This window comes from Diceros bicornis, chromosome 5 (genome assembly GCF_020826845.1).
Source record: "Diceros bicornis minor isolate mBicDic1 chromosome 5, mDicBic1.mat.cur, whole genome shotgun sequence".
NCBI classification, from domain to species: domain Eukaryota; kingdom Metazoa; phylum Chordata; class Mammalia; order Perissodactyla; family Rhinocerotidae; genus Diceros; species Diceros bicornis.
Window position 1 is genome coordinate 29,518,297 of NC_080744.1, and position 72,089 is coordinate 29,590,385.

General features: G+C 36.5%; 4 protein-coding genes across 4 annotated transcripts; 3 read left to right on the forward strand and 1 right to left on the reverse strand.

Annotated features, from left to right (window-relative positions):
* Nucleotides 1-11,891: 11,891 nt before the first annotated feature.
* LOC131405529 (olfactory receptor 11G2-like) lies at nucleotides 11,892-12,878 on the reverse strand. Its single transcript, XM_058540509.1, has one exon. The coding sequence runs from the start codon at nucleotides 12,876-12,878 to the stop codon at nucleotides 11,892-11,894; it is 987 nt and encodes a 328-aa protein (XP_058396492.1).
* Nucleotides 12,879-29,203: 16,325 nt separating this feature from the next.
* Nucleotides 29,204-30,175, forward strand: LOC131405855 (olfactory receptor 4Q3). Its single transcript, XM_058541094.1, has one exon. It carries the CDS (start codon nucleotides 29,228-29,230, stop codon nucleotides 30,173-30,175), a length of 948 nt encoding a protein of 315 aa, XP_058397077.1. The 5' UTR covers nucleotides 29,204-29,227.
* Nucleotides 30,176-32,445: 2,270 nt separating this feature from the next.
* Nucleotides 32,446-42,451, forward strand: LOC131405867 (olfactory receptor 4S2-like). Its single transcript, XM_058541106.1, has 3 exons — nucleotides 32,446-32,737; nucleotides 37,182-37,346; nucleotides 41,034-42,451. Exon 3 carries the CDS (start codon nucleotides 41,072-41,074, stop codon nucleotides 42,008-42,010), a length of 939 nt encoding a protein of 312 aa, XP_058397089.1. The 5' UTR covers nucleotides 32,446-32,737; nucleotides 37,182-37,346; nucleotides 41,034-41,071; the 3' UTR covers nucleotides 42,011-42,451.
* A 17,543-nt stretch (nucleotides 42,452-59,994) lies between these two features.
* Nucleotides 59,995-61,582, forward strand: LOC131405341 (olfactory receptor 734). Its single transcript, XM_058540402.1, has one exon. It carries the CDS (start codon nucleotides 60,439-60,441, stop codon nucleotides 61,378-61,380), a length of 942 nt encoding a protein of 313 aa, XP_058396385.1. The 5' UTR covers nucleotides 59,995-60,438; the 3' UTR covers nucleotides 61,381-61,582.
* The last annotated feature ends 10,507 nt before the right edge of the window (nucleotides 61,583-72,089 follow it).

A 72,089-nucleotide genomic window follows, 5' to 3' on the forward strand; every position in this document is an offset into this window, starting at 1 on the left:
CTTTTTGCTGAGGAAGATTGGCACTGAGCTAACATCTGTGCCCAACTTCCTCTATTTTATGTGGGACGCCTGTCACAGCATGGTTTAACGAACAGTGTGCAGGTCTGCAACCGGGATCCAAACCTGCAAGCCCGGGCCGCTGAAGCAGACCACGTGAACTTGACCACTGTGCCACTGGGCCAGCCCCGCAATACTGACTTTTAATATTGTAATGTTGGAATGTCTTCTGTAGAAAACAGTGGCTTTAAGTTTTTAATTCATCTTTTATCTGTACAGAAGTTTGCAAAATAACAGCTAGGTATGGGACTTTATTTTTTGCAGTCTTTTTTTAACAAAATTTTGGGATTGAATTTTCTTATATACTTGTTTAAAATTTAAAATTTCAACTAGAAGACAGAAGTCAAATACCTTCTTCAGTCATAAGTAAACTTCTTTCATCCCACATTCTTATGGAAAAGATGTCAGGGATCTGAGTTCCCTGAATTTTTGTGTGTGTGTGGAACACGCAGGAATGTGAGTCCTGGAAGATATGAGGGCTTACATTTTGGGCACGAACACAAAATTTTCAAAAGGAATTTTTTTCCAATCTATTCTCCACACCAGTGCTCTGAGAAGTCCTTTAGAATGATTTGGTGGAAGCTATCTTTGTTCTTCTCTTAGTAATATGTATCTCTTTTTTAAATGCTCCAAACCAGGAACATTAACAAATCAACATTAAGAAATTATGGAGTGAAATGGGATTGACACAGAGGTGTCATGACCTTGTGCAATGCTCAAAAGATAAAGCTATCATAGTTTTGACATCTCAGAAGGATCTGTTTGATAAACCATGTACTCCAATTCCAGCTAAATAAATGGTTTTACTGCTCCACAAACATTAAGAATGCACTTTCTTTATTACATGTTCTCCTGGGAGTTGGCCTCTGCAGCATTAGGAAAGTCCTTCTCCTCCAAGTCAATGGATCTTTAAAAAGTTAATGATTCCATTTTCTCTGAGGAATCAGTAAAGAGAAGTAACAACTTCTCTGTGACACCATTATTTACAAATAGCTTGCCTGTCTGGAATATAGATTCCAAAAAGCTTCCAGAAAACAATTTGAGGAACAATAAGACACAACGCATCACCAAAAGTTCTGATGTGATGTTCAGGAACATTTCTAATGTCTGTGCATATGTTGGAGGATACGGAAGTGAAGTGCAGAAAGCCGAAATATTGAGGCACAGAACATTGTAGTATGTTGACAGTAAAAATTTGTAGAATTTAGAAATAACTTTCAGGACAGCATGGCAGAATTCTTCAGATATGAAAGAAAAGAACAAGAAGTGTCAATATTTAAGTTAGTTGACTGAAATACTTCAGAGGAAAATGTGGCTTCCCAATTAATGTAAGACAAGTATTTGCTTTCATTGATTAGTGTCCCTTCCATTTTTACCCTAAGGCATTTGAAGTCTATGTAATATCACTAAAACACCCAATTTGGCATGAATGCTCATACCATATAGTGTAAAATGATTGAGGACATCAGGAATCTATGCCATAGAAATACTGGTCTGTGAGCCACAGACTGCTTGAGGAATGTCTAAAAGCAGACTCCTCACATTGAAAAACTAAGGAGGAAAAAGATTATTTAGACCTTTATTACCTCTTAGTCATAATCCTTCAGTCCTTAGAAACTCATAAAATATAGCCTTGATCTTATTACTCGCCTGCCCAAAAACCATCAATGGTTTCATTATGCAAAAATTCTCAACTTCTCCATAAATTGATTTCCAATTACGTTTCCTGTGTTATCTTTCCCTACTCCCTTTTACAGATAAATTGGACAGCATTTCATTCTCTGAGTAGCTTTCATTTTCCTGTATTTATTTCTTTGTGGTCATTTTCTCTGTTTGGAATCCTCTGCCTCCAGCTACACCTGCAAAAACCCATCTATCTTTCAAGATCTAGTTCAAATGACATTTTTCCATAATACTTTCCCTTATTCACCTGACCAAAGCAACTTTTCCATCTCTGAATTATTTAACTATCTTTGTATCTTTCTTATGACACTTATCACAAGCTGCTTTATGTTACACTTATTTGTGTACTTATCTTTTCTCCCCTCTCAGATTGTAAGGTCTGGGAAGGCATAGAACAGATATTACTCTACTTTGAATTAATCAAGATGATAAAAATATATTGTATTTATTGATCTTTATTAAATATTTGTTGAATAAATGATATTATTCTTTCTTATTATATGAATTTAGTATTTCTAAAATCAACACCTGGTGCTCCAAAGTAAAAAAAGACAACTCTAAGTGCATGACATTATTACACTATATTTACAGATGCTGAAGAAATTCAGAGGACGGCAAAGATCTATACAGGTTAAAATTCATTATGAGAGACTTAGAAAGTTGTTTGAAGAGTTAACTTGAACTGTGCCTTAGAATAGTGCTACATAGGACAACAGGATTATAGTCCTCAAATGGTTGTTCTCAAATTGTTGTTACCAGTCCATGACAAATACAGAAATTAAGAGTAAACATTTAAAAACATTTATAGGAGACTAGTTTTATGTGTTTTGAGTATAATAATATTTTAAATATTTTTATATTTAATTTTTTAGTTATTAATTTTTATTTTATTTTACAAAACTATCAATTGCATTGAATTGTAGGGGAAAAAAAGCTAGTCCTTCACTTTAGTTAGTTTCAGAAGCACTGACTTAGAGGACGAGTAGAGTTTAAACGGAATGAGGAGGACATTCTAACTAAGAGAAACTGTGTGTGGAGAACTTGGATGGAAAGAGTGCTTAGGCTCTGATGTGCATCTTTGAGGCTGATAGGAGAGGGGAGGAAGAGGGCAGGAGTGGGTGGGAAGAAAACCTAAGGATAAGGAAGCTGCTTTGGTTGAACTAGAGAATGAAAGAGGAAGAGGCTGTTTCTTCTTGTATTCTGGATCTTAACCCCTTATCAGATATATGATTTGCAAATATTTTCTCCGGTTCTGTGGGTTACTTTTTCACTCTGTTGATGTTATCCTTTGATGTGCCAAAGTTTTTAATTTTGATAAAGACCAATTTATCTTTTGTTTCTTACCTTGCCTGTGTTTTCAGTATCACACCCAAAAAATCATTGCCGAATCCAATGTCATGAAGCTTTTCCACTATGGTTTTTTCCAAGGGCTTTATAGTTCAGCTCTTATATTTAGGTCTTTGATCTATTTTGAATTAATTCATTTTATATGGTATAAGGTAAGGGTCCTACTTTATTCTTCCGCATGTGGATATTCAGTTTTTCCAATACTATTATTTGAAAAGACTGTCCTTTCCTCCATTGAATGGTCTTGGCACCCTTGTCAAAAATCATTTGACTGTATACACGAGGGTTTATTTCTGTGCTCTCTAGTCTATTCCATTGCTCTATATGTCAGTCTTTATGTCAGTACCACACTGTCTTGACTACTGTAGCTTTCTAATATTTTGAAATCAGAAAGTGTGAAGTCTCCAACCTTGTTCTTTTTCGGGATTGTCTTTGTTATTTGGGGTCCCTTGAGAGTTTATATGCATTTTATGATGGATTTTGCTACTTCTGCAGAAAATACTGATGAGATTTTGATAGAGATTGCATTGAATCCATCCTAAGGTGCAACTGATTTTTGTGTATTGATCCTGCAACTTTGCTAAATTTGTTTACTAGTTCTAACAGTTTTCTTGTGGTGTCTAGGTTTTTACATATAAAATAATGTCATCTGTCGACAGAGATCATTTTACTTCTTCCTTTCCAATTTGGATGTCTTTTATTTTCTTTTCTTACCTAATTTCTCTGGCTAGAAATTCTAATACTATGTTTCATAGAAGTGGTGAAAGTGGACATTTTTGTCTTATTCCTGATCTTAAGGGAAAAGCTTTTAGTCTTTCACTACTGTGTATGATGTTAGCTGAGTGTATTTCATATGTGATCTTTATAACACTGAGCAAGTTTCTTTTCATTACTAATTTTTTGAGTGTTTTTTTTTAATTATGAAACAGTGTTTATTTATTGATCTATTTTTAAGTTCAATGATTCTTCTATTAGCTTCATTCTGCTATTAAGCCCATGCAGTGATTTGTATTTTTAATTTTAATTATTGTATTTTTCAGTTCTAGATTGTCTATTTGGTTCTTTTTTATATTTTCTAAATCTCTTCTGAGATTTTATATCTTTTCATTCATTATAAGCACATTTTCTTTTGGAACAGTTATAATAGCTGCTTTCAAGTCCTTATATGATAATTATAACATCTGATGCTGGCCTCTGTTGATTACTCTTATAAATGTTTGATATTTCCCTGGTTCTTCATATGTCAAATAATTTTGGATTTTATCTTGAATATTGTAAATATTGTGGATAATGTAATGTTGTGAAGACTCTAAGTTATTTAAATTTCCTTGAATAGTTTAAAAGTTTTTGTTTTAATGGTTAGTTAACTTGGTAGACTCAAATTGCAAACTCTGTCTTGCCTATGGTGGGTGACAGCTCACATCTTTTAAATTTAGCTCCAAGCTGCTTTAAATCTGAATGCGTGGTTCAGAGATCAGCTGGAGACTTAGGTAGAGATTTCATATGGATCTTGGGGCTCTCCTTCTCTTTGGCTGTCTCTTTTCAGGATTTCCTTCTCCTGCCCTGGAGGCTGTGGCTGCTGTGGGATCTGTCTTCCTGCTCTGGGGTCAGACCTAAAAGATACATGTTTCCTATTGGAACCTTAGTCATTCCATGCTGTGTTGTGACTATAACCTGCTCTCAGGTGAAAGCCATAAACATGGGAGACTTACCTCGTGTCTGTCCCTTCTTCCAAGTTTCCTTGAAAATTTGTGGTTGATTATCTAGGCTTTCATGTACTTGTTTTTTGGTATTTTTTCCAAAGATTATAGCTGCTATCTGAGATATGGTTGATGTATGAGGAGCTTACTTCACACCAGAAGAAAAACTACATATATATTTTATATACAATAGATAGATATAGATTTGGATATAGATATAGACATAGGTATGTTGTATACTTGCTTATAAAGGTCAGATGTAGTCTGCATTACCCTTGTAATGAAGCTGGGATAAATAATGAATATATTGCTGACAGAATAGCATCTAGAAATCCCTAACAGCCTGAGAGAATGGGCAATGCATAACAATGCATTTACACAGAACAAATTTGAGGCCCTATAATTGTGGTAAACAATATGAGTGTCTGTACAAGTTCCAGAAATGGAAAATATTACTAAGCAATATGTGCAAAAGACACAGGTTTTACTTGGTGACGTATTGACTTTAGTTGCCAGAAAACAAATGGGATTTTTGGCTTGTGCTAATGATATACTATGTTGGTAAAGGGAAATAATAAACCCTGCTCTCCCCTTTACTACTCACAGTTCTGGGATCTTGGTTTAAAAGAAACATAATAAAACTCTAGCAAAATTTACCAGGATAATGAGACAACTTGAAATACATTCACTTGTTATAGGGGGATCTTTTTAAAAATATAAAACTAGAGATATTTGATTTTCAGAAGTGACACCTTGAGGTTAACAAAACCTCTGGCTTAGAAAAATTTTAAGTATTCTTAAGTGGAAGACAAATTCAAGTTTTATGTATTGCCACAAATGGTGGAACCAAAACCAGTGGAATGAAGGTTCAAACAGTGTAACTTCCTATGGAGAAATGTTCCCTGAGCCCTCTGGCCTGAGATATGCTCTTATATAAACCTCTAGCACCAGGAGAGGCCAGCCTTCTCTCTACTACCTTGTGTGTTCCCATTACCCTGAGGGACTTTCAGTTTCCTAAACATTCTATGCTTCCTTTAACCTCCAGGTTTTTGCACATTCCACATCTCTGCCTGGAACATTCTTTCTCTAATTCTTTATCTTTCTACCATCTTCCTTCTCATCCCTCTAGTTTCAGCTTGGTGCCACTTACCCTGAAAGCCCAGAATAAGTGGCCTGTGCATTCCCTTTGTGTGATCCATAGCATTTGTTCTTCCCTATCATAGCATTTTCCTCATTACACAGAAATTATTTGCCTGTTTCTCTGTGTCACCCACTGGCTGTAAACTTTATGAGGTCAAATTCTGAATACATGACAGGTTTCAGGGCCTGGCATCTACTAAAGGCTTCATCAATATTGTTTGAATAAATGATATTAAGACTTCAGAATTGGGTTTTAATAAGCCTACCACTATCCCTTCCTCTGGAGACTCCATACTGATGGAACTATGTACACAAAAGAGCAACAGACACATGGGAAATGAAGTGCCATATTTAAAAATATATGGGTGCATACAAGATTATACTCACGAGAGAAACTGGTTCAGGTTTAGGACAAGAGGATATTTTTTAATTCTCCCTTGAATCTAAGATGGCTGGGTCTATGACTCATATCTTGGGCTTACAAACTCATGCAGGTGTGGGCCCAGAGAAGCTTGAATAGCGGGAGGAAGGGTTTTGAGATGAGAGTCCTGGTTCAGGTGGAGATAGGAAGTGAAAGAAATAAATTGGCTGCTGGAAAGTTCAGGCTCTTTTAAGTCTGCTTTTACATGCAAGAGAAGAAATGAAATAGAAGAGGTGACAGTCCTTCCATGACTGAGTAATAACAGAGCTTCTACCTTATGTAAACAGGAAGCAAAAGACCAGGAGGAAAACTTAGTCCAGAATTTTAAGGATTAATAGCCTGGTTCCATAGTAAAGTATGGTTCTGGCAATGTCTCAGGCTTTGAATGATCAGATTAGTAACTCCTCTTCCCTTGGGAAGCTGCCAGGAGAGTTTGGTAGAAGGTGGAAGCATATGGAGAAGAGGCTCAGTAGTCTCTGCTCCTTAACAAGCAAACCAAAAAAGCACACTGTGTTATTGATTTACTTGTCTATTTTCCCCATAGATTATTTTTTATATCTTATTCAGATCTATTATCTCTGGACCTGGTGGGACTATTGAAACATTTTAGAAACTCTATAAAAATGGTTAGTTAATGAACAAATGAATTATACAGAAGTATCTTATTTGTCTAGGCAGAAATCAAATAACTTTCAAAATATGTAACGGGTGAGCTCTGAAGAAAGTGAGTTCCCCATCACTGGGAGGAATTCAGTAAGTTAGATAGTCACTGGAGTGAAGCATTATATGTTTAGCTGAATGGGATTATCTAGAAGTTTCTTTCAATTCTTAAGAACCTGTGACTGGATGACATGTAAACCTTACTATTTGGTAAAGATGGTTCAACAATGATTATTCATCATTTGGCAAATGCTATCCTGATTGTGGCCATAATACCTATAAGGAAAAAAATCCAGAACTATAAAGAGAGTTTTGCAATTCTTAACATAGTTTATGAGAGCACAAAGCTGCCAAGGTGGGGGTGATTTTGTTCTTGTAAGATACCACAAGAACCAGACTGCATGTGAGGGGATTTAGGCTTGGAAAGGTCCTGATACTGAAAGGCTATCTACTTCTGGAAGTGTCTTAGTCTGTTTAGGCTGCTGTAACAAAACACTATACACTGGGTGGAATATAAACAACAGAAATTTCTTACGGTTATGGAGGCTGGGGAATCCAGGGTCAAGGCACCAGTAGATTCAGAGTCTGGTGAGGACCAGCTTTCTGTTCATGGATGGCTGTCTTATCACTGTTAACCTCACATGGTGGAAGGGGTGAATGAGCTCTATGGTGTCTCCTTTATAAGGGCACTAATCTCATTCATGATGGTTCCACTGTCATGATGTACTCACCTCCCAAAGGCCCCGTGTCCTAATATCATCCCATCCCATTGGGGTTAAGTTTCAACACATGAATTTGGGGGGAACACAAACATTCAGCCTATAACATGAAGGCTATAAGGATTTCAGGGCAAAGGAGTACATATTTTCCCTGCTCAAAAATTATCCTTTTCAGATTTGGCAAAAATCTGAAAAAACTCTGATTCACAAGTAGTAAATAGTGAGCTTTTGTTTTGATATGTAAGAGCATTTATATAGAGAGCATGGTATTATTAAATAGAACTCTGGCTTGCCAGAGCCAGGAAAGACTTCAGTTGTGTAGCAACAGAATTATCACAGAATGAATGGTGTCTGTATAGTGAAAAAGACTGTTTTCAGTAACCTCCTGACTTGAAGGCAAATTCTCTTCCTATCAAAAGCCAGAGAGGTATATGATTCTTGAGTAGAACAGAATGTGTGGAGAGAGAGAGCAAGGAAGAGAGGAAAAAGAAGAAGAGGAGAGGAAAGGAGGAGGGGAGAGGGAGGGGAAGAGAGATTGAGACCACTCTCGATTATAGGTAAGTGCAGTGTATAATTTTTCAGAAACTTTAAGGAGAGCACACGCTATGAGTGCTATCTTTTGCATGGATTTTAGTAGTACTTTAAGAACAACAGCAAATAGAGTTGTAGAAATATAGTTGCATAGGATTCTGCAGAGAAAATTTAAAATAAGAGTACTGTAAATGGAGTGATCAGTATTTCTCTTCAATTAGTGCATTGACTTTGTATCAAAGAAGAGCCACTGGGCTTTTAGCTGGTTTGGCATGCGGACGGTGAGGGGTACAGCAGAGGGTCAGCAGAGAACACCTGAGGAGAATAATGAAGAAGAAGAGTTGAACGGGACCAGGACTCTTGGCCATATCCAGCTGTGGTTTCCACCAATCCCTTGATGAGAAGAGGGACTTAACTCCAGCACCATGTCTGTAGTTTTTAAAATTGTATTAATAATTTTGCAAGTTTAGTGATTCTAAGTTAGTCTTTTTATAAATACTATGAATTTTCATATTAAAAGAATCATTCCAGATAGAAATCTAACTTAGATGAACCCTATCTGACAATTGCCCCAAATATTTTGTTTCTCAGACTAGATAGACTAGAAATTCCTCTAACAAAAGAGTGGCTTTGTCAGACTTGTTTCAATTCTGATGTGTTATATATTGCATATATCTATATATTCTGCCTTATTCTCTGACTTTTACATTTCTAGGATTGGAGTGGGGGTGTACAACATTTTGTTACCCGATTTTCAGAAAGTCTAAATATTATGTAAAAAAGTGCATACCTAGACACAAATAAGTCTGGTTAGACAACATTTTCAACTGAGGTGTGTGCACATAGACATTTGTTGCAATATTGACATAGTCTAGAACTGTCCTTCATCTTCTGAGTTAGAATCTCCAGAGACAGGGTTCAGGCATGTATAATTTGAAAAACAGGTCCCACTGATTTTGATATATATTCCTAGTTGAGAATTAGTGATCCATAGCAACACTTGAAGTGGGGGAGGTTAATTAGGAATATGAAGAAGATAGAGAAGAGATTCATTGTGAAAGACCAACATATACATCAAAATAAGAAATATAAGTATGATTTTAGATATAATGTGTTCAATAAACTGTATGTGTTATACAAGAAACTGTTTAAAGTGGAAATCTGATGTCAAATTCTAGTTCTTTCTAATGAAATAAGTGACTATGATAATATATTTTGGTCTGAGCTGCATTTATTTATTTGTTTGTTTATTTTACAGTGTCTTGACTATACCAATAATTTTCTGCATGTCGTATGTTCCTTTACATAAGGAAATTGGATTTTTTGGAGAGGTGATTCAGTGTCTGCATGTGCATTTGTTCATAACTCATGTTAAGATAGTCTTGTCAGTCATATTTCTGAGAAAGCCCACATTTTCTTTAACACACTAACATTTCTGCTTTGTGATTCAGAAATGTCTATATTGTTGGTATACTCTATACTCTTTCTTTCTCTCTCTTATCTGAATGTACAGTGTTTTGACTAGTTGATTCTTTGCTCTAAAGCCCAAGTTTTCAGTTACATTCTAGTAATTGGGAATTTTCTTTTGGATAGAAAAATAACTTCTAAATTAGAGCCTGCACTGAGAACAGATTCCCTGTGGAGCCAAGCATGAAATATCGTAATAATGAAGACATTTTAGTGTTCACTCTTTGCTAGGCTCTCTGGTAAGCAGATTAATTCATTTCATCCTCACAACAGCACGATGAGGAAAGTTTTACTATTATTGCTACTTTAAATATGAGGTAATGGAGGCCTGTATGAAGTCCTGCAGTTGATGGAGGCCAAGATTTGAACTCAAGCAGTCTAGTTCTTACCACTACCACACGCTGACTGTCAACTGCAAAATTGTAATTATCTGCTAGCAAGTTAATTAAGTAGCCTCTGTAGTGGATGTTTTTGACCCTCTTGACCCATCTCTGATTTTAGCTACAGAGGTGGTGGGCAGCCCCTGGGGGGCTCAGAAGCAGTCTGGCAGCATCCCTCCCATCTCAAGCCATGTCCATGTGTCTTTCTGCTTTCTTCCCAGGGCCTTCTCTGAAGTCACAGAGGCTGGCTTGGTCCACCAGCCAATACATTTTGGAAAGATGAGGTGTTAACCCCCCCAATGTGCAACCACAGTTAGTTGATAAATGCCCTAACCCCATGACATTCAGACAGAGAATTCTCAGAGGTTCCAGTGGAATCAAGTCCTCATTGATTACAGTAGCTTCTTTTCATTCCCCACTCCTGCTTCCTGAAATCACTTCCTGATCAACTACATGAACCCAAGTCCCTGCCTCAAGTTCTTCTTTTGGGACAACCTCCTTTAATTTTGTTGGAAACAAATAATTGTAAACCACCTGTTACAAAAGGATTTATTACCTGACAGTTAAGTTCACTCACTTTCATAGTAGAGAGTTTGGTATTTTGAATTACTCACTTAATGCCACAACTAGAAGTTTATGTAGTTGGGCAATGTGAAATATTATGGTCACAATGGGTGAAAGGCAGGCTTTATATTCAAAGTGAGAGAAGAGCGATTGTGAAAGAGGATGTGTGAAATAAGACCATTTGAAACTTCAGCAACAGATGTATCGTGGATGCAGCAGCTTTAGGAAAATGTACATATGTAACTTGACGATTTGGAAATAGAACTACCCATGCTTGTGTATCTCTTGGAAAGTTTTCATATATCCCCAGAGGGATACCCAGTTTGAGGACTAATTCTCTAGAATACTTTGTGCACACACACATATACACATCCCAAACTAAAACCAAAACAAATAAAACTAAACACAGGGTATTTGGGATATAAATATAGGAAACATAATCTACTCTGTAATAATCTACTACGCCAAAAGTAAGAGGAGGTGACTTTCATGGGGGCGTCTGAGATTTCTTTTGATTCTGATAAACAACACGAGAACACAGAATTCACCAAAATTCATTTTCAATGAACATTTATTGCATACTTTCTGTGTGCTAGGGATTGTTTTAGAAACTTTATACCCATTATCTCACTGAAACCTCACACTAATAGTCCTCTAGGGTAGGAATTACCATTACAATTTGAATTGAAATTTAGTTACATGCTAAATTCACATAGTTTGGTTAATGGAAGAATCGAGTTCCTATCCAGATATCTGATTTAAAGTTCCATATCTTTACACGGATATCACAAGACTGAAAAAGAAATCTATCTAGAAATTGAACAGAAATACAAGGCTTTTCCCCTCCTCACAACAAAATACACTTGTCTAGTATTGTGTTGACTGAAGTTTTCCCTAACACCAATCCCTACACCCCCACAACTATAGATTAAATTAGGTGTTTTTTTCTTTTGTGTTTCTGTGACAACTTGTACATATACTGATTAGAACATTTACTGCATTTTACGGTAATTATTTTCTTACCTGCTTGTCTCCCCTACTAGATTGTCATTTAAGGAAAGAGCTTGTGTCTGAATTACCTTCATAATTATCTTCATAATCTAGTGTCAAGCACAGTGTCTCGCATGGAGGAGGCATTCAGTGACTATCTATTGAATGAATGATTTTACAAATGACTGAAAGTAAAAGGGTGGCCGCTTCACCCATATCACACTAAACTAGATTATTCCATACTCCTCCTGAGCCTGCTGCTGAAGACTTTCAAAGAAATTTTAAACTTTTCCAGAACTTTCCAGAGAGGATTTTTCATTTCCTTATTCCTGAGACTGTAAATCAAGGGGTTGAAGAGTGGAGTCACCATTGCATAGAACAAGGTCATGATCTTTGGCATCAAGGTAGAGTGGCGGGATCCAGGGCTCACGTGCATCACCATAATGGTCCCATAGAATAGCAGCACCACAGTCAAGTGGGACCCACAGGTTGAAAAGGCTTTATGCCGACTGGCTGCCGAAGGCAACCGAAGCACAGCAAGTAGAACCAGGGCATAGGAGCTAAGGATGAAAAGGAAGCTAAGGAGAATGATGAGGGAGCTTAGGGTGTAGCTGGCAAGCTTGGACATGGGAGCAGGAGCACACGAAAGGGTCAGCAATGGGCCTGAGTCACACACAAAGTGGTCAATTGCGTTAGGGCCACAGAAAGGCAGTTGGGAGATGAGAATAACAGGTACCAGATACCAGAGAAAGCCACACACCCAACAGGAAATCACTAGGTTGAAACAACGTTGCCCAGTCATAATCGTGGCATAATGCAGAGGATGACAGATGGCAAAGTATCGATCAAAGGCCATTGCTGAGAGAAAGAAGCATTCAGTGGAACCCATGGAAAAGAAAAAGTATAACTGAAGGAAGCAACCAGTGAAAGAGATGGTCTTGGTCTCTGAAAGGAAGTTGACCAGTGTGTTTGGGACAGTGGAGTTGACATACCAGATCTCTAGGAATGCAAAATTCCCCAGCAGGATGTACATGGGGGTGTGGAGATGCTGGTTCCAACACACAGCGCAGATAATGGCTCCGTTTCCCATGAGAGTCAGGAGGTAGCTGATGGAGAATAATATAAACAGGACGCCCTGAATCTCCCTGCTGCAGGGAAAACCCAGAAGGATGAATTCACTCACTGACTCCGAATGGGATCCTGATCCAGAGATGTTCATTTAGTCTGTAAGCTGTGCTGCAATGAGACATTATCACCATGACACCAAATCCAAACAACTGAGCATAACGTACGAGGCCCTTCATGATCCGATCATTATCTACTTTATTTAACCTCGTCTCTTTCCCTGTGTCCCCTTGAGTCCTGTGCCCCAGTAAGAATAGTTGCACTTCCACCAAATGACATACTGTTATCCTGTTCTCCCTACCTAAGATGTCTGTTGCTTCTTCCTTCCTTCCTTCTCTCTTCCTCTATTTTCCTATCCCTTCTGGATCCCTTCTGTTCTCTTTCTCCTTCTTTTTACTTATTTATTTACTTACATTTTTTTCCCCTGGGTAACTTGTACTTGCAGTTTATGCTGTTCAGTAATTGCCTGCTTCATGAGGTATGGCTGGACTCCACTATCATGTACTAAGTCTTTGTTCTGCCGTAGCATCCAATGTATCTGTGTGTGTGAACTTACTGTACTATGCCCTGTCGTAACTGGTCACTTTTCTATCTCTTTTCAGTCTGTGAGCTTCATGAAAGCAGAGGTTGTATTTTTCAACTCTATATTACCAAAGCCTAGCACAGTGCAGTCCACTTCATAGGCAAGCCAACATATTCGCTGAATCAATATTAAACAAACAAATCATTATTTTTTAAACTAGAGGGAATGAGAAGTAACATTCTAAAAGCTACAGTATTTTTATGCATTAAAGAATTTCCACCTTATTATTCATATAATGGATTTTTTTTGTATGTCTTAGTATACCTACTAGACTATAAACCTCTGAGAATAAAGGCCAAGTGTTAATCATCTTTGATTCTTTTTTAGTATCTAATACATTATCTTGTAGTCAGTATGTAGTTTGTAATTGCTTGTTAAATGAATAAACCATTATTTATGTCTCCAACTGAGTCTTAATTGACTTAACTTTTCATCTGGAGGCCTTAGTCATTTCACATATGCGAGGCAAGTACCATTCCATTGGACCTTGAAGCTGGGAGGGAGGTCGTGGGGGCAGATGGGAGCAAGAGCATGCCAAAAAGAGGAGGTGGTGGACCAGTATGGCGTGAGATTAGAGTAACCAAATGTACCTGTTTCCCTGGGACTGTCCCAATTTTAGCTTTGAGAGTCTTGTGATTCAGGAAACCTCTTAGGCCCACGGAAAGAGGGAGGGTCAATCATCCTATATGAGATCCTGAAGTTGACTCAGCCTACCTCAAAAATGAACATGCACTGGTCCCCTTGGGTCCTATTGAAGTCCTTTCCTTTCTCTCTGTTGTCCACAAAGAGAAAGGAAAAGGCCCGTATATGAGCCATGAGAGTATTGGGAGGACACAAGAAAGTACTGAGAAGACCCTGGGAACAACAGCAAGGGGCTGCCCTAATTGCTTTCCAGAACTGCCTGATGCCCTGTGCAGCCGAGCACTCAAATTGTCCACTGAGGACACACTCTGGATGTACAAGCCATGTGGAAACACATGGTCAGAGTCCTAGGGTGGATAGATGTAGCCTTGATATTCTTTTTTTCCCTCAGGACTGAATTACTCAGTAGTTGCAGCACTTTTGGACCCAGGAGGTTTCCTTTGAACAACTCTGCTTATCTCTCTTCTTACAGTCCCTTCAGTCCATTGCTACTTTAATTCAGATTTTTCTAAAGGTATTATTAGAAGAAAAAGACTCTATGAAGCTCTTGGAAAAGAGGAAATATAACTGGAGAAAGCAGCGAGTGAGACAGATTGGCTCGGTATTTAAGAAGAAATAGGGGCTGGTATTCTGATCTAGATTGATTTTCCAAAACATTTAATGATTTGGTTTCTGGTGATCAATCCAATGAAGAAAATGTATAGCAACCTATGGAAAAGAAAGACCTAAAATAGTTTAATTTGGTTTCCTCACTTAAGGTAAAGAAACACTGTCCTTCACTTTCCCAAGGAGCCTTCTGGTATTGGTATTAAGTACACTTGCGTCCAGTACCTCCTTCAGAAGAACTCTGAATTTCTCCCTGCCATTACCTTAGTTTGGCCAGGTTTTCTGCCTGGGTCTGCTTCTCCCAGCTTGCAGTGAATTCATGGAATCAATTTTACTAGATAAAAGCATTACTGTAGGGACTAGCCCGGTGGCACAAGTGGTTAGGTGCACGTGCTCTGCTTCGGCCCAGGGTTCACGGGCCCTGATCCTGGGCGCACACCGACGCACTGCCTGTCAAGCCACACTGTGGTGGCATCCCATATAAAGCAGAAGAAGATGGCCACGGATGTTAGTTCAGGGCCAATCTTCCTCAGCAAAAAAAGAGAGGAGGATTGGCATCAGATGTTAGCTCAGGGCTAATCTTCCTCAGGAAAAAAAAAAAAACATTACTGTAATTTCCCCAGCAATGGCTGCTTATGGGTTAAGCAATTATATATCTATGGAAGTAAAAACAAAACACGAAGAGCTAACATTCTTGTTGTTTTAAAATGCATTTATGAAACATCCCCAAACTAATTTTCTCTTCCCAATTCTGTAACCTACTAGGACTTCCTCGTGGATGGTAATTGTTTATTGTAGCTTTCGTCTTCAGTTCTATGTCTCTCTGGAACCCTGTAAGGATGTGTAGATACAGCTCCTAAAAAGGAACCAGGGAAACAGTACTTTTAATCTTGTTTAACACATTTTCTATGGATTATTAGTCATAACTGAACTCTTATTTTCAAAAGAGAGCATATGGTAACTTACAGCGTTGTGAATAAGCTAGAAAAATTAATGTTTTAGAGAACAGATTCATCTGTGCTTATCTCAATTAATGACAAACACTGCAACTTTGCCCAGGGATTGAAGCTATTTGAATTTTGTCCTTCAGATGTTTTACCAAGAACAGCAACAGAAAATCAGGATTATTTCTAATCCTAGAAATAAAGGATGGGGACATGATGCGATTTCTGCATACCTGGGAGCTATGCCCGAGAGGAACTATACCAGCTGTGTCCTTTCTTCTCAGCCTCAGTCTCAAAAGTGTCGATTCCCAGGACTTCATTGGAAAACAAACCCCCTTTTGTACAATTAACTTTGTATGACTGCCAAGAGTCTCGTCAGGGGAGATGTCTGGAAGATGATGTAGATGAGACTTTGGGCGTAGTTTCCAATTTTTAATTTGGAAGAAAGGCTTCAAGTACCACCTATATAACAAATTTAATCTAGAAATGGAGTTCTGGAGAGGAATCTTTTCTCTATCTATTTTTGGTCCATATTTCCAGAGATTTGGCCCCTCGTGTATTTCAAAAAGTGACTGCTCATCTCAGTAGTCTTTTGGGCAGGCTAGTCTCCCAGGCCAGCATCTGCCTTTACCTTATGTGATTAGATGCCTTCAGGAGAGGAACTTGGAAAAATAAGTAGTTGTGTGAAATGAATACGTGGCTGTGTCTCCCGAACTCAAAGCTAATTATGATTTGTCCTTTACTCTGTAAAACCAAGGTTCCTCTAGGGAACTGTGACAGTCATATAGTCAATCCCCAGAGAAAATGCTGTAGAAAATAAAAAAATATGCTTCTCTTTTGTGAGGAAGAAAAAAGGGACTTGGCCAGCCTGGTGGTGTAGTGGTTAAGTTCATGCGCTCCCCTTCAGCAGCCTGGGGTTCACTGGTTCAGATCCTGGGCACGGACCTACACACTGCTCATCAAGCCACTCCTCATGCTGTGTCAACATCTCACATGCAAAAAAAAAAAAAAAAAAATTCAGAAGAAGATTGACAGAGATGTTAGCTGAGGGCCAATCTCCCTCAACAACAACAAAAAAAAGAAGAATGGGACCACTTAAAGAATATGAGACCTTTGTTTTTAATGCATAAAGTGAATCCATCATGGTACATTTTTGGTTTTCTTCAGAATCAATGTTCTAATCTTATTAGCTTAGTACTGTCTTAGCATGATGAGTTTTCTCTTAAGATTCTTGAAAATATTCCCAACATTCTTCTAAGCTTTTGTGTGTGTGTGTGTATATATATGTGTATATATATAAAATACAGATATAATTTTTGATGAGTATAAGGGACCCAAATAACCATATTCCAAAAATATTTCCTCTAACGTGTTTCCTACATATTGCTTTAAGATCTCACCATCTGAATGACTTTTTAGAGAAATTCTGGAGTCAAGTATAATAACACAATAATATAGTCAGTCTATTAATGTCTATTTCTATTTGGTATTGAGAGGTAAATCAAAAAAATCTTTGAAGTTTAAAGCATTTACAGGTCATTATAGTGCAATGTGGGGAGCTCAGAGCATCAAGAGTCAGTTTGAGGTGGCAGAACCACAATATGTCCATGGTGATTGGGAATGGAGGCACAAAAGGTAGAGTAAACTGGAACCAAAATGCATTTTCACTACTTAATAACTTTGTCTAGAATCAGTTTTTTCCATCTTAATGTCATCTGTGGGAGGCATGCTATAGGTTGCCAACTATTGGCTTTTATACTGTCCAACTAGAAGTATTTCCACATTGTAATGAATTGAGGCAAGTGTTTCCAAACTTTGTGCACATTGTGGTGGGCAAATTTTCCACTCTGCTGGAGATGTTTTTATTAGCATCAAGTTTACAAAGATGTTTTCCATTCTATTTCACAAGTTGGGAATTTTCACTAGAATTTTCTTCTGCCTTAGTGGACAGAAACATTGGGCATATAGATTTGTTTTCTATGATATTTAGTTTCATTTTAGATGACACATTCCTTCTTCTTGCTGCTTGGAGAAGCTACTGTTCTCCACCATTGGAGTTAGCAACCAGGAGGCATTGCTTCTCTTCTCCATAAGAGCTAGGGTCACCACACTTTTTCAACACCCACCCCTCCCAGCCCTAACAAAGGAAGAGAGAGTTAATAACCTGAACATATTTTTTTAAAAGGCTAATATCTGCTTTCCTAGTAACTATGCCTCATGAGGGAACCAAGAGCTTCTTCCATTCCATTTGGAATTGATTTAAAATTCTCTATCATTTATCATCCTCATCACTTAACACCAGGTGTATGTGTCACATTCTGGTTAATGGATATGAAATTATTTTTTGGAGAAAAGATAAGTAACCATCCAAAAAAAATACAATAACTAACATTAAAGATTCAGTGGACTTGGGACCAGCCCCATGGCTGAGTTGTTAAGTTCGATGTGCTCCTCCTTGGCAGCCCAGGCTCGGTTCCCAGGCATGGACCTACACCACTTGTCAGGGGCCATGCTGAAGTGGCAACCCACATATACAACAGAGGAAGATTGGCACAGATGTTAGCTCAGAGTGAATCTTCCTCAAGCAAAAAAGAGGAAGATTGGTAGCAGATGTTACCTCAGGGCGAATCTTCCTCAGCAAAAAAAAAAAAAAAAAAAAAAATTCAGTGGATTGATTTGACAGCAGAAGGGAGGCTAGATAGGAAAATAAATTAACTAGAGACAACATGAGAAGAATTTGTACATTAAAGAATTCTGGATAGACGAATAGAAGAGAAAAAGGAAAGAGAAATTAAAAGTGGAAGTCTGACATTAGTTTAATTGGCAATTCTGAAGAAAAGAAGAGAGAGTCAGATAGAAGCAATACTTACAAAGATAGTATTTGAAAAAATTTATAGATTTAGTTAAGCACAAAAATATACCACTGCAAGGAGCTAGACCAACACATTCCAAGCATATAAATACAAATAAACTCATACCTATACAAGTTATATTTAAACAACAGAAATTAAGGACAAAAATAATAACTGAAAAGGAACAAAAGAAAAAAAAGGTAATAGATTACCTTTCCAGAACCATTAGGCAGAGAATTGATTTCTCAACAGCTACAGTTGAGAAATCTGTACAGAAGACATGGAATTATGTCTTGAGTGTTCTGGGAATAGGAGGGAAACTGCCAAACTAGAGTTGTATCAGCAGGAACATCATCTGTGAAGGATAAGACTAAAATAATAACATGATAAACAAAAGCAAAATGGAGAAGGGTGGAAGTACACCCTTCCTAACTCTGAAAAATATGCAAACCTTGTGTTTTGCATCTTTATAGGCAATTATTAAAACATCTAAGTCTGAGAGTTTTTTCATAAACAATTTATGATAAGCCCACTATCTGAAGTCTGGGTCTGTTTCTTCTGTCTGAGGTGTTGGTTGGCTCTCGTGCATGGCATCTTGTTTCATTGTATATTGTGATAGGTAAAATAATGGACCCCCAAGGATGTCTATGCCCAATCCTCAAAATAACATATTCAGAAGCTGTCAACCTGCTACTCTGCATGGGGAAATGGCCTTTGCAGATATGGTTAAGATTAAGGACTTTCAGCTGGGTAGAGTAGCCTAGATTACCCAGGTGGGCTCAATGTAATCAATCACTGGAGTCCTTAAAGCAGTGGCCCTCTCCTGGCTGTGGGAACCAGAGATGGTGGTGTGAGGACTGGACTCACCTTTGCTGGCTGTGAAGATGGATGAAGTGAGCTACCTGCCAAGGAAAGTGGGCAGTCCTTAAAAGTTGAAAAAGGCAAGGATACAGATTCTCCCCTTGGGCCTCCAGAAGGGAATGCAGCCCTGCCTACACCTTGACTTTTAGCCTAGTGAGACCTTGTCAGATTTCAGACCTACAGAACTGTTATGATAAGTTTATTTAAGTCACCAAATTTGTGGTACTTTGTTACATTTAGTAGTAATAGAAAAGTATACAGTTATCTTTGGTTTTGTCTGGTTATTGCCCTTGAAAAGTTATTTATGGGGATTCTCTAAGACCTGGAAGGAAATGCCTTTCTCCACAGAGGAGTTGGGTTTGTGCCTATCAGGCACCAAAGGACACTATTTGTTAGGGATATCCTTAAGCAAAGGCAAAATCTGAGGTTCCCAATACGTATACTAAGGCTGCCACCTTTGTGAGGGCCTCTCTGTGGCCCCAACTTCTCAAATATTTTTTTTTCTCTCCTTTTTTTTTTTTCTATGCCTCTGCTCATTGTCAAGGCAACTTTCCCTAGTTCCCTGGAATTCAGTGGGCAGCAGGCTTAGTTCTGTTTTCCACTTATCCTGAAGATATATCTTCTTGTGTCTCAGCTTAAGATGAAGAGTGTCTCCTACAAGCCTCCCCATCAAGGGAAGATCTTGAGCCTTAACTTCTGTCTCCTTTGCAAAGCTTCTGTGATGAATCCTAAGTTTGCCATGATTGGTAATGCTCTCAGGCAAAATGAAGGCTTAGTGCTCCAGTGTTTTGCTTACCTCTCTGGGTTCTGAATTACTCAAAGAATCCAGCATTGTTGTTTCCTTCTATTTCATTAGCTTTTTGATGCTTTTTTTCTATCTTTTTTTTCTGTTGGTAGGTCTAAATAATTTAGTTGTCTATTACTAGTAGTTAAGGCAACTCCTGTCATTTCTACTTCTAAAAGAAAAAAAAATTAATTTTTCATTTTCTCTTCATTTCTACTACTTTCACATTAATCCATGCTTTAAAATATCTAATCTATCCATTTATGCCTATATCCTTTGCCAGTGAGCTAGTGTAAGCTACTAATGGTTCTTTTTTGGAAGACAACCAGTCACCTGCTTTCCACCCAGAGTGGTATTATAAAAATATTTATGAAATAATTTTAGTAACCTTTTAAAAATTCTTTCAAATTCTTTCCACCCTTCTTAGAATAAAGACAAAACTCCTCACCATGACCTATCAGACCCTGCAGGGTCTGACTTCTGGCTTCCTATTCAAACTCATCTCATCTCCTCTTTGTTCACCGTATTTCAGTCACCACGCAATCGAAAGTTGGCCCCTCTCAATGGCTCTTTATCCATTACCTTGTTTTATTCATTCATACCAGTTATCAAAATCGCAATTATTTTGTGCACTGTCTGTTTTCCATATAAGCATGTTTACTCCATGAGGAATAGTACCTCTTCTATCCTGTTCAAAATCATAATCACCTCAACCATTAGCACAGAGCCTCACATATATTTGAAGCTCAATAAATATTTGTTGAATGAAAAAACAGGTTCTTTTGAGCCTATTTCCATAAGATATTAATAGGCATTAGTGAAAGAAGTTCAGTGTTGAAATAAATGTGGCAAATACTAGTTTGAATAAAGTTAAATAGGTCTGGTTTTCTCTAGAGTGTCTCAGAGCCTTTGCTATGCGAAGATGCATGGAGAATTTCCCAAATGAGATGGTGGTATGGTGACATGATTCCCAAACTTATTTGAACCCAGAGGGTTTGTTTTCATTTTCATTTTTTTTCAGAATAGTTTTCAGGATTGGTGTTGCATGGAATACAATTTGGAAAATGCTGTCCGATACCTTCATTTAGAAGGTTACAAAATTGCCTTCCACTGTTTTCTATAAAAGTTTTATATGTGTATCCATTTTCTTAGCTGCAACTAGGAAGTATGTATCTTAACTTTTTACATTCCTCGCATAGAGGTTGCTCAATAACTATTTCTTGCTGATGACAATAAATTTGCAACCAATATAATTAGATATTACTATATTAAGAAGTATTATCAAAAACTGAGAAACTAGACAGAATAGACGAGAATACCACGTTAAAGAATAATAGAACAACCCCACTTAATGATAGTGTCAAGATTTGTTTGTCTAAAATTTACACAATGGATCCTAGCAGCCCTTGGATCAAGAAACATCGCAAAAAGTGTGCCTTTCAGAGTCTTTGTGTCTCCTTGACTTGCCTGATTCCAGAAGTTCTATAATTAATCAGAAAAGACAGACCAGGTTCATTTTCAGAGTTGTCACGTGTCAAAGATTGCTGACGATTTGTCTGTCTAAAATGTCTTTATCTTTCAAAAGTTAGAAACAGGAAGATCTGTATCTATAAGTCAAGACTGATTTATATCTGGGGACTGAGAAGGCCCCATTCATCCTGGGCAGTATGTATTTCAAACAAGAATCTGAAAGATCTGGCCTACTTTGGTGAGAGAGGGCATGGCAGCAATCTCGTCTCCAGGGCAAACCTTTGGCTGCGGTGCGCTTCTCCGATTAGAGACTGAGATCCTTTCTGTGTGCCCAATATTTGCATCTGAAAGTCTGTGCAAGCTTCAAAAAGTGAAGTAGAGCAGTGAATTTGCAGGCACCTCTCTTATGCTGAGGGCTCTGAATTTCAGAGTGAATGGGAAATAGAAGGGGCCAGAGCCATCTGGTCTGTACATATTACGTCTGAACAATAGGTAAAAGTCCAGATTTTTAAAAATTAAGTAAGTATGCATTCCCAGGAGACTGCTTCCTTACACTGTTCATTTTTGTTTATTTTATTTTTTTCTGTAGGAGTATTCACAAGTTATCTGTGTTCATATTTTTCACCTATGGCTGAATTTATACACTGAAGCTGAACGTTCTCTGTGTGTCTGTAAATGATAAAATATTTCATCCTCCTTGTATGAGTGTCAAATATTTTCTTAATCTAGGAAAAAACTCATAAATTAGATCATAAACCTTCAATTTAATGGAGCTCTGATTCTAATTGGTTACAGAGATTAAGTGCTTTCATAAATTTAAAATAAGGGAAAGAATTTCCAGAGAAGAAAGAAATTGAATTTCTAATAATTTAAATGTGCTAACCTTTTAAGGAAAAACAAAAACAAAAACTTCTAACAGAAACTGCTAGCTTGGAAGCATTTATACGTAAGAATTCAAATTCAGGTATTCAGACTGAACCCTTGAACAAATCAGAATAGGTTGGTCATTTTGGTTTAGTAAGAACTGTATGTTTTTTCCACCATTTTATATCAGGTTGGAATATAACACAAACATGCATTTTATTTTTTGTAAGACTTTGCTTTATTCTCACATAGAAAAACTGGTTAATCCGAACTTAATAAACTTCCTATACTGGTTTCACTGATCAGATGAGCTAGCATTACTTCCGCTTGTCTAGCATTATTAAAAATATAAAATTATGTGTTCCACCAAATTGAATTTTATTACTTGAACATTTTTGTTATCGACAGTAGTTGTTTTACTCTGTAATATATCATTTTACACATGATTTCCAATTGGACCAATACGAAATTGATAATTAATGAAAAATCTTTAGATACGTAGACAATTTTTAATAAGATAGAATGCAAAAGCATTGATTATCAGCCATAATTTTAGTTTCCTACCATTTTTATGTATTGTAGAACGGCTATCAGATAACAGTTTGATAGGGTGTCTAACTACCTTTAGACCACGTGAAGGCATATGATTATTTTCGCCTCTCTAAGAAACATAAAAAGGGATGTGTGTGACTGCAGGCATTCATAGAATGTGTGCTAATTATTGATTTGCTGAGATGCTTGTGTGTGACAGAAATTCTTAAGTATCAACCTCCTATTTCTCTCTATGATAGGGAGAAAATAGAAGTTAGTGACTGTGTTAGTCTACCATAGACTGGTTGGCAAAAAAAAAGATGAAATTTATTTCTTATAATTCTGGAGGCTGGGAAGTTCAAGATCAAGGTGCAGGTGGATTCGGGTCTGGAGGACCCACTTCCTGGTGATAGATGCGTCCTCACAGAGGGGAAGGGATGAGGGAGCTCTCTGGGGTTTCTTTTAATAATGGCGCTAATCCCATTTATGAGGGTCTCACCCTGGTGACCTAATCACCTCCCAAAGGCCTCACCTTCAAATACTATCACTCTGGGGGTTAGGTTTCAAAATATGAATTTTGAGGGGACACAAAGATTCAATCTGTAGCAATTACTTTGGTTAAAAGTTGTCATTAATATGGGTGGTTGAGACTCTACTAAATACACTGTGGCAAGGAAATACAAATGTCTATGCAAGATAATGGAGATGTTTTTCTCAAGAGCAAAGAAGAGCAATTTATTTTAAAGTATAAATGTTTGGTTGTGCCAGGATATGAAATAAAATGATAAAGGAAAAAACTTGTGATGAAACAGAAAGTTATACAAGTTTGGAGGACAGTAAACTTTATTTGCCTTAGTTTATAGTATATGCAAATAGTTTTTTCTAAGAACAAATTCTATCTTAGACTAATTTTCTAGTTCTGTTCATTGAAAACCTAATAATGGTGGAATGTCAACTATTCTACTAGGCAATATTTCTTAGCACAAAAAGATTTAATTGGTAATTTTTTATTTGGAGTAAAAAGATGGTGAATGACATATTAATTCTTAGTGAGAAGCCATAGGTTTGGGCTTTCCTGAAAGCAGTAACTCTAGTGACTGGCATGTCATTAGAGGAACCCTGGAAGCTATGTTGATGGAGCTGTGGCAGGAGATACTGACTCTTATGGAGCCTGTATATACTAAGTGAAGGTGGATCCTACACACACCCACGATCTCATCTTTTTTCCCCTGAGGTGTCACTTAACAGGGAAAGGGAAAAGTCTAACAACTGGACTGCTGTGAGAGCTCCTTCTGCAAAAGAGAAATGTCTGATACTATCCTGCTGGTATGCTGTACTTCCTGTCCTTATCTAAAGTGAAATCCAAGTATATAAGTGACCTTTTGATGCCATGTTAAAATATTGCTCAACAAGCCCACTTAAGAGTCATCTAACTCTAGGGGGATGTATTTTGTTTAACTTACTATTGATGGGATCTCAGACATGTACAATTATATAATTAGATGTAATAGAAACTGCTAAATTGTGTTAATTTTCTTTTTAGTGTGGGAGAAAGGATAATCCCATAGGTTAAGATTGTATTACCCTGTAGGATATTAACCGTTGTTTACATACAACTTAGGAATTTTATTTCAGTGTTCTTTCTTATACTCTGATTATGTAGTCACGTTTTTATATTCTCTTTTGAACTGGCTTCATCATTCTCCTGTTTCTCATTAAAGAGTTAGATACAATTTTTGACATGTGTTCTTCATCTACTTGTTTGAGAATTATATTTTATAACATTAAAAAAATTATACTTTGACAACAATATTAAACAATATTCAATTACTAATGGCAACAGCTGTGTTTTCTGTATAAGAGCCACACATAGCCACCAGTTAGATAAGCTGCTTGAGGTGTCATCAAGAGATTGAGTTGTTGTATTAAGGCTCTATAACACCTTGAAGGAAATGTTTCTGCTTCCACAGCTTCCAGTGATGACTTGGTATTTACCATTCAGCCCAGCCCACTCCAGGAAACATGGTTGTGAGAGACCAGTGAGAATAGGATCATTTTACTCTGGGAGACTGATGCATGAAAAATTGGTAGAATACATAGTGACAAATTAATCAATCCAAAGTAAGTAAAAGGGGTGTGCTGTGTTGTGCAATAAGGTCTGACTGTGTCAGAGTCTCTTGGGCATTTGGTCAGCTTTCAAGCAAGAACTGAGATTCAGACAATTCAAAAAGCAGCAGCCTGGGAATCCCAGGGCTCATTAAAGGTTGAGCAGTAGTATAAAGACCATAAAAGCCTCTGACACAGCCAGAGCCCTAGTGACAAGAGATCTTTCCAATCCATACAGCCAGCCTTCAACTAGGGCTTGACTTATAAGGAAGCAGTTAGGGCACAGACAGGACAACTGTGATGGTCATCTGAGAATTTCTCATTTTGCTGGCCTGAGACTATGAAGAAAGGGCTGGTGGGATGAATAGTAGGGTAACATATTCCTTTCTTGAACCCACACAGCTCCTGACATGCAATGATGTAAGTTTTTCAGATATGTTTATTCAAAACTCCACTCTCCTGCCTTGCTCCTCTTTCTGTCACTGAAAGTATTTTTATACCTCCCGTTGTCTATACTCTTTTTCTCTTTATACTCTGACATCTATCATTTTTAAATTTAAGAAATCACTTAATTTTGTTGTTCTGGATTTATACACTTAGAAGCATTCACAGAACAATGAAATTAATTCCCATAACATCGAGGAATTCTAGGGCTAGTGGTATCTTGGAAGGTGCTTACAAGATTTGGATAAGATAGGATCAACTTTACACAACAGAAGATACTAGATTCATGGCAATATCGTCTTAAGACTACTGAATTATACTATTGTCCCTCCTAGATCTTATTTTCCACTTCTTTAATTATTTCAGTTGCTTTCTGCTAACTCTTCTTCACTTTCCCCAAATGCAATTTGAAATGCAGTATGTCAAACAAAGCCATAAATGTTTATGACAGAAAGATTTTGCCCTTTTCAACAGGAAATACCATCAGGGGCACCGCCTCCAACAAATGGTGTCTATTTCTCGTGGTTTCAGGAGAAATCAGAAAACACATCAGATGCCTCCAGAAGGAGTTCACATGGCACTTAAACTCCAACTAGCAAATCACTTTCCATCATTTATGTGATCAGGTTTCTTCCTCTGAGAAGGCTTTTGGTTCAACACAGGCAAAAATTAACACACAAAATAGTAAAATATAATAGTCTCAATTATTTAAAAAAAAAAAAAAAAACACAACTCCTCCCATGAGGAAAATTTTACTCTCTTTCTTGGTGTTTTCTGCATGGACCTCTCTGGTTGCTGCTTAGAAAAACTGGAGAATAGCTGCTCAGCTGTCCATAAGAGCTCTTGATTATTTAGAGAACTTGATTTTATCTTCTTCCTTCCATGCTGCATTGGGCCCTTCCATAAAGACTTGCATTTCTCATTAAACATCTCAATTCCTTTGGCTCATTTTGACAACTTAAGAACATTTTTATTGACTTTTGCAAATTCTTAGGTTATTCTTAGGATGTAAAGTATGATAACACTTGATAGGGCCTGATCCTACAGCTAAGAATGTGATAATGGAGCTGCCAATTTTGAATGTTGCTTCCCAGGCCCTGGCAGGGTTTTGGCATGGCAAACTATGTTGTGGAAGCCGGTTTTATGGACATTCCTTCATGCTGATGGGTATAGTGCTCTTTTCATTCTTCAGAGAATACTCACAGGCTGAATTTCTTACTGTGATCAGAGACTTCAGAAATGTAGAAGCTGGAAATGTTTCTACAAAGCATGGCAATTTTATTAACACTGAAAGTGAACTTTCCATATTGGTTGGCATTATGTTTTCATATTATCTGAAAGCAGAAAATTTCTTAAGTCAGGAAGAAAATCTAAAAATATCCAGAAGCCAGCTCATACATTAATTGCAACTCAAATAATCAAGACACAGGGTGGCCTATTTTTGTCTTACGAAATTTAAAGAATTTGATATAACTATTAGTCAAATCTCTTTACACTAATCTCCTAGGAACTACCCAAAAATATTTATTGTACTCAAGATTTCCAATATTAAATGTTACTTTAAAGAAGTAGATCATAGACTAGGGTTTAAAAATGTTTTGTAGTAATTTGGGTTATAGCATATTTTACACATTCTTATTTAAATTACTCTTCTGATTCATTTAAATGTAATTTTATCTGTCTTAATACAAGCTTACCTTTTTTCTATATATATCCTGTGGAAACAATAAGTGTACAACACAGATGACTACCCTTTGCATATTATGTCTTCACATTAGGAAGTAATCACATTGTTTCTCAGCCATAAATTACAACAGTCTTCGGATTCTGCTTTTCCATTTGTTTTTTCTTTTTCTTAGTTTTCAGAAACCTCTTTTCAATCTTTTTATAACTTTGGTTGTCCTTTTTCAGACTCTTTGTAGTTTCCCTAAGATGAGGTATGAAATTAGATCCAGAATTTTAATGGGAGCTGACCTCTGCTAATTCGACATTTTAGATAACTGGAAAGAATGTCAGAATGCGATCTCCCCATGGAAATTGACAATCCTTGGTATAGCCAAAGAAGATTGGAAAATTTCCAATATATCGGAGCTCAAGTAGGGCTGTACAAATGACAGAAAATGATTACCTGTCCTTGCTTTGTTTTGTTTCACAAATGATTCTAGAAAGTGAGGTGGTTCCTTCCATTACTTATGAGACTGTAGAATTAGATGTACCTGGCTCTATAGGCACATGAAGAGGATGATCGTGTATGTGGTGTGACAGAGACAACCAAAAGTTCCTTAGGCCTCAAATCTTTCTCCCACTTGCTTATCTTGAAATAACGTATAGAGAGAAATTTCTTAGTATGAAGAATTGTTCTTTTTGAAATTCAAGTTCTCTTCCACATTGTTTATGGAAATCCTTGATACCTCGTGTGAATAACTATCAAATAATTTTCCCTGAATGATTTCAGAGAACCAAAGTGCAACACAGAATAGGTAACTGAGAATGGGAACAGAAACATAGAAATTTTGTCTCACTTAATGTTTTTCCTAGAGCTAGTTCTAGATTGAAAATATCCTGATCTACACAGAGAGACATCTGCTAATTCTTAGCCATTTCAATGGAAGAAATATATCAATGTTCCCTGATTTTTTACTTGTAATCCAAGACATTGCCACCCAATGTTGGGGATGAATGTAAGTGCAGAGTGGGAGAAAATGGATAAAACAATTTCTTAGAGTATCTTTTATTTATGTATACCTATGGTTGTTGAAAAATCCAAAGGCGGCATAATTCTTATTATGCTTTCCTACAAAATGGGTCATGGTGAGCCTCTTTTGTACATACCTCAGTGATGTGGATCATTGCCCTTGGTCTCTTCTTTTGGTAATTAGTGTTTTCCAGCCTCTGTCCTACACATCCTGAGTCTGATGCTTCCCTAAACTTTAAAGATAAAGATTTTATTTCTTATTTCTTCTACAACTTCCCAACATCTGTCAGCTGGGATAATAAATAAAGACAAAGAACCTGAGCTTCTTTTCAATCCTTCCTAAATAATTTGTTTCCTAACATGTACATTTATAATAACTACTAACCTTTGTACAATATAGCAATTCATAGTACAAAGCATTCTCCTTCAGTTTGATAAACTACTTTGCAGTAAGCATTGTGATGTGAGTACAAAGACGAATAAAAAATATTCCTTCACTTTGAAAGATTTAGTCATTTTTTGTGTAAGTGTATGGTGCTCATAGACAGAGCACATTTGATTTTCAAAACAACTTTGGGAGAAATTATTATCTCTATATCAGATTAAATAAACAAAGAATAAAACTCAGGTTTAATACCTTGCATGAGGTCACTCCATTGGTGAGTGATGGATTGGATCTAGATACTTCATTCCAGAACTCTTGTCCTTAAAGGATATAATACTGTCCACTAAGAAATGGAATAATTCTCATGCTCTCATCACTTCATGCCCAGGTCACTGTCTCGCTTCATAGTTTATTGCAAAGGCAATTTAAAAGCATTATAGTAAGAAAAAGCTGGAAGAAATGCAAAATGTTCTTTGTTCTAGCTGCATAGAAATGCATGTTTCCTACCTCACAGAATTTGCTCAAGATATTTTCATCTTGAAATATGATGCTGTAAACACCAGACTCAAAATCTGATGACATATATGTATATATTTTTTTGCATTTTGTCTAACTTAAATCTCTTTTGTCCCAATTTAATTCTTCTTTCTCTAGGTCACTTGGTATTCTTGACTTGATGAAAAAAGACAATGATTCTAAGGTGACAGAATTTGTTCTTCTGGGCCTGTCATCCTCCTGGGAGCTGCAGCTATTTCTCTTCTTAATATTTATGTTGTTTTACTTGGCTATTGTCCTGGGAAACCTCTTGATAGTGGTAACAGTGCGAGCTGATGCCTGCCTGCTCCAATCTCCTATGTACTACTTTTTGGGCCATCTGTCTTTCATTGACCTGTGTCTGAGCTGTGTTACTGTGCCCAAGATGTTAGGGGATTTCCTACAGCAGGGAAAGATCATCTCTTTTTCAGGATGCCTGGCCCAGATCTACTTCCTGCACTTCCTGGGAGCCAGTGAGATGTTTCTGCTGCCAGTCATGGCCTATGATAGGTATGTTGCCATATGTAAACCTTTGCATTACCTGATAGTCATGAACCGCCAGCTATGCCTTCAATTGGCTTTTGCCTGCTGGTGTGGGGGTTTCATCCACTCTATCACACAGGTTGCGCTGGTCATCCAGCTGCCCTTGTGTGGCCCCAATGAACTGGACAACTTCTACTGTGATGTCCCACAGGTCATCAAACTAGCCTGCATGGACACATACGTGGTAGAGGCGCTGATGGTCTCGAACAGTGGTCTGCTATCTCTTATCTGCTTCTTGGTCTTGCTATTCTCTTATGCTGTCATCCTGATCACCCTGAGAACTCGCTTCTACGAGGGCCAGAGCAAGGCTCTCTCTACCTGTGCCTCCCACCTAACAGTGGTCAGCCTGATCTTTGTGCCGTGTGTATTCATCTACCTGAGGCCTTTCTGCAGCTTCTCTGTGGATAAGGTATTCTCCATCTTTTACACAGTGATCACACCTATGTTGAACCCCCTCATCTACACACTCAGAAATGCTGATATGAAGACAGCCATGAAGAAGCTGAGAAAAAAGCATGTGGCCTCTTTCTGCCATGTTAAAGGATGAAGAGGAAGAGGTGATTTAGGAAACATACTCTCTTGGGATGCTCATAACTCATCCCGTACGTGAGTACGTGCGTGAAAGGCAATTTGGTGACTTTAGTATAAAAGAGAAGCCAGCATAAACATTTTACCGCATTGCTATTGATTTTAGTTGGGAGACATAGGAGCTTTCTCGGGTATTAAATATTAAGCAGTGAACTCAGGAGTGTTTACTGGCCCCATAATGATAACAGGAATTAATTGAGTGCTAGTGTCAAGAGGACACCTTGGAAGATCAACTCTTCTACTCTTTTGTCTATAAATAGTCTTCATTTATCCAATTCATTTCACTTTTAAACTCTCTTGAAATGAAGGAAGATATTACATCGCCCTTTTTGTACTGCCCCAGAGTTTAACAAGTCCTAGAGTCAGGAAGTTTCCTCTGATGTCTCATCAGTGTCTCCTCTGAAGCAGTGTGGACCCCTTTTGTCCTGTCTCTCACAAAGCCTAAAAACAGCACTAACCACCCTATATATTAGTGTTCACTAGGAACTGTGTTTTATATTGTGCCAAATTTGAGAAATGCACTTGAATTCAATTCACTTGAACGAATATGTGCCCTTAGCCAAGTTTACGTGTGAAGGAAAGGAAATCTGGGAGTGCTGGCGTGATGGAAGCTCGTAGTATTCTGCCTAGAGGCTTCTCTAGGTGAGGCGTTCCATTTCACCTCAACTTTTTCTTTGAGTGGAATTATACGGGAGGCAAGTTGATAAGCTGGCTCTTCAACTGATCATAATGTTTAAGAGCTCTGAATTCTAAAGGAAAAGAGAAAAAAGAAATGACTTGTGGTTTAAAGCATTCACAGTTATTACCTCTGAGTCTCAAAAGTGCTTTGAGGAGTAGGTAATGTTATTCAACTTCATTTTTACAAATGAACTCTGATTTGTTAAGTGTCTTGACCATATCACTTAGAAAAAGTATAATCAACTAAGAAAGCTAGTAATTTTAGATAATTAAAATTAACCCAATATTTTTCTCCCCAGAAAGAGTATTTATCCCAATTAGGTGGACCACTTACTTAACTTCTACTATACCTATATAGGAGCTCCAGGGCTAGGAGATCTGTAAAAACATTCACTTAAACATTTATATTTAAGGTTATCTATTTCTGACATAAGCCTCTTTGAAATTTTTATGGCTATGGAAAGGTGTTTATTCTATTTACTAAATGATAATTAATGATAGATTTTTAGCAATATTTTTGTATTTGCTCACTTTATTTCCTAATCAATTGCTATAGAGAGGCTTTTCTGATTACTTAGCTGAAAAATATACCTCAAGAAAAAGAAGTCTGAAATTCCACCTAATATTAGAATTTGCTAGGTAATTTGCAATACTCCTGATAATGTAAGAACTTGGGCATCTTGCTATTTGGGTGTTCCACCAATCATCAGTAGATCACAAAATATCTAATTATAAAGTCTCTCAATATCCACAAGAGGAAGGTGAATGCATTCTAAGACAACATGTGAGCCCAGATCGTTGGAGGAGTAGAGCAGAAAAATCAGAAGTGTAGACTCTGGAGTCAGGTAGCCCCATTGTGGTCCAGCTCCATCTCTTACCAGAGGGCAAGCGACTTAACCTCTCAATGCTCCTTCAACTGTACAATGAGGACAATAATAGTATCTGCCTCAGTGGTTCTCAGAAAAATTAAATAAAATAATACTTGTAAGGTTCTAATAAGCATGTCTACATATGGTCAGAACTCGATAAATATTGATTGCTTATGTTACCATTATTACTAATTGTTCTGTTACATTAAAAGGAAAATAAAGGCTGAAAGAATATTGTATAATTGTTGGTCCTAGAGAATCAGGACCAGAGCTCTGACCCCAGACTTCTGCTGTGTGGCAGCAAAATCCCTAACAACTCCCCATTCACATGGAAATTAGCCTCCACACAAGAAATTTCATGTTAGGTGATATATGCATCCTCAAAATTAGGTAAAAATATCACATTTTAAGGACTTTTAAAAATGTTCTGGTTAACATCGTTCTTTCAAGTCTTTTATATCATTTTTTAATTTAAATAATTAAAACAATTTTAGAATAATTTTAAATTTACAGAAAAATTGCAAAGATAGTACAGAGAGTTTCTGTATACTTCACACCATTTCCCCTATTGTTAACATCTACATTACTAGGGTACATTTGTCACAACTAATGAACCAATGCTGATACATTATTATTAACTATACTCCAGATTTTATTTAGATTTCAATAATTTTTCTTTAATGAATAGGCTTACCCAAGTTATCTATTTTTGATTTACTATCATACTAGTTATTGATGGTCTTTATGCGCTCTATGTTCCAAAGAAGCTTTTTGTAATTATTCTATAAACAAACACGAGCACTGTGTGAGCTTCTTTCACTTAGAGGAAATGCTAAAATCTGTAATGTAAGTACTCGCAGTACAGTCTGGTTCCTATTTCTTAAGTGAATAACTCTTTGACTTCTTATCCCTACCAATATTTTCTTCAAGTCTATAGTTTCTCATCTGCAAGTTCTATCCTGCCCCAGACTCTGGTAAGTGTTATTACCATGGGAAGCTGTAGGGGTATGGGATGGATGTGGGGATAATAAAAGCTTGGATAATACCCAGGAGTCCGCATATTATAGACTTTGCTAGATACCACTCTAAACCTTGGGTCGAGTTCCAGTGACTAATGACTCTAGTCCCCACTTACTGCCCCAGTGCTGTCCCATTGTATAGAACTCTGAACTATTTGTAGTTTCCCTATGCCTTTATGCCTCTGAACAGGTTGCTTCCTTTGCTGGAATTACTGACCCAATTTTTGCCTTCAATACTCAAATTACGAGTCATCTTTTGGGAAGTCATCTCTGATTCTGTCCTTGTAGAGTTTTGTTAGCTGATCCTCATATGAATTCTCACAGCATGCTGTACTTATCTTTAGTGAGCATAGCACTTACCATTTTTATTGCAATTTTCTTTTCACTTGGGCTGACCCATTATTCAGTGGTCTTTGTAACTAGAGTATTGAGCACAATGCCCAGCCAAGAATAAACACTCAATAAATGTTTTTCTATTGAGATATAATTTACATATAATATTGTGTAAGTTTAAGGTGTACAGCGTGTTGATTTGATACATTTGTATATTGCAATATATAATATGTATTGCAGTATACCATCATAGCTTTAGCTAACACCTCTATCATATTACATAATTATCATTTCTTTTTTGCTGTCAGAACATTTAAGATCTAGTCTTTGTGGGAGATCAAGATTTGGTCACCCTGAAATATATCTCTTTACCTTGATTGTTTTCTCTGAGGGACATTTGACCTCCCCCACTAACTGCCTAAAGAATTTGACATGGTGGCTCCTTCCTGGAACAGATCTTCTATCATGATGGCTGTAATGATAATGTAAAATAGATGTTACAATGGGAGGGGCACCAACCCCCTTTTATCAAAAAAAGTCTATCTCTCTCTGACCACATTATTTATAGATGACCCTGAAAAGAATTGTCTTCTTGCCTTCTGAAGTCCCAGACCACTACCCACCCCCAACACCTTCCTCGCCTTTAGCTACAATACTTAAACAAGCAGCTTAGACAGAGGGACGAGTTGCTCATTTCTGAGTTTCTCCCATGTATACATGTTATTAAACTTGGTATTATTTTCACCTGCTAACCTGTCTTGTTGATTATTTGGCCAGCCATAAGAACCTTAAGGGAAAGGGCAGAGGGGGATTCTCCCTCTTCCCCGACATCGCTTAACAACTTTGAAGTATATAATACAGTGTCATTGGCTATAATCACTATGTTGTGCATTAGATCTCCAGGACTTATCTTCTAGTCCCAAGTTTATACCCTTAAACAACATCTCCCCATTTCCCACAGCCCCAGTCCCTGGTAACCACCATTCTACTTTGTGTTTCGAGTTTGGCTTTTTTAGATTCCACATATAAGTAATACCATACAATATTTATCTTTCCCTGTCTGACTAAATGTTATTTTGAAGGAAGGAAAGAAATGAAAAAATAAAAAAAGAAGGGACATAGGGAGGAAGGAAGGAACAATTAACAAATGAAGGAATGAACAGAACAAGTTAAGGAAGAGAGAGAAAGAGGAGCACGTGACACAGTCCATCTCAAAAGGAATTTGAGCGGAGAAACGCAGTAAAAACAGGACTGCCACAATTAGCCATATCCATGTGTAAACAACTACTTTTATTTTTAACCTCTAGAGTCATAGAACAATAAACTGTTACCAAAAACAACAAAAAGCAGTTTTATACTGCAACATGATAATCCTTTTTACCTCAGAAAGCCCCTAACCAAGGTGAATGCTATTTGGGTTCCTATGTTTTTCTTGTGTGCCACTCAAACACACAATTCAAACACATTCAAACTTTAGGCCTGACTTGAAAGTTCACACCGTAATTTAGTGATAAGTTTTATACTCGATTTCAGATGTGTAATCCTCAACTCTAGTCAAACCTCCTCGAACTAAATCGCTTAGAAATTCATTCATATAATAATAGGACTGAGGCAGTATCTTCCAAGTGCCACTAAATTAAACATTTTGCTCGTCTACTTGAGCCTCCTCAAATTTTAAAATTAAGTAAAATATTTAACTGGTTTGCAAACAAATACACTATTTTGTCATTAGATTAGTGGTCTAACATGGTGATCACCCTCCCCCTTTCCTTGCCCCAACTTTGAGTCAATTGTGCAAAACTGTGGAAATGGCCTGAATATTTATGAACTAGTTATTTACCAAGTAGACTTGAATATAGTTTTACAAGGAGTCATTTAGTGGGGATTACACTTGAGCTTTCTCTGCCTAACAATACTCTCCAGCTGCTGCCCAATCACTGGCCCCGCAATCCCCTCAGGGTTGTGCTGAGGCATAAAGATTGCTGACAATTTCTCTCTTGGCAACCAGGAACATAGAAAGTAGCTCTTGCAGACCAAGATAAGAAGCCATGGCATGGCTATAAACTCATAAAATCCTATCTTAGAAAAAGACAAAGAGAGAGAGAGAAAGAACAAATTAAACTCAGGAACTCAAGGCCTCTTCTTAGGCTGCAGGTGTAATCCTTTTTGGTGAAATATAGCACATAAGAGAAGCATCACTTTACATCACTCAGTCTTTTAGTGTGAATATCTGGATATAGATCACATTTCTATCTCAGAAAGGTGTATTGATCCAAGAAGCTCTCAGGTTTTCCAAATCCATGTCATGGGACCACACTCAAGAAGACAGCCAGAGTAAGTTTCCCTTCTGGAATGACAAGTTAGTAAGGTGAAAGAGGCAAGGGCAATTTTCATGGATTCAAAACGTATTCAAAGATAAAGAGGAATCTTTAGATTCTTCACTCATTTTACAACGTCTATTCTAGTACTTCTATTAAGTAATTTAGGAAAAGTATATTACAGTTTAAAGGGTGTATTAATATTATTTCATTTGAAATGTAGTCCTAGCTTTATCAATAACAGTGAAACCTAGGTAATTCAATTTCCTCTCTGCACTTCATTTGTTTCACCAATGGTTAAATTAATGGAATAAAGTCAAATGATCTCTAAGATCCTTTTTACCTATGTAAGTATAGATTTTACGTAAGTTGTGGTCTAGTCTAAGAGGATTTGAGGAGGTCATTTAAAGATATTACTCTAAAGTGAATGGTTTTAGTTTTTATATTCACAGCACAGTACCAGACACAGAGAATGTGCTCAATAAATATTTATTAAGTGAAAGGATAAATAAATATTGGTGCTGTGTGAAATATATATATATATATATATTTACATTGTGTTACATTAACTCACTTGCAGATTTTTTTAAGACTTTACTTGCTCAGACACTGTTGTACAGAGCTTGCCATGGGATGGAGCTTGCTGTTAGGAAAGAGATCCAGAATGTTTGATATCTGCCCTTTGCAAATTGCTCACAGGAGAAACTATGACTAAATCTCTTTCCCAGAGGATTTTAAGGAGCTGTCTTGCTATTTGTTCTATTTGAAATAATTTAGGTGGTCTCATGGAGTTACATAAAGGAGCAATCTTGCTTCTTTAATAGCATAGATCCCATTATAACTAGCATGCATTCTTTGGTATCATCCCAGAGAGATAAAATTTGACCTAAGAATCTGAGTGGACCAGTGGAAATAACCAGTCCCATAGAGGCTCTGGTCCACAGAGTTCAGGTGTCTGATACTGATGCTTCTGAAATTCCACCACTAAAGTGATTATGAGTTAGATTTGCAGGTAACTTATTATTTTTATGTCCATTAATTAATTTGATTCTTGCCATGGATAGCATTGTTTTCTCACAAAGGAGGACTCCGAGGTTAACAGAAGTGAGGAAAATTGTGTGAAGTTTGTACACCCTGTAAGAGGCAGAGCTGCGGGTCAAGCCTGGTTGTTCTATCTTTAAATCCTGTGCTCTTTCTCTCAGTGAAGATGGTAGACAGATCTTGGGTCTTAGACTTGGATTCGTTTTATGCTATCCTGAGGGGTATCCCAGATAAAGTTGAGATGGTTACCATTTAGGAGGAATAGAGCAGCTGCTCAAACATCTTTGATTATCCTTACTTGAGCTCTTACAGAAAACCATGCAAGGATATGGATTCTGCTACTACTTCAGCCAAAGGAATATATTTGAGAGGGTGAGTGTAAGCACCAGAGGCATTTTCTAAGATTTTGAAAAGCAAGGAAATACAAATAAATGAGAATTAGGAGATGAACATGGTAAGGAGTTCAGCATCCTAAGACGACTCCTATCCAGGCGTCTCTCCTTCCTTTCAGTCAGCATGTACTCGAGTCACTAAGATGGGTAATAATAATTATATATTCACTTTCAGTGTGCCATTATACGTAACACACACTTAATCCTTATAACACTTATGTAGTACGTAACATTGTTTGTTTTTTCTGAGGAAGATCAGCCCTGAGGTAACATCCATGCCAATCCTCCTCTTTTTTTTTTTGTTTCCTGAGGAAGACTGGCCCAAGGCTAACATCTGTGCTCATCTTCCTCCACTTTATATGGGATGCTGCCACAGCATGGCCTGACAAGCGGTGCATTGGTGCATGCCAGGGATCCAAACCCGTCCTCCAGGAGCAGAGCGCGTGCACTTAACCACTATGCCACGGGGCCGGCCCCATGGTATGTACTATTCTTATGCACATTTTACACTTGAGAAAACTGAGGCAAAGGGAAGTTAAATAACTTTCCCATAGTCATAGTGTTAGTAAGTAGTAAAGCTGGAATTTGAATCTAGGCAAGCTGGGTTTCAGACTTCTTCTTCTTTTTTTTTTTTTAATTTTTTGTTTATTGCAGTAACATTGGTTTCTAACGTTGTATAAATTTTAGGTGTACATCATTATACTTCTATTTCTGCATAGATTACATCATGTTCACCACCCAAATACTAATTACAACCCATCACCACACACATGTGCCGAATTATCCCTTTTACCCTCCTCCCTCCCCCCTTCCCCTCTGGTAACCACCAATCCAATCTCTGTCTCTATGTGTTTGTTTCTTGTTGTTATTATCTACTACTTAACGAAGAAGATCATACGGTATTTTACCTTCTCCCTCTGACTTATTTCACTTTGCATAATACCCTCAATATCCATCCATGTTGTCACAAATGGCTGGATTTCATCGTTTCTTATGGCAGAGTAGTATTCCATTGTGTATATATATACCACATCTTCTTTATCCATTCGTCCCTTGTAAGACTATACTTTCAGGGATCATTTCTATAGTTCGTTACCAGACTTCTTCTTTTTAACAACTGCTCTCCACCACCTCCCATTCCCACTGCCCTCCTACCACTAGAGTGATCTTGCTCTATGATCCGCCAAATCATTCAAGATAAATCCCAACTCCTCAACTTAACTCACAAGACTTTTTACCATCTGAGCAATTCTTCCTTTTCAGCCTCATTTCCTGACACTTCCCTTCAAGGATTCTGTGGCGAATCATATCAACCTATTGGCCTTCCCCATATGATGATTTATACCCTTTTATCTTGATAAATCCTCTTCACTAATCTAGATGTCCTTCCTGACCTGTCCTCCACTCTTCTGTGCCCACACCTTGCAATCCTCTGCATCATCTGATTAGCTCTAACTCACATTTCAAAATCCTACTCAATGATGAATTTCTCTGGAAAGATGTCCCTGACTCTCCTGGACTTCCTTACCCTTATCTCAGTGAATCATGATTGTTAGGTGCCATGAGGACTCCTCTATTTGATTGTCAACACACTCCAGATGAAATGATGTCTAGATTAAAGATCAAAATCACATCACTTGTTATTGCATTCTCATTGTAAGTTTACTTTGAGCAAAGTTGGGCATAAACTGTGGATTTGTGATGATCTTTCCAGTTGTAACTGTAGTCTTTATTGGGTATAGTTAATACTGGATACAGTTAAAAGAAATACAAATACTGGATATAGTTTTAAAAAAAACCTCTTTATGATTAGCAGAAAAGGAGTCTTTTGACCATTTCAGAAGGTTTAAGACTTTCCAATGAGAAAGAAGATATGATGACTTTGATGCCATCAGCCCCAGTGGCATGTATATGCATTAAGAAAATAAACTCTGAAGTCCCGTTGCCTAGGTTCAAATATCAGCTCTGATAATTACAAGCTCTATAACCTTAAGTAAGTTATTTACTCTCTGTGCTTCAGTTTCCTCATCTCTGAAATGGGGATAATGATGATAGCCTACCTCATAATATTGTTATGAGGATTAAATGAGTTATTAACACTTAGAACAATACCTGGCACATAGTAAGTACAATGTAAACATTCTCTATTATTACCTAAATATTTTTTCAACCCTTATGATTTTGCCAATTGGTTATGACTGAACACAGTTTGGCTTTGTTGATATAGTGTCATAGAATATTCAAAGATTTTAAAGACATGGACCATATTCTGTAATCAAAGGACTTTGCTCCATAAGAGAGAAAATGATGCTTTAAATGCAATTCTTTATCATGAAAAATTTATCTATCTCTCTATCATCTATCTATCTTCATCATCATCTTTTTTCTATCTATTGTTCTATCTGTATTTCTATCATTTATTTAAGGGGATGTGTATTCCATGGGGTCAGGAGGCTACAATTCAAATACTAGCCCCTTCACCGACTGTGTTATATTGGATGAATTACCTAACTTCAAACTTTGGTGGTCTTTAAAATCAAGATAAAGATTATAATGTTTTTGTGAGGATAGAATAAGGTAACATATGCTAATAGTTTAGCATAAAATCCTACACATAGTAAAGTGTTAAGTAAATGTTAACTACTATTAACAGTATCTCTTTAATGGAAATAGGCAGATACTATAGTTTATTATTTCAGGAATAAAATATTTTATGAATTTTAATATTTTCTATTTTTCATCTATATAATTTTTATATAGTAGCTGAATAGATTGCAAATTCTATTTACTAGAAATATCCCACTTCATAGATTTAAATTATGAAGTAAAACACTTCATAAATACAAAAAAAGTTACATAGATGATCTCATTTTATTTTTCTAACAGCTTTGTGAGGTAACAAACTTAATCATCCATTTTTTATAGATGAGAAAACCGAGATTTAAAGAAAATAGATGGATTTCCCTAAAGTTATCCAGTTGGTGAGGTGCTCAAACTGAAATCACTCAGCCTCTGGGCAGTGCTCTTTACACTATGTCCATGCAGAAAAGAGGTGTTTCTAGTAAAGATGGAGGATAGCTAATAATTTGCACTGCTTCAGAAAAGCCCTTTTTATTTCAAGGAACTTCTTTAGATCTTGTCTCATGATTCATCTCTTTCAAGAATTCTTCCCTGATTATTTTTATCCAATATTTTTCTTTGTATGCCTTAAACATTCCTGTACATAGTTTGTAAAACAGTATCAGACATTTGTTTTTTAACTACTGTTTATAGCATTATCTGTTTGGGACATTCTATTCCTAATTCTTACCTATGATTAAAAGGATAGAGGGCTTTTTCAAAGCAAAGGGATTGAGGATAATAGGAACCTCAATAATTTTTAAACTCTTCAGCTCTTTAGAGCAACATAGGAAAAAGTATTTCTCTGTACAGTTTGACTGCTCTTCAGGTATTCTTTACTAGCAAGCAAGTGGAATTTTCAGACGTAGGCCAAGGCTTAGGACTCAAACTCTCCCAGTGTGATTTTTAAGCACGGGTTGTTGGTAAGCGGGAGGCCACTGTATATGTTGTTCTCAGTCATTAAAAATGACTCAATTTTTAATTGTTTTGAAACTTCCAATCTAGTTTATAAACTGGAAACTGAGTCTTCTTCACTTGATTAAGCACAACATTATTCTTCTAAAGTTGATCTGTGTACGTTATATTAAAAAGATTCATCTGAGAATTTTGACATCAGATCTCTGATTCTGACTTCTTGCTTTTACCTTCAATCTCCAAAATTAATTTATCTATTTAATAATTAATTTAAGTTTTTTCATCCCAAAAAGAATTTCAGATAACAAAGAGAGAGAGAAAGATGGATAGACGAAGAGAGATATGATTAAGGAAAAATATTAAATCCAATAGGAAAAAAAACCCCTCATATCCTCTAGATTCCTGTGTGGGAGAAAGGTCTAAGAACTATAGGTCTAAGTGTAACAGAAAATCAAATGTGACTCAATAATGTAGTAACAAAATTAATAATGAGAAACATATTCATTAACTATGTTCAAGAAATATGAAAATTTCCTCTACTATATTTAGCATCATTTAAATGTTTTCATAAGGCTGTTCCTGTAAGGCTTTACCATGCTTACAATGGTTAATAACATTTATTTATTTTTACAGAGAACCAGAGCCACTCAACCAATCCAGCCTAGGTCCCCATGGAAGGAGTCAACAATGTTACTGAGTTTATATTCCTAGGACTTTCCCAAGATCCCAGAATGCAACTGATTCTCTTTGCCCTCTTCCTCCTCTTCTACATCGTGATCATGGTTGGAAATCTGCTCATTTTGCTTATGGTCTTTTCTGATCCCCGGCTCCACACACCCATGTATTTCTTCCTCAGTAACCTGTCCTTTGTGGACGTTGCCTATTCCTCAGCCACGGCACCCAAGATGATTGAAGACTTTGTTTCTGAGAAAAAGACTATTTCCTACTGGGGCTGTGTAACTCAGATGTTTACCTTCCACTTTTTTGGTTGTGCTGAGATTTTTGTTTTGACTGTCATGGCTTTTGACCGTTATGCAGCCATCTGCCAACCTCTCCGTTATACCACCATCATGAGTGCCAATGCTTGTATTGTGCTGGCATCACTGTCCTGGTTAGGATCCCTGGGTCATTCTTTTGTTCAGACTCTCTTGACCTTTCAACTGCCTTTCTGCGATGCTCAAGTCATTGACCACTACTTCTGTGATGTCCACCCAGTCCTAAAACTTGCCTGTGCTGATACAACCCTGGTAAATATGTTGGTGATTGCCAATAGTGGTCTCATCTCTCTGGGGTGTTTCCTCATTCTTCTGGCCTCCTACACAGTCATTCTATTTATTCTTCGGAAGTGGTCTGCAGAGAGTCGACACAAGGCTCTCTCTACCTGTGGATCTCATCTGACTGTAGTAACTTTCTTCTTTCTCCCTTGCATCTTTATTTATCTCCGTCCATCCACAGCTTTCCCACTGGATAAGGCTGTGTCTGTGTTCTATACTACCATCACCCCAATGCTAAACCCACTCATCTATACTCTGAGAAATGAGGATGTAAAGAATGCCATGAAACGACTATGGAGTCGCAAGTTCTCTTCTAAGGAAAAGCAAAAGGGATAATTTGTCAGAAATGCAAAATCAGAGAATTGGCTGATACCTTTAATGGTATCTATCTTATTAATAATTTTAAAGAATAATCTCTAAAATTCAATGATCTTGTACTTTTCTTTTAACAGAGAATAATTTGAGGCTATTTCATTTCTCTGCCTTTAGGTGGGCTAAACTTAAACCATCCATACTGGCAAGAATTTTCCCATCTTATTTCTAGATACTTCTACTCAGTAACTCATTTAATTGCTTTAGATCAATTCAAATCTAACACTCTTAAGCTATAATTTAGTGATTTAGAATGGAGTTACAAGAGAAAGACATCTCTGAGGAATCAGATCATTTCTCACAAAAAAAATTTATCTTCCCAGGAGCTGCCTTCTTATTTCTCTCCCTCTCTTTTTCCTCTCTCCCTCTCACCTTTGTTCTTTTTTTTGTGTGTGTGTGTGTGTGTGTGTGTGTGCGCGTGTGTGTGTGAGGGAGATCAGCCCTGAGCTAACATCCGTGCTAATCCTCCTCTTTTTGCTGAGGAAGACCGGCTCTGAGCTAACATCTACTGCCAATCCTCCTCCTTTTTTTGTTCCTCAAAGACCCAGTAGATAGCTGTATGTCATAGTTGCACATCCTTCTAGTTGCTATATGTGGGACGCGGCCTCAGCATGGCCAGAGAAGCAGTGCTGCGGTGCGCGCCCGGATCCGAATCAGGGCCCCAGTAGCGGACCGCAGGCACTTAACCGCTAAGCCACCAGGCCAGCCCCACCTTCCTTCTTTTATTTTTTTTAAGATTTTATTTATTTATTTCCCCCCCCCACAAAGCCCCAGTAGATAGTTGTATGTCACAGCTGCACATCCTTCTAGTTGCTGTATGTGGGACACGGCCTCAGCATGGCCGGAGAAGCGGTGCGTCGGTTCACGCCTGGGATCCGAACCCGGCCACCAGGAGCGGAGCGCGCGCACTTAACCGCTAAGCCACGGGGCTGGCCCCTCACCTTCCTTCTTGTTTTCTTTCTTTCCTAGTCTTTTCCAACAAAATTATCACATAATCTAGTAGGGGAAATAGATTCATAAAGAGATAACTGTAATGCAATGCAGCAAATGTGGAAAATGCTACATAGAAATAGATACTGCATACAATGAAGAAGTTGGTATAAACCGACAAACTGCCCAAAGGATGGTTTCTGTACAGTAAAAAAAACAAAAAACAAAGTAGAGAAACAGCATTTTACATATCTTGCTGGGTAGCAATTTTTTTAAAGACGCTCTTGGAGAATTTGAATATTCTCTATCACCCCAATAGTATGATAACATTTTTACTAAAAGCAATCTGACTTTTTTTTTTGCAATACACAGAATAGATTAATTAAAGCAACTAAATGAATTGACAGTTGAACTATTGAAGTGACTAAGTCAAGGAGATGTATTTCTATTATGAATTTTTAGTTAAAATTGTTTTCAATTTTTAACAAGGACAAAATGGAACATGCACATTTCTTTTGTGTGGTATTCTTAATAAAATTAGAGAATAGCTGGATATTCTCAATAATTCAGAAAAGGCATTTTTATTCTGAAGAACTTTTCAGATTTTGTTTCATAATTCATATTTTTTAAGAATTTTGCCCTGATTATTTTCATCCAATATTTATTTTCTATGTGCTTTCAACACTCCTGTATGCAGTTTATAAAAAAGTATCAGACACTTATTTTTTCTGTCTTTTGTTTTTTAGTGGATGTTTTTTCATTTCCAGAACTTATTGAGGATGTAAATAATGTATCTTCTTTTCTACTGTCCATATATAGCACAGAGATGGCTGCACAATAGATACTGTGACAGAGTCTGCCATTTGTAACCCCGATATCCATTGTTTCTTTTTTTCCTTAGTGACAGAGACTTGACATTATTTATGATGACTCAGCTAAAATATTGCATTTATCAGTCTCTCCTTTGCAGCTGGGGGTGGGCAATATAATGTTAACAGTAGCTGGTGGGTGGGACATTTGAAAATTCTTTAAAATGGTTTCTCCACACGTTAGCCCTTCCATACACGATCACCATGAAAATTTTGCTGCATTTACTTATAGTCTTTTTTCATATTACCTTTCCTCTGCAAAAAGGATCATTCTATACATTTTGTAAATACCTAATTTTTATAAGTAATAAATACACTGAAATTATATCTAAAATGGCAGGCTACATTCGTTTTCCTTTTCCTTCCTAAGATCTAAATATAATAATAATAATAGTAATAATAATAACAATAGCAAAAGGGAAAAAAGTTTAAATTCACAAGAACAAAGAAAACAGGACAGAAGTTAGATACACACAAATGATTCCAACAGATGTTTGGAAAAGAGAAGACCAAGGTGTGGCAACTGATTTGGCAGAGTAGAGAAGACTAACTACCAATTGAGAGGGATACTGAGGAGAAATGCACAAATTTATCTCCCAGAATCCCTGACATGTTTGAGATGCCAGGACACCAGGTAAAGGAGATGGTGGGGTTCAGGGCTAGTAATAGGGAGATTGACAGAAAGGGAATATTTCAGTCTCCCATCCACTCTTTCCACACCACACTCCCAGATGCTCACACAGGCATATCCTTCACAAACAGAATATTGGCATCTTTGTGTTAAGAAATTGAATGGTATTAGAGAAGAGACTTTCACATTCTACCTTTGGAGATCACAAATGCAATGGCTGCCTCTCTTCTGGATCCCTGACCAGAAGCCTACCAATTAGTGAGCTCTGCTCCATTGATCCAGAGCTTTTAGTCAAATTTTTAGTGTTTTATTCTTTAATATACATAAGACATTTAAAGAAAAAAAAGTGAGCCTTTAGGGAGGTCAAAAGGACTCTGGTGGAATCAAAGGTAACACGAGAAGAAATAGACTTTAAAAAACCGTTCGTATCTTTAAATTGATGAGAGAAAATATTTGCAATCCTGAAATGAGAATATGATGCCATAGAAAATAAACAGAAGTCATAGGATGCAGTAGAGATGACTGAATGCAGAAGAATAGAAGCCCCAGGAAGGGAGGCTTCAGAAAACAGAGAGAGGAGAGTAGGTATTTATATTATCTAAGATGACGTTGGAGCATCTTAATCATAAATGTATAGTCAATCAACTGGAACACTTTGATATATTTGAGGAAATTTTCTATATCATTTAGGTTCCTAACAGAAAACTGATGACATGGTCAAGATAGGATAATTTGAGGATGGTTTATTCTAAAAGAGACTGTCTATAAAGTTGTAGGTATGGAGGTATGACATGAAACAGCACCAGAACCAAGTGTTAGAAGCAGCAGAGCTGTTAACACCATTATGCCTGAAGGGACTGGGAGAAATAGAAAAGGAGAGAGATTTGAGGTAGCCATTTGAGAGGACCAGTGACCTTCAGGGGAAGGACAATTGACAGGGTGGTCAAGGGAATAAATACCCCTCACTCACCCCCCTTTCTTGAATCATCTGCTAGGGCATGTCATTGGCTGAACCCAATCACAAAACAGATGACAGAGGAGCCTTGCTGATAAAATCTATAAAGATCATCTGGAGCAGAATGCAGGAGAAGAGGGTAGTGAGAGGATCTGGTGGGGCAAATGGAAGATTTTCAGCATATTTTCCAAAAGAAACCTGACATAACTACTAACTTAGTAAAAAGAAAAAGGCATACAAGAAAGGATGTATATTTATCATTCAGTACTTGGCCTTATGGAGAAAAAATATACAAGTGTAATAATGTTATTGTTACTATTTATTTAATTTAAAAAAATGTGATGTGATTATATTGAGAGGATGGAAAGAAGAGACTTTAGAAAATGTTATATTTCAGAGCTAAATTCTTATTTTGCCATGACAGGAAGTCAAATGATAATGTTTAAAAGGAATTTATAAGAAATAACAAAATGGGTATTTTATTTAGAAATATATAGTTAATACTAGAAGTAATAATTTAAAAAAATGAGAGAGTATAGGGCAGAAGTTAGCATAATGCCCTCCAGGTACATCTTGTTGCAAATACCAGGATTTCCTTCTTTTTTAAGGTTGAATAATATTTTCCATTCATCTGTCAATGGACACTTAGGTTGTTTCCGTGTCTTGGCTATTCTGAATAATGCTGCAATGAACATGGAAATATAGATATCATTTTGAGATAATGGCTTTGTTTCCTTTGGATATATACCCAGAAGTGGGATTGCTGGATCATATGGTAGTTCTATTGTATTGAGGAAACATACTATTTTCTATAGTGGCTGTACCAATTTACATTCCCACTGACAGGGCACAGGAGTTCCCTTTTCTCCACATCTTCACTAGCATTTGTTATCTCTTGTGTTTTAGTGATAGCCATCCTAACAGGTGTGAGATAATATCTCATTGTGGTTTTGATTTGTATTTCCGTGATGATTAGCGATGTTGAGCACCTTTTCATATACCTGTTGCCATTTCTATGTCTTCTTTGGAAAAATGTCTCTTCAGGTTTTTTGCCCATTGTTTAATCAGATTATTTTTTTCTGCTGTTAAGTTGTATGAGTTCCTTGTACATGTTGTATATCAACCCCTTATTGGATATGTGGTTTGAAAATACTTTCTACTATGCCATAGGTTGCTCTTTAATTTTGTTGATGATTTCCTTTGCTGTACAGAAGCTTCTTAGTTTGATGTAGTCCCATTTGTTTATTTTTGCTTTTGTTACCTTTGCTTTTTGTGTCAAATCAAAAAATTCACTGCCAAGACCAATGTCAAGGAAATTTTTCTATGTATTTTCTTCTAGGGGTTTTACAGTATCAGGTCTTACATCCAAGTCCTTGATCCGTTTTGAGTTGAATTAAGTAAAATTATCTCTGTTTTAAGATGACATGATATTATATATGGAAAACCAGCAAAAAATTGTTAGAACTAATAAAATATTCAGTAAAATTACAGGATACAAAATCAATATACAGAAATCAGTGGGGTTTCTATACACTAACAATGAACCGTTAGAAAGAGAAATTAAGAAAACAATCTCATTTACAATAGCATCAAAAAGAATAAAATACATAAGAAGAAATGTAACCAAGTAGGTGAAAGATCTGACATTGAACACTATGAGACATTGATGAGAGAAATTGAAGAAGATACAAATAAATGGAAAGATATTCTGTGATCGTGTGTCAGAAGAATTAATATTGTTAAAACATCCATACTACCCAAAGCGATCTACTGATTCAATACATTCTCTATAAAAATTTCAATGGCATTTTTTCGCAGAAATAGGAAAAAACAATCCTAAAATTCTTTTGGCACCTCGAAAGAACCCGAACACTCAAAGCAATTTTAAGAAAGGTCAAAGCTGGAGGCGTCACACTTTGTGATTTCAAGCTGTATTTCAAGGCAATAGTAATCAAAGCAGTATGGTATTGTCATAAAGGCAGACACCCAAATCAATGGAACAAAATAGAGAGCCCAGAAATAAACCCACATATATAAGGTCAATTGATTTTCTACAAAAGCACCAAGAATATACAATTAGTAAAGGACAATATCTTCAATAAATGGTGTTAACAAAACTGAATATCCACATGCAGAAGAATAAAACTGGACCCCTATCATACACCATTCACAAGAATTTAGTATTTGAGATCCTGGATGATACTACCAAAGCTGGACTGTATTATCAGTATTAGCAGTTCTGGAGTCAAGGGAAATTATATTTGCTAGTGCTGTGTGTTATCACCTTTGTTCCAATTAGATTTTGTGTATTTGTGTAATTAAATTGAGAGCATAAACTATCTTCGTTGTATACATATTTGTGGTCATCTCCAGCCAAACTTTAGCTCATCTGAAATGCTTGCAGTTCCCTAACTGGTTTGTAAAATTTTGAGTATTTTTTGTCTTTTTTGTTTATTGATTCTTAAGTGCTCCTTACATATTGGACTTACTGCAAATTTATTTTTCCTTGTATTATTTGCCTCAAGTGATTTATGTTAATATTTTTTAATTGTTTTCAATTTGTCATTTTTTTCCTGTGTGTATTTGTAAATGAGAATTTTTTATTTATTTATTTTTTTGAGGACGATCGGCCCAGAGCTAACATCTGCCAATCCTCCTCTTTTTGCTGAGGAAGACTGGCCCTGGGCTAACATCCATGCCCATCTTCCTCCACTTTATATGGGATGCTGCCACAGCATGGCTTGACAAGCGGTGCGTCAGTGAATGCCCACGATCAGAACCGGCGAACCCCGGGCCACTGCAGTGGAGCACATGCACTTAACCACTTGCACCTCTGGGCCAGACCCGTGAGAAGTTTTAAGTTTCGATTACTATAGCTTTGTAGTATAATTTGAAGTCAGGATGTGTGATGCCTCCAGCTTTGCCTTCTTTCTCAAGATTGCTTTGGCTATTCAGGATCTTTTGTGGTTCCATACAAATTTTAAGATTCTTTGCTCTATTTCTGTGAAAAATGTCATTGGAATTTTGATGGGGATTGCATTGAATCCATAGATTTCTTTGGCTAATATGGACATATAACAGTATCAATTCTTCCAATCCATGATCACAGAATACCTTTGCATTTATTTGTGTCTTCTTCAAATTCTTTCATCAATGTCTTATAGTTTTCAGTGTACAAGTCTTCCACCTCATTGGTCAAATTTATTCTTAGGTATTTTATTCTTTTCAATGCAATTGTAAATAGGATTGTTTTCTTAATTTCTCTAATTGTTCATGATTAGTGTATAGAAACACAATGAATTTCTGTATATTGATTTTGCGTCCTGAAATTTAACTGAATTCACTTATTAGTTATAACAGTTTTTTGGTGAAGTCTTTAGGATTTTCTATATATAATATCATGTCATCTGTGAATAGTGACAATTTTACTTCTTCCTTTGCAATTTGGATGCTTTTAGTTATTTTTCTTGCCTAATTGCTCTGGTTAGGACTTCCATTACTATGTTGAATAAAAATGGCAAGAGTGGGCATCCTTGTCTTGTTCCTGATTTTAGAGGAAAAGTTTTCAGCTTTTCACCATTGAGTATTATGTTAGCTGTGGGCTTGTCATATATGGCCTTTATTATGTTAAGATATGTTCCCTCTGAACCCACTTTTTTGAGAGTTTTTATCATAAATGTATGTTGAATTTTGTCAAATGCTTTTTCTGCATCTATTGAGATGATCATATGATTTTTATCCTTTATTTTGTTAATGTGGTATATCACATTGACTTATTTGAAGATGTGAACCATCCTTGCATCTCTGGAATAAATCCCACTTGATCATAGTGTATGATCCTTTTTTTTGTTTTGTTTTTGTGAGGAAGATCAGCCCTGAGCTAACATCCTTGCCAATCCTCTTTTTGCTGAGGAAGACTGGCCCTGAGCTAACATCCATGCAGATCTTCCTCCACTTTATGCGGGATGCCGCCACAGCATGGCATGACAAGCGGTGCGTCGGTGCGCGCCCGGGATCCGAACCCAGGCTGCCAGCAGTGGATCCCGCGCATTTAACTGCTATACCACAGGGCCAGCCCCATATGATCCTTTTAATATATTATTGAATTCAGTTTGCTAATAGTTTGTTGAGGACTTTTTTATCTATATTCATAAAGGATATTGGCCTGTAATTTTTGTGTGTGTGGTGTGCTTATCTGGTTTTGGTATCAAGTTAATGCTGGCCTGATAAAATGAATTTTGAAGTGTTCTCCCCTTTTCTATTTTTTGGAAGAGTTTGAGAAGAATTGGTATTAAATTTGAGAAGTTTTAAGTTTTAATATTATCAAATGTAATTGTTTTTCCTTTTGTTTTTTTTCATTTGGGGGAATATACTTAAGAATTCTTTATTCATTCCAAGATAATTTACATAACCACTTTACATTTTTAGTAGTTTCTTTTTTAACTCTTTTTCAATTTATGTACGTATAGGATATAAAATCTAATTTTCCTTTTTAAAAAGTGGTTAACAAATTGTTCCAACTCAATTTATTAAATTATTTGTCCTCTCCAAATTAAGTTGAGCCAATATCTAATGTTTCCTACTAAATTTTATTATGTTTCAAATATGTTACTGTATTTGTTCCAATAATATATCTTTCTATTTTTGTGACAGTACTACATGATAACTTTATAGTTCAATATTTTTGGCCTACAAAATATTGATTTTTCTAGTATATTTATTTTTCCAACTGAAATTTAGAATAATTTTGTCAATATCTCAAAAATTCTGTTCAAAATATGATTTGTATTGTTTAGATTTACATATTAACCTAAGGAAAATGATTATTTTCCAATATTACTTTTGTCTATTTAGGACTATGTTATGTCTTTCTATTTATTAAATTTATATATTTTAGCAGAGAATTGTCATTTATTCATATAAGTCCTTTGTGCTTTTTAAATTAGGCATTTTTTTTAGTTATCTTATTATTTTTTGTGTTAGTGTTGGCTAAACTATTGTAAATTCTAAAGTGTTCAAATATAATTAAGGGCAAAAATAGATGTATACTCTCAAGATTGCCAATCAAACTTTGTATGAATATTTAGCCAAAGCAATAAAATAAAAGATAGTAACTTGTAAAAGTGGGACTTAAAGTTAACATTATTTGTGTATGATGTGAACCTAAAGCTCTCTTCATTTTTTAAAATTTTCAATTAGGACATTTCTAAGGATATTGTCTTCTGTTGAATGTTTCATGCATTCTTCCTTTTCCATTGTTCTTAACTGCTTTTCTATCAACCTCATATTGATTATTTTATTCTAACTCAATATCAAACAAGGAGTGAAGGACTCAGACTATATCCTGCTTGGATGTCTCTACAACCCTCTTCTCAAAATTATACTTGAAGAACAAATTTCAGCAACTAATCCAGTTTCCAGGAACTGACATGCTTTCACCTGGTGCATTTCTACTTTGTTCTTGGTCTTTCTCCTAGCTTAACTGCTGGATTCTATTTTCTAAGCCATTCTAAGACCAGAAAAAACATCTCCTAGCATACTTTGTTATCACAGTCCTTCCTGCCTTCACCTGCATTTACAGCACTTTAACTGTAGGGACTAGATATGGCCCACTTCTAAACTTCCCTAGTCTGTCTTCTGAAATTTCAGTCTGTGATTATTTCTCTCTTGGAGAAGATTTGGAAGGGAAAGAGAAGGTTGATTACTCAGGTCCTCTGACCCAGGGCAAGTGCCATGAATTCTTCAATTGGTCTCCATTTCATGAAGCAGTTCTAGGGCATGCCACGTGCTAAAATCTAGGTCGATTTAAAAAAAAAAAAACTAATTCAGCACTAATTTCTTATTAATCCATGTTTATTCTCACTGAAATTTGGAATACATTTTCTACTAGCCTTATTGACACTTTTATTATTTCTTTGTTTTTCATTATCATGATTATAATTTATGGCCCTAATATGTGCCAGATTCTGTCCTGGGCAGGTGACATATGTTTTCTCAATTTTCTTTCATAGTAACTCTATATCTTCTTAGCATCTCTAGTTCCCAGATAAGAAAAATTAAGTTCTGAGCTATAGTAACTTGCCCAAGGAAATGGACTCAGGAAGTCTTCTAAATAAAATGCAGTTAGAAAGAGACTTGGATAGTTCTACTACTTTTGTGATAATCAAAAGGATTTATAGACAACATAACACTTTCATTATTTCTATATTTTCATGTACATTTAATAAAAATTTGGAAGAAGCTGAATTGAAGTTTTTCAACCATTTAAAACTGAACATAAGCTAAACTTTTTGATAATTTTTGTGTTTAATCAGACTCTTTAAAGTCTGATTGCTGTTCTGATTTGCCCTTTGAGGCCATTCATAAGAAATTACATTTTAAGCCCCTTCTGAGTCTTTTCATCTTAAACTTAAACACAAGGCTTCAGAACTTTATCGAAGAATACCTGATAGACTTTTCATGGATCATTGAGGAGGCTTTTTTTTTTTTTTAATTAAAAGGTAATTCTGTCATCCTCATTTCACAAACATCAAGTACGGCCATTGAGAATATAATATGAAGATTACTTTAGGAGGGAAATTTTACGAAAGGTATGAGATGGAGATCAGGCTGATAGAATAAAATTGAGATACAACCTGAAGTTATTTGTTATAGAACATTTCTACTTGAGAGATACAGACAAGTGTTTGTGGATTCATAGACGGGAGAGTCAATTATAGGTTGATTTAGGGAAATAAGGACTGTTTCTCTTTTGTTCATCACTGTATGCCTGGTGCCTCGTACAGTGTCTGAAATGTAGATATAATTAAGCACAGGTAGAAAACATTGAGTAAAAGTTATAAGTATTAAGGACTTCATTGCAAACATGGGCAAACTATTCAAGCAATTTATGCAATCTTAACATTAGATTTCCGTTTTTCTAAGGATCCAACATCTCTAAGTGATACAGTCCTATAGGACAGTAGAATTGGAAATAATCCTACTCGAGAGGACATATCACACATGATAACATTTTCCATCTCTAATCCAGAGAAATTAAACATTTTCCTTACTTGTTCTTGACAACTCAGATGTTGTGCTTCCGTCCTCCTTGGATGAAGCACACATCAACTTTTAAATTATTCTCTCAGGGCTTTGATTCCTAGCTGGCTAGCCCTGGCCTCCAGAGAATTGATTTTCTTAGTCAGAACCCACGGTGCTAGTTAGCTCATTGTTACATCAGACAAGGAGCTGATATATACAAAAATATAGAAGACAAAGCTTTCTGTTGTGGATGGGGGAAGAGGCACCTTCTACTCCTTCTATAGTCCCTGACTACACCAAGACTGGCTCAGGAATTGGTATGTGGGAAAATGGTGTAATAATATTTACATAAACCACTCTATTTTTGAGACAAGAAGATGGACATGATGGGAATAACTATGTAAAATACTCATAGAATAGTGATAAGAAGCAGAAAGCCTCAAGTAAGGAAAGGTCTTAGAGAAACATGGTGATTATATAGAACAGTTCCTGACCACGGAGTTCGTGGACAAACTATTTCTTCTTTTGCTTATCTCCACAACTAATACATTTTAAACCCAAGGCTGAACAGGGCATTGAGAAGACACCTTGGTCATCTCATACTTACAGGATGAACCATTCTTAAACAATGTCAAACAGAGAAAGTTGTGCTTATTTATGGTTCTTTACAGAGTGCCAAATCATTAAAATAACTTTTCAAAATTTTGAATCCTGTTACTCTTGAAATGAAGTCAGTAAAAACCTGGCTTATGATGGTTCTTCAGGATGGCCATTGTGAAGATGAGGGAGATGGGGCCTTAGTTGTTTCATTTTGAAGGGAATGGAGTTGGTAGTAGCAACAACGTTGGAAATGAATAAGGAAAAAAAAAAAGAAACTTAGAAGAAAAGAGACTCTTGTTTGAAATTAATGTGGGTAGAATAGTTTTTTTTAAAGAGGATTCCAGGAAACAAAATCAGGAATCATGAAGCAGAGTCAGAAAACACTAAATTAATTAATCAAATAATTAGATTTGGGAGTATTTGACAATATTTTTTTTTACAAAATCATCATTATTTATTCATTATCCGTTTAATCATGCATTTATTCATTCATTCAACAAACACATATTGAGGACCGTAATGTGCTAGGAGCTATCTTAGGCACTACATAGTTATATAAATAAGACATTCTACATGACCTCAAGCGGCTCGGAGTTTCTGTTATATTTTGACCAAAATATAAACTGAAAAATTACAATGCAATGAGTAAAGTTTTTATTGGAGACGTGAACAGAGTACTACTATGGGAGCCCAAATTTCTATGGTGTTTTTTAGAAATTATTAATACCAAATTCCAGGCATATGGGCAAGGAGGCCTTCTGAGAATAGCTGGAGGATTTAATAATAGTTATTTATCAGTAGTCACAAAGGACTGTAGTCTGGGGAAAATGGGAGGAGATGGTAGTATTTAGAAGTCAGATGTTCTTGTCCTCCTCTCCAACCTGTTTCTTAGACTTGTTCTCAACCTTCCAGATCCAAGGATAGTAGCTGGGGATAGAGTGGAGATACAGAAGTATAAACAGATATTAAAGGGTAATATTTTGGAAATCATATGTTAGGATGATAGTGTTTCTATTGAACTTGCTATGTTGCAAGTGGACTATAATGACAATAATAACAATAATAATAATAGTTATTATTATTTAAGTGTCAGCTATGTGCCAGGGATTTTTCTGAGCTTACATGCATTATCTCATTAATTCATACAATAATATCTATAAGGTAGGTTCTGTTATCTCTATTGCACTGATGGGGCCCATCGAGGCAGAGAGAAGTAAGTTGCTCAGAGTCACACAGCTAGTAAGTGGTCACCTGTAGTTAGAACCAAGGTGCCCAGGCTCCGTATATAAGTCTATTAAAAGAGAAATGCTCAAGCAGCAAATGATCCTCAAAGCACTCTCGTATTGAGCTCAGCCCTTCTCTGATCCTAACGCTTTCTTCCTGCATAGTTTACTGTGGGCAACAAAGTATGCAGGAAATCAAGTTAATTACTACATCTTGGCATTTTCTGCAGCTGGTTTATTTATGAGACTCAAAGTCCCTGGTCTCCATATACCCATCTATGTGGTGAAGATGTTTTTGTACACTACCTCTTCACTGTCTTCCAGAATAAGATAGATGTGCTTGGTATCTTAAGAATAGGAAAAATTCATTCAAATTATTTCTTTTATGTGTTGTATATACCCACAATGGTGATTATGTCATTGTTCCTCCACATAGTCACCCACATCACTTCCAATTTACATTTCTGGGACCTTGACTCTGAATCCACTTTTATTTTCATAGAATCCTAGAATTATAGAGCTGGAATAGTCCTTAAAATTCTAGTTAAAATCTCTCATGTTGCTAGGAAGAAACTGAGGTAGAGGGAGGTCGAATGACCTTCCCAATATCATAAAGGTTTGGGTGGCTTGGCTGTGGTGAGAATCCAAGTCTCCCAATTCTTGCTCAGTGCTCTTTACAGCTGCCTTTCAAACTGGAGTACAAGTCAGATAAGTATCCTACACTTTCTAAAATTCAATTCTTTGTGAAGGTTTAGGAGAATTTTTTTAAAAGAATATAATATTATATGTGTGTGTGTCTGTATGCAACATCTATAAGATAGGACAAAAGCCTTTAAATAATGACTTTGTTATGTGATTCCTTATCCCACTGTTATAAAAATATCTTTTCTTGAATGATGGGCTCTAACATGATCTTACTGTAGTAGAATACTCTCTAAAAGTAAATGTCGCATATCTCTATTTTCTGAAAATCTAGTACCTTCCTGCTGTACTTACCTATGTACCCCATCCCCTACCTGAGCTTAGTTACCATTTCTCAGTGTTTCCTTAGCTCTTTCCCGTAGCTCAGCAAGGCTGAAGCTCTACTACATAGCCTTCACCATTATTCCCATGAGCAGCTGATCTGAAAGGCTAAAGTACCTTTCTTCTCTGAGGAAGGGTTTTCAATAAATCATCACTTGAATCTATTTATAAACATTTTTCTTTTTTTATTTTATAAAACCATTTTTTACTCTTTCATTTAAATGGATACACCACTGGTGGCAATGTAACCCATAAAGATGGACTGTTTTCATCCTCAGAAGAATTACAGGAACAATAACTTTCTCCTTTTTTTACAGCTTTATTCCCCTTCATCAATGTAAACTTTCTTTTTCTTCCCTTTTCCTAGTCTCTCAGTTTCAGCTTAATCCTTCTACCTGATGTTATTGGAGTAGATTCTGAAAGCATTTCTTCCAGTTGTGAGTTTTTTGGTTATCAAGAAGAGCTAAGATGAGTGACTTCTACTCTGCGAGATACTGGCATCTTCATTCACATCTTCATCTAAGGAAAGAGAATGGACAATGGTTATAGATGATAGCTATTTTTTTAAAGCCTCTCATATGAGTGTAACCCAATATTGAGTCATTTAATCCTTTACTCTTTCAGGATCTGTGTGACAGCCTCCCTAAATTTCTCACACTGGCAAGATCACTATCCTCTGTGTGGTTACTGAGAGCTTGGCTAGATGTGGATAAACATTGCACTGTTAGTAAGGAAGAATTTCTGCACAGAATCTTGTTTTTCCCCAAAGCATTGGTTCCTTTGAGAAGAGTTCAGAGTTCACGCACCTATAACGAGGGTCTCTGTACTCCTAGGCATCTCTATAGTCATCTTCTAGATACCACATCCCTGCAGATTAAGTACAGAATGGGAATTCACTAGATGTTGTTAAAAGAGGAGCAGGCTTTTTTAAATTCCACATATAAGTGAGATCATGCAGAATTTTTCTTTCTTTGTCTGGCTTATTTCACTTAGTATAATTTCCTCCAAGTTGATCCATGTTTTTGCAAATGGAAAGATCTCCTTTTTTAAGGCTGAATAATATTCCATTATAAATATATATCACAGTTTCTTTAACCACTTGAGAGTAGAATGGTGGTTACTTGGGGCAGGGAGGTGGGGGAAATAGGGAGATGTTGGTCAAAATGTACAAGGTTGCAGTTATATAGGATAAATGAATAAGTCTAGAGATCTAAAGTACACAATGGTGACTATAGTTAATAACAGTGTACTAAATATACTGAATACTGGAAATTTGCTGACAGAGTAGATTCCAGGTGCTCTCATATCAAATCATCATGTTGCACACCTTAAATATATACAATTTTTATTTAAAAAGTAGCAAACAAACAAACAAAAAAAGAGAAGCAGGCTTGTACCTAGAAATTTGGGAGGTGTAGATGAGTGAATGCAGGATGAAGTAAAACACTTTTGACCAACCAATCCAGCTGCGCTAAGAGTGAGCACTGGTTTGGAAGAGATATCCCCTTCTAAATGGCAGCTTTGGAAAGAAATGTCCTAACTCAGTCTCCATAGATGGCTTATCTCCCCCAAGAATTCCCCACAAACATAACTCCTTGCTCTGGATTTTATTGACACAATCCTAAGCTTTTCTTACAGCGTGATAGGGCATTCCTAAATATTTATGGCAGATTCAGTCAATTTAATTAAGGACCTAGAATGCACTGGATGAACCTCACTTTAGCCAGAGAACCTCATTTACATAAAGGTAAATTTTTTAAAGTTTGCCATTATGGTGATCAAATTCCAGCTTTCCTCGGTAGTACGATGATACAACATACAATTCAACATTAGATCCTGCCAATTGCATTTCCTAAATATTTTCTAAACAAACAATTTATTTGTCTAAATAGTAGTTGCTTATCTTTACTTTAAGCCACATCATTTTTCCCCCTGTAATCCCATTTCAATTTATTCGCATAGCAACCAGGGTGATATTTCTAAATTGCAAATCTTGTTAAGCTATTCTCTAGATTTTATTCTAAAGTATATTGGAATGTTAAAATCCAATTTTCTTATTGTCATCTACATTACTTGGTCTTTGACTATCTCTTTATTCTGTTCTTGTGCCTCCATCAGTCACAGATCTTCTACAGTTCCTAGGAACTCTTCCCTGCTGCATGTCTTTGTATTTGCTCTTCTCAGTTCCTAAAATACTTTTCTCCTGACTTTCAAAGTGAGTTGAAATGTCACCAATTCAGAGAAACGTTTCTAAAAAAGCCATCACCACCACATGCCACCACCATTTATTCTGTATCATAATTTCCTTTTTATTTCCTTCTTGTCTCTTATCAATAGTGGTAATTATTTCATTTACTTATTTATATTTCATTCATTTACCTACTGTTTTTTTACTTATTTACTTTCTGTCTATATTTCTAAAATGGAAGTTCAATGAGGCAGAAACTGAGTCTTCCTTTTTCTTGGTATTCTCAGCAGTTAGCACATAGTAGATACTTCCTACATATTGTTGAGTAAAGAAATGAATAATTTATAGAAGTGATACAGAAGCTATATATTTTGGGATAGAGCTTTTGATGCCATGTGTAAACTTCTGTTCTGACATGCATTAAATCACAGATGCGAGCCAGGGTCACAATGTTGTGGGTTTTACAATATTTCAGGCCAGGATCATGTTCATGTAGGGGATATATGTGTGGGTTGGTCCTTCATTGAGGAAGCAACATGGTTCAGAGCTGTGTGTGTGTGTTATGAGTAGTGGCTGAGTGTTGTTGGCTTGGGGAATAGGGAGTTTTGTTGGCCGCCTGACTGTTGGATTGAGATGCTGCAGTAATATGTCCCTTTTCAACTTGATGGTTGTGAGGAGCGGAGGAAAGAGGCATTCACCAAGGAGTGAGGAGAGATGAATGCTCTGTATTTTTTTCCCTAAGGAATAAATCAGGTAAGTTATGGTTCTTAATGCAAGTATACTTCATTAGTTTTTAATTTTATGTCATATCTTGGACATTGAGGTACAAAAGTAAATCACTTTGACACTTTTTCTGGTAAAATGATCCTTTCTATTCCATGATATCTGAAGTAAGTTTGTCTTTCTAAGACATCAACACATATTCGCCTAGATTCTTCCTAGATTAGTGCCATTTTCTCTTCCTCTTTGATGGGGTGAGTACAGAATAGGACAGATGAGGAAAAGGTGATCTTTGTGACAATAATCAGAATTATCCTATCAGTATCCACCATAAAAATAAAGAAAGCTTAATGTCTTGTAATAGTATTTACTGCATTGAAATATTCATCCCCTTTCAGTAACAAGAAGTCAATTATTTTATTAAGAACAAATAACCTAATCACTTCCATCTGTTCAAAAATGCCATAGCATAATCACAAAATATCCAACTGAACTGAATAACCGTAATGTTCTCAATGCTTTTGGCAGAGATATTTTTGATTGTTGGAAACTCAGAGTTGACTCATCACTGAGTGTAAAGGAGCAGTATGCTATGAGTGTGCAATTATACACTTGGTGTGTTTTTAGTTATGGAGCCTCAATACATTCTCCAGGTAAGAAGAGCAAAACTATTGCTTCCTGTAACCCTAGGAAGTATGTCTTTCTGAATAACTACGTTTCTAAGAAAGTTGAGGATTGAAAACTGGCAGCCTTACCTTACTTTTGATTAAAATCTTTCTAAACTGAATTTTAAATTTCCCTATCTCACTAAACATAATTAATTAACTCACTGAGGCCCACACTGGGCTATTCAGGGGTGTGGGAATATTTACCCCTTTGCTAAATAGTCCCACAATACTGAGTTTTCTAAGTGTTTTTGCTTTTCTGCCTCTTGTGTCAGATTCCTGGCAAGCACTAGTCTTTTCCCAGTGTGTTTACTTGGAGAGAGTCAGCCCTTCTTTGTAATACAGTGCTTTCTATAACATGTTAGATTTGGACGTTATATATTTATGTTTGTTAAAATTATGCACAAATTGAGTCAGTAGGTTCAAGGAAGAAACACTGGATTTCTCCAGTCAATAGTATACATAAGTTTTAGTGCCTGGACATTGTCACATCCATCTGGTTTTATAGAACCTTAACTTTTTTTTCTATGATTATCTCCTGAGGAGAGGCAACATTATAAAACAGCACATCAGTAGAACAGAAGCAACTCTTTAGTATTAGCTGTTGGTTGTAAGAAATACCTACTTTGGTGTGGCAGTTTTTATATTCCTTAAAGGAGGAAGCATATTTGGTAAAGTGAATGATTATCTTATTTTTATTTTGGATGGGTTTTGTTCTATCTAGTAGTGTCAGGTTCAATACTAGGCCTTAAGCAAAATTTTAGGAATAATCGTATTCTTACTGTCACCTTGAAATGACAGAGTGGGTCAGTTTGGGTTGCAAGCCCATACCCATTTCTCAGATCACTACATCTTCTTCCTACCTTCCTGAAACAGTGGGTAAAATACGTGGTCACTAGAGTAATGGGATCTGGTTACAGCCAGAAAAATTTTCATATAGGGCCCTGCATTGTTGTATATTGTGGCTGTGTACATGTTACCAAGTATTAAGCTGTATAGGCTTTGGTTAAGGAAAAAAATGTCCATTTGCTACATGTGAAGCCCTGGGATCTCTTTGATAGGTTAAAACTAAAATACTGCCAAATCAGCATACCTGATATTAGACTGTAAGCCTAAATTTCCAAGTTGGCTAGATTTTTCAATAACAGAACAATCTAGAAAGAACAGGTTGCATCTCTTATTACCAGCCTAAAATTTGGCCAAACTCAGAAGCAGCTGCACATATTGCTTACTAAGGGAGATGTTTGGGGGTAAGACTAGTGCATTGCTGAGTTTCATGAAAAATAGGAATTAATAACATTAACAAGTTGAGATTTTGGTGTCAAATATTTGACACACTTCATACGGTTTCGATGTTTCTAATTTTCAGGTCATCACTTACTCTTTTCCTGTCTTGGGTTATCAAACATAAAATGGGGCAACCAAATGTATCCTAACGCAATCTCTTAATGCTAGAGAACATCTGATGATTTTGCAAGCAGTAATATAACTCTAGTTAAATGCTGTTTGGAGTAATTATAACTTCTTTATTTTTCATAGCTGCATTATGAAAAAAAAGTGAAGAAATGGAACCTGCAAATTATACCAGGGTGACAGAATTTGTTCTCACTGGCCTATCCCAGACACGGGAGGTGCAACTAGTTCTATTTGTTATATTTCTATTCTTCTATTTATTCATTCTTCCAGGAAATATTCTTATTATTTGCACTATCAGGCTTGACTCCCATCTGACTTCACCCATGTATTTCCTGTTGGCTAATCTGGCCTTCCTTGACATTTGGTATTCCTCCATCACAGCCCCTAAAATGCTTGTGGACTTCTTTGTGGAAAGGAAGATAATTTCCTTTGACGGGTGCATTGCACAACTCTTCTTCTTGCACTTTGTTGGGGCCTCGGAGATGTTCCTGCTCACAGTAATGGCCTTTGACCGCTACGCTGCTATCTGCCGCCCCCTCCACTATGCTACCATCATGAATCGACGCCTCTGCTGTATTCTGGTGGCTCTCTCCTGGATCGGGGGCTTCATTCATTCTATAATACAGGTGGCTCTCATTGTTCGACTTCCCTTCTGTGGGCCCAATGAGTTAGACAGTTACTTCTGTGATATCACACAGGTTGTCCGGATTGCCTGTGCCAATACCTTTCTGGAGGAGTTAGTGATGATCTTTAGCAGTGGTCTGATCTCTGTGGTGTGTTTCATTGCTCTCCTAATGTCCTATGCCTTCCTCCTGGCCATGCTCAAGAAACACTCAGGCTCAAGTGAGAGCACCAGCCGGGCCATGTCCACCTGCTATTCCCACATCGCCATTGTGGTTCTAATGTTTGGGCCATCCATCTACATTTATGCTCGGCCATTTGACTCTTTTTCCCTTGATAAAGTCGTGTCTGTGTTCCATACTGTGATATTCCCTTTACTTAATCCCATCATCTACACATTGCGAAACAAGGAAGTAAAGACAGCCATGAGGAAGTTGGTCAACAGATATATTTTATGTAAAGAGAAGTGAAAGATATGTGGCATATTCTATGGTCCTTATGATGGTCATTGTCCTAAAGTAGGAAGTATTTGCAGCAGTAATAATGCTGCTCTCACTACCTCCTTTCATCTAGTTCTTAAAATACCACTAAGATTTTCCTCTATTTGGTGAAAAAACAAAGAAATTAAAGTGGAAAAAAATTTACTCACAACCTCTCTGAAATTTCTGGCAGACGACTATTAGAATTTAAGATATAATAATGAATTGCTAAAACACACGTTTTCTCTAACTATTTATGGAGTGACTATTCTGGAGAGACTTTGTATGTTGAGAAATACTAAAGTAAATAAGACCTGGGAGACGTGTACACTATGAATATGAAGAAGTTAGTGGCCAGCATACGAATATGAGTAACTTCACATGACCAAATTAAATACTGTTGTCATGTTTCAGTCTTAGCCCAGTAAGATGGTGTTTGGTAAACTATCTTCTTGGGACTGGAAAAATGGATTATTTTGTTCTTTTTTTCTTCCTCTTCCCAGAGGTAATGATGGAAACTGAAGATTCACTTATACAAGGTATTTCAACTCATATTTCAAGTAGTAGCCACTCAACAGTATTGATGACAGAACTTAAGATTTTGTCACATCCTGGAAACAATTTTAATGAGTTCAGAGCAGAGTATAGTTTGGTTACTGCGTAAGACTCCTCTCTTTCCAGAGGAAGTCTCCAGCCAACTAGTGATTTTTATAGCCAGTCTGTACTTACATACTCCAGAGTGAAAGTAGACCTGGAGGAAAGGGATTCTAGGTTGACTGGGCTTGATAAACATCTAGCTGTGTGATTTTTACAAGATTATTATCTCCTTTGCCATTTTTGCGAGTTTTCTGTATTTGCCAATTCTGCCTTTCATGTTAAAATTAAATTCGTGGGGTGCTACTCTTGTTAGCACTATAATTTAGATTTTTTTCCAATTAAATCACTTTTTTTGTGTGTGTGAGGAAGATCAGCCCTGAGCTAACATCCATGCTAATGCTCCTCTTTTTTTTTTCTGCTGAGGAAGACCGGCTCTGAGCTAACATCTATTGCCAATCCTCCTCCTTTTTTTTTTTTTCCCCAGAGCCCCAGTAGATAGTTGTATGTCATAGTTGCACATCCTTCTAGTTGCTGTATGTGGGACACGGACTCAGCGTGGCCGGAGAAGCGGTGCGTCTATGCGCGCCCAGGATCCGAACCCGGGCTGCCAGTAGCGGAGTGCGCTCACTTAACCACTAAGCCACGGGCCGGCCCTTAAATCGCTTTTTTAATACATATGGAAGAGACTTAGATGTATTGGTTCCTGTAATCTTCTACTGAATTATTTATTAGTGATCAATTTACTATTCCTTGACACTAAGAACCCAATTACTGATCATGCTTCAAAATGTAAAAGATAGATAAGAATATTTGAGTTCATACAAATTTATTTACTTAAATCAACTTTTCAGTTTCAAAACTAGGGGGGGGTCTTAATTTTAGGGTGAGAGCACTTTGTGTACCTTGAGTTTTAGTCTTATATTTTATTTGATAACATAATATGACTAGACTTTGAGTGAAGTAGATTCCTGTCAGCATCAGGAATAAATATATGAGTGAATTATACAAACAAGCCCAGGTTTACTCTTTACCTATATTCTATTTATTAATTGAGCAGGTAATTTATGACAGACTCAGTGCACCTCAGGTACACGGGATGGGATATTGGGTCATAAAGTTTGCTCTTTGCTTTGGGAATTTTTCCCTGTGATGAACTTCTTCCGTCTTCAATGTTACAGTGACTTCTTTTCTAAGAATCCAAAGACACTAATTGAAAATACGATTCCTGAATTTTGAGTTGACTTCCCGTTGCCTGAAAATGAATAAAACAGTAGACTTTTTAAATATTTTACATGAAAGCGTGAAAAAAATCTAACACACAAAAGATATACACATACATAATAAAAATTGTGAGTTATGTTTCTAGATTTTATGTTATCTTATTTGTTATTTCTCTGTACCTGAACCAGCCAGACTTCTATTCATTTTGTCACTTATCCTTCATTTATCTACGATTAATGTTCTTGGGAAAGAGACTATTGACTTAATATGCTCTTTGAACACTATTATATTGCTACTACAGAAGGATATTTGTTGAAAGTATTGAAGCTAGAAATAAGAATAAAAATTTCAAAAATAGTACTGTGATGAAGAGTTACTTAATTAGAAATACTATCTGGAATTAATAATGATAGAGAATGGGGAACTTTTGGCATACTGGTAAGCAGTGACCTAGCCTGATTCGTGGAGGACATGATTGGTATAAAGACTAGATCAGTAGTTCTCAACTGGCAGCAATTTCAGTCTCCAGGGGACATTTGGCAATGTCTGGTGACGTTTTCCATGGTCACAACTGGAAAATGTGATTGGCATCTCATACGTAGAAGCCAGGGATGCTGCTAAACTTGCCCCAGATACCCCCCACAAATTATCTGGCCCGAAATGGTAGTAGTGCTGAGATTTTGAAATCCTGCCTTTGACAATGAGCAGGGATATACGGCAACCTAATGTAGGATAAATAGATATTAATCTCATATATAATCTTTTCATGTGCACTGCTGCCTCTAAATAACCCAAGACCCTCAGTTGTGTGAGTAGACTCCTTCTCCCCATGTAACTCTTCCCTATTTCCTCTCTGTTACCTTTAAATGTCTTTTAATCTTCTTTTGTCTTTCAGTCTTTCCTATTTCTCCCTTCCCCCAAAACTACTGGTGAGTTTCTATTCTCAATATCAGCAATATCTGGATTGAGTAAGTTAATATCTTTAGCTCCGGATAATGATTATACTTTCCATTACTCGCTGACCATCCTAAGATTTTAGAACCTAAGTTCCACCTATTTCATAACTTTTTGTTAATCTCAACATTAACAAAACAGACCTTACTATTATATCTGGTAAAAACATCTTTATTATCCAAACAAAAATAAAGTTCTCCTGTTTTTTTATTACTAAAATAACATATACTCATTAAAAATTAAAAATATATGAATACATAAGTAAAAAAAAAACCCTGGTATTACTGGCATTCTCTTTTCCCCCAGGGATTGAGATTTTCCTTTAACAAAGTTTGTAGGGTGTCACCCACCCAGCTCCATTGGAAGCAGGCTAGTTTGCCTATCTTGCTACAAAATATAATTGACTATCATTAAGAAAATGGAGGCGAGGTGAAACAAAAGCTACAAAATTCTTCAGACAAGTAAGGGTAAACCTCAGATTTTATATCTGGCAAAACTGACATTTAAATTCAAAGGCTAAAAACAATTTTAAGCATTAAACAAAAACCTTGGAATATTGTTTCCAGGAACCCTTTTGAAGAAACTATCAGAACAAACTTTAGTCAGTCATGTGAAGACTGAGAAATTAGGACAAAAGTATGGGTACTGAATATTAAATATATTAAACTATACCTACTTCTGAAACTAACATGGGGGTTTCGTGACTGAACAGTATGAAGTGCTGCAGGCTTCAACAATGCAGACGCTACAGAGTTGTACTCTGTTTCCAAGTGGCAGCACATTAGATAGCTTTACTGAGACTTTCACTAAAAACAAACAGACATGTTGGGTAAACATCTTCTGAAATCTTTCGATGAACTGGCAAAAAAAAAAAAAAAAGATGGTGTAGAATATTGAGAATCTAAAAATCAAATGAAACTTGGAACCCAGAGAAATAAATGGTGAGTAGAAATCAGCTATTACTGTGAGGACTGGTGTTCTGTTTTCAAGACCACAAGTGTTTGTGATAGGGCAGAGATGGGTAGGAGACAAAACCCAGGGCTCACCTAAGGATATGTTTCACAATAAGCTGAGGTCTCAAAAGATATATTCTCATGGTAGTGGTGAAATAGATTTTTACAAAACTCACCATCCAAAAAGCTAAAAATAGGAAAAAGAATTATGAACTATAAGTGGACTCACACATATTTTTCGAGTTTGAATTTATATTATTGTGTCGTCTGAATCACTGCTAGCTGATAATCTTGTTCAAAGATTCTGGTTCCAGAGGTGTAATGCCTCTTGACAGAAGAAAACACAAATATCCTATGGAAGATCCTGCCTTTATTCCAGGACTCAAAGTATTCTACAGATAAACTTGCACAAAATAGGAGCTTACAGTCAAACATCAGTGAACACACAAGAAAGCAAGGCTGTGTGAGTGAGAGCCAGAAGAACAACAGAAAGACGAGTCAAAACCACAAAAGAACAACAGAAGATAAATTAAGAATATTTAGTATTTGGGGGGAAATAAAAAAAAGAGTTGGAAAGATGAATAAGGAGACGGACACTATAAAACAAATAGGAAAACTATAAGGAAAAAAAGAGAACTTCAGATTTAGGTTAAAAATTCAATAGATGTGATTAATTGCATATTAAACATACCCAGAGAGAAACAGTAACCTAGAATATTGAGCTGAGGAAATTATCAGCAATGCAGGGCAGAGACAAAATGGGATAGAAAGGGTGAAAGAGAGGTTAAGAGACATTGAGAACTGAATGAAAAGTTCTGACATATCTCATCAGAGTTTCAGAAGGAAAAGATAGACAAAAAGTGGCAGTGGCAATATTTGAAGAAATGATGCTGAAAATTTTTCAAAAGTGATGAAAGACACCAATCTCCACACTCAGGAATCCCACCAAAATGTCAATAGAATAAATTTTTTAAAATGCACATCGAGACACGTCATAATGGAACACTGCAGATGAACAAAGACAACTGAGCAGATGTTGAAAGTATCTGAATAGAAAAGCAGAGATTACCCCCCAGCGAAAGGCGGTTAGGATAACAGCTGACTTCTTTAACAGCAAAAATCTAAACCAATGAAGAGTTGTAATCAGTGTTCAGAGAGAAAACAACCATCAACTCTGTGAAAATAAAATAAAAAATCCTCGGAAAAACAGAAACAAAGTTTGCTTCTAGCAGATAATCAACTAAGAGAAATTTCAAAGGATATGCCTGAAGCAACAGGAAAATGATCCAGCTGAGAGGTTTGAGAAAACACAGAAAAAGAACGGCAAGTATGTGGGTAAATCTAAATAGACATCTACTGTGTTAACTAGCCACCACAAACAAGCCTCTGAAGTTTAGGAAAAGTAAGAACTAAAGTACATAAAAATGACATTTATAAAAGTCAAGAGTTAGCATAATTGGAATTAAATGTACTAGTCTGTATGTTTTTCTAGAAGATGGTGAGGATATTGATTTACTTTTGACTTTAGGTGGTTATCAATTTTGATAGGTTATGTCACAGAAATAACACAAAAATTTCATTGGTTTTACACATCAAAAGTTTATTTCTTGCTATGCAAAGCTTGTTGCAGGTTGGGTAACTCCCTAGAACACTGAAAAGAGAAAAAAGTTAAAAGGAAAAATAGAAAATAAATTAGAAAGAATATTATTTAAGTTAAATGAGCTAAGGTTCCTGTTTTGTTCTAGAACTGTGCTATCTAGTACAGTATCCACGTTCCACTTTTACACTTAAATTAATGAATTAATTAAATTTAAAATTCATTTCCTCCTTTTATAGCCACATTTCCAGGGCTCAATAGTCACATTTGGCTGGTGGCTGTCACATTAGACAGCGCATTTCTAGGGTTTATATTTATATCTTATACAACAAAATTATTTCTGGAATTTTTAGGTAATATCTATTAGGTCCATATTATGATCAATGATAACATTAGTATATATCTTTCTTTCCTCTTCTTCAACCAAGATTATAGCGATTAAAACTATTATCTCTCTGAGCCGGTCCTGTGGCTTAGCGGTTAAGTGCGTGTGCTCTGCTACTGGCGGCCGGGTTCGGATTCCGGGCGCGCACCGACACACCGCTTCTCTGGCCATGCTGATGCTGCGTCCCACATACAGCAACTAGAAGGATGTGCAACTATGACATACAACTGTCTACTGGGGCTTTGGGGAAAAAAAGGAGGAGGATTGGCAATAGACGTTAGCTCAGAGCCGGTCTTCCTCAGCAAAAAGAGGAGGATTAGCATAGATGTTAGCTCAGGGCCGATCTTCCTCACACACACACACAAAAAAAACTATTATCTCTCTTAATTTTACCTTTCTATGGCTTATACTTCAATTATTTAATTACAGCTTTACTAATATTCTTTGATTACAGAAATGCAGATAAAGCAATTATTATAAGCTTTCTCCCACCTTTTTACTCCTCTAAATAAAATTTTGTTAGTTATAGGGTTTTTTTTCTCATTTGTAGAGTCTTATTATCTATTGAAGAGATAAGATAGGCATAGAAATTACAGTAATATAAACCTAGGCATACCTATCACCTTTTTTTAAAAAAAGGATTTTATCATTAACTTTGGAGTGTACTGTGTTCCCCTTCGTCTCATTCTGTTCCCTCCCTGCTCAGAAGGATACTTCTATCCTGATTTTATCCTTTTGCTGAAGATTCCTCAATCTTCTCTTGGTTGGAAGAAATGTGTCCTCTGGTACCTTACACAGGAAAAGCTCATGAGTACGAGTTTCTGGGTTAGTGTACATTTAAAATAGTCTTGAGACTCGACGGACTGCTTGGCTTAATAGAAAATCCTTGTAGTGTATTTTCTTTAAGTTCTTTGAAAATATTGCTTCACTTTTTTTTATAATTTTCTATCTTGCTATTGAAAGACGTCTGATGTTAATCTGCAAAGGAAAAATCTTTTGTAGGTAATTTTTTTTGTATGGAGCTTCATAGAATTTTTTCTTCTTTTTTTTATTTTTTTTTTGTGAGGAGATCAGCCCTGTGCTAACATCTGCCAATCCTCCTCTTTTTTTGCTGAGGAAGACTGACCCTGGGCTAACATCCATGCCCATCTTCCTCCACTTTATATGGGACACCGCCACAGCATGGCTTGCCAAGCAATGCGTCAGTGCGCGCCCGGGATCCGAACTGGCGAACCCCTGGCCTCCGCAGCGGAGCACGTGCACTTAACCACTTGCGCCACTGGGCCAGCCCCTCTTTTTTTTTTTTTTTTATGTTTCAAGTTCTATTGTTTTACTATGACATGTTTCAGAGTTGATGATTCTGGGCCAATATTTTTTTCAATACATAGTTTATTTCAGGAAATATAGTACTTACAGTTTTAAATATTTGTTTTCTCATAAGTGTAAGATTGGTTTTATCTGATATAGAATAGCAAAAGAAGAAGAAGAAAAAGAAAGCTAGAGAACTTCTACTACCTGGATTCAAGACTTGTTATAAAGCTACAATAACCAAGATAGTGTGGTATTGATGTAAGGATAGACAAATAGATCAATGCACCAAAATAGAGTGTGCAGAAACAGACTCACACAGATGGTAAATTGATTTGTCAAAGATACCACTACAATACTGGGAAAGGAAAGTTTTAAACAAATGATGCTAGACTAACTGAATACTCATATAGAAAAAAATGAACTTGAATCTCTATCTCACTGCACACACAAAATTAATTTGATTTGTATCATAGACCTTAATGTAGTAATTAGAAATATAAAGCTTCTAGAAGAGAACATAGAATATGTTTTCTTACATACTTGGGATAAGCAATGATTTCTTAAACAGCACAAAGGAAGCTGTAATCATAAAAAGTGATGAATTGAATCTCAAAAATATTACTGCTTACCAAAAAACACCATTATGAAATTAATAAGCAAACCACACACTGTGAGGGAAATTTGGAATCTATTAATCTCTCTCTCTCCAAGTAAAAAATAGGCAAAAATTTGAATAGACATATCAGAAAAGAAGATATACAAATGATTGGTAAGCTCATGAAAAAGAGGCCCAACATCATCAGTCATCTGGGAAATGGCCCACAATGTATGATCGTATGTTCAGGCAGAGCACTCTCCTACTCCTCTGCAGAACAGGCATAAATTTGCCTCAGAAAACCACAAAAGAAAAAGAGAAAGTGGTTTATCAAGTGCCTCCAGAAGCATATAACATTCTGGGTGCTAGACACTTTTATGTAAATGACTCAGTTGCCCCAGGACTTGTCAGTGCTGCCTGGTCAGTGGACCAGAACTGTGAGAGGATGGTAAAGGAGATGGTTAGAGTGTGGGTTTTGGATTGGTTGGTTTGCAAATGAAAGATGTGTTTGCAGGTGAGTCATTCGCTGTCTCAAGGAAGAATTGGCTAGCTGTGGGAGTGTCAGTCTCTCCAGAGTTGACAAGACTCCAAGGTGACAAAGCACCAGAAATACAGAAAATAAAAGGCGTGATTAACACACAACACCGAATGTTGGTAAGTTGGCAGAGTAACTCGAACTCTCACACACTGCTGTTGGGAATTGAAGATGTAAACTGACATCTACCTTATGACCCAGTAATCCTACCTGCAAGTGTTTAGCCAAGAGAAATGAAAACACATATCTACAAAATGGCTTACATTAGAATGTTCATGAAAACCTTATTCATAGCCTAGGATTTGAAATAACCCAAATGCCCATAAAAGGATAAAAATGATAAAACTTTTGGATTATGTACATACAATGAAACATTATTCAGTAATAAAAAGGAACAGCTGCAGATAATGCAACAACATGCATGAACCTCACAATTGTAATGCTGACTTAAAAAAGGCAGATAAAATACAGTACATGTCATATGATTCTATTTTTATGAAATCCAAAGAAAAGCAAAACTAATCTAGGATGTCAGAAATTAGAAAGTAGTTGTTCACTAAGGTGGTGATTGCAGGGGGGCATGACAAGGCTCACAAAGCAACTTTCTGGAGTGATGGAAATATTTACATCTTGTTTGGAATAGTGGTTCCTTGAGTGCATACATTTGACAGAAGTTATCAAATCCAACACTTACCTGTGTGTTTTAATGTATATAAATTATATTTTAAGAAATATAACAGAGAATTTATTTTCATGCTTGCTTGTAAATATATATTAATTTCTTGAAGGACACAAAAGAAATTGACATTAACTGTTGTGAGGTTTGGGGAGAAATGGACACAGGGAGGCCTGAGATGGGAAGGAGATTTCTCATTGTACAAACTATTTCTTTATTTTCTTATTTTTGAAATATACGAATATATTACTTATTCAAAAATAAATACATTTTTAAAACGAAATATGTCTAAAGCTGAAAGTTTAATATTCAACCATTACTTGTTCTAGTTATCCTGTATTTGTAATTTACATAACTATCCACACAGTTATGCCATTCAAAGTCCCAAGAGTTATCCTTGCTTCCCCACCTCTCATATCCGGACCATCAACAAGTCTCTTTGACTATTTCTCCAAAACATACCTTTGGTATAAATTCTTTCCTCCATCTCCTCTTCTACCTCCTAGCCTAACCTACCATCATCTCTCGTCTATAGTATTTCAAATGCTCCCTAACTGGTCTCCTCACCTCCACTGTTTACCTTTATAACCCATTCTTTACTAGCATCCAGAATAATCGTTTTAAAAATTAAGATCAGATAGTGGCACTCCTTTGTTTATAACCCTTCAAATAGAATGATGACCAATTGCCATTTGGTCTATATCTGGCCCTTCCTCTTGCCTTATACTTTTTTTTTCCATTTGTCCACTGCTCTCTTGCCACACTGGCATTTTTACTTCCTCCTCCTTTCTGCTTCTTGATGCACCACCCGCTTCCTGCTTCATGGCCTTTTATTAACTCTTTCTCCAGATCTTCACAGAGTGGGCTTATTCTAGACATTCAGATCTCAGTTGACATGCTATCTCCTCAGAAAGGCTCTCCCTGGCCAGCTCCCCTAGAACAGCAGTCTCTTCCTCCATTTCTTTCTAGCATGTCACTTTGTTATATTTCTATCATCACACTCATCACTATCAGGTAGTTTCTCTCTGGTGTGTTTCTTTATTGTCTCCTCCATGCATTAGAATGTAAAATCCCCAGGAACAGGAACATTTTTGTCTTGTTCAGTGCTACCTCGCTGACACTACAGTACAACCTGGTTCGTGATTTTAGCTTCTCAGATTATCTAAAATGATAATTTTTTTCCCATCAGGAATAAGAAGTCCCCATTCTGAGGACTAGTTTAGATCAGCAGGTTAGTTTGCGGTAAACATTAGGAAGCAAGGTCCCTGATTACATCTACAGTTATGAAAAAAATCACATTTTAAAAAGTCTTTGATAGGTATAAAGACTATAGCATACTCCAAGATGGGGATTTTTCTCTCCATGTGTTTCTCCACATTTTTCATTTTTTGTGTTTCTTTTTTAATAAATAACTTTCTTTTATCTGTCGTGTTTATTTGTATATATGATTTTACAGAATATGAATTTCTATGCCTCTGTGTCTTTTCATGTTCATTTGCTATTTTCCTAATACAGTCTTTGCATTTGTTCCTGTTCTTTAATTTCCCCTTCCTCTTTACATTTTTATCTTTATAAATTTGTGTATCTCTTTCTCCCTCTATTTTTCCCATTTTCTACTCCTCCTACTTCTCTTCCTCTCAACTGGACATAAATTAGAACAAAATATGTTTGATTATGCATTGTATTTATTTTTAAAAATTTATGTTTTGTATTTTAATTTTTAAAATGGAAACAAAATCAAGTCTACTAAAATTTAAATGATGTTGCCTTCTACTACATGATTCTTCATTATTTTTCTTCTGTTTAATAATATTTAATTGAAAAAGAATTAGTTCCTCATCATTACTTTACCAGAGAATAGAAGACAATTATTCCT

What these genes read in the sequence shown, in the direction of transcription:
- LOC131405529 (XM_058540509.1), bottom strand. Translation starts at nt 12,878, where the DNA reads ATGAACATCTCTGGATCAGGATCCCATTCGGAGTCAGTGAGTGAATTC.
- LOC131405867 (XM_058541106.1), top strand. Translation starts at nt 41,072, where the DNA reads ATGGAAGGAGTCAACAATGTTACTGAGTTTATATTCCTAGGACTTTCC.
- LOC131405341 (XM_058540402.1), top strand. Translation starts at nt 60,439, where the DNA reads ATGGAACCTGCAAATTATACCAGGGTGACAGAATTTGTTCTCACTGGC.
- LOC131405855 (XM_058541094.1), top strand. Translation starts at nt 29,228, where the DNA reads ATGAAAAAAGACAATGATTCTAAGGTGACAGAATTTGTTCTTCTGGGC.